This window comes from Hemicordylus capensis, chromosome 3 (genome assembly GCF_027244095.1).
Source record: "Hemicordylus capensis ecotype Gifberg chromosome 3, rHemCap1.1.pri, whole genome shotgun sequence".
Lineage (NCBI taxonomy): Eukaryota > Metazoa > Chordata > Lepidosauria > Squamata > Cordylidae > Hemicordylus > Hemicordylus capensis.
This window is the reverse complement of record NC_069659.1, coordinates 218,120,711-218,181,658: the sequence shown is the minus strand read 5'-3', so window position 1 is coordinate 218,181,658 and position 60,948 is coordinate 218,120,711. Positions and strand designations below refer to the sequence as shown.

At 46.2% G+C, this 60,948-nt stretch overlaps 1 long non-coding RNA gene across 3 annotated transcripts; it reads right to left on the bottom strand.

Moving 5' to 3' along the window:
- Nucleotides 1-6,286: 6,286 nt before the first annotated feature.
- LOC128349289 (uncharacterized) lies at nt 6,287-21,123 on the bottom strand. 3 transcript variants are annotated; one of them, XR_008318705.1, is made up of 3 exons: nt 21,032-21,123; nt 9,094-9,183; nt 6,287-7,976 (listed from the first exon to the last, which is right to left on the bottom strand). It is a non-coding gene; the product is annotated as an uncharacterized LOC128349289 (long non-coding RNA). The 3 variants fall into 3 exon arrangements; XR_008318707.1 differs by having other exon boundaries at nt 6,287-7,527; XR_008318706.1 differs by having other exon boundaries at nt 9,094-9,180; nt 21,032-21,103.
- Between the last annotated feature and the right edge of the window lie 39,825 nt (nt 21,124-60,948).

Genomic DNA, 60,948 nt, shown 5'->3' with positions numbered 1-60,948 from the left:
GCCCCTGCCTCCCTACCAATGAGGTACACACTGGCAGCCCAAAGTAAGCCTCGGATCCAGATGGCTTTTCAATCTCCACTTGCTGCCTTCTCCCACAGAGTGTGGTTGGGGAGAAATGTTGGAAGTGAAGGACTTTGCGCTGTCTCTTGTCTCAATGACAGTGGAGGACAGACTAGTGAGTCAGAGAGCTAGAGGGTCAAAACACTGGTCATCCCTTCTCTACTGCTCTGACACTATCCCTTTGGAATGCAGATTGCTACTCTCAGGGACACTTCCTTCCTTCCAGACACTTCCTTCCTTTCCCCCCCTTCCCTTCCTTCTACCTTGCAACATGCAAGCTCCTTTCCCCTGCACCATGTGTGCAGAGATGCAGAATCCATCTGCATCCAGCTAACTAGCTAGATTAGAGATCCTGACTCCTCACTTTCCTATCTTGAATGGAGTTCTTTAATAAATACTATTTATATTGATTTGAAACTATGAACTGGCTCCAAGTTACATTACTCCCAGCATACATGCATGCCTAACCAAATTCCAATGTATTGTGCCTCTGTGCACTCTGCTATAATGAAAAAGGGTTTCTTTTACCAGAGAGAATTCCCAACAAGAAGTGGGTTGAACGATGACCCTGCTGAGCAATGCTGTGGTCAGAATTATGAGCATTCCTGGGGAAACAGAAATATATAGGCTGTCTAATCTCCTAGAAATCATCTTTTCAACCAAGATTTAAGGTTTTTGTTCAAAATGACTTTGCAACTAGAATCATTAAAGAAATCACAACCACTATGAAATAAGAGCCAGAAATCAAGTTGTGCTAAAGGAATTGAGGAAAGGAGCCACATTGTCCCTTTCTGTGTATGTAAACTTGCATCTACATTAAAAGGTGATTATATATGCAATCAATATGTGTGGTTCTGGAGCACACAGATATTTGTGGGTTCTATTTTTAAATATGTTTCATTTCTGCATGGAATATTTGAATTGTTTCCTAATTATTGTTATAGTACCGTTTAACACTTTCATTGTGTCACTAGTTGCCACTATTGTGCAGTACCTAGACTACAAGCATTAAATTTCATAGAAGAAACATCTCCCCAAACAGCCACTCCTTCCATCAGGATAGAACAAGCCACTGTGATAAGAGAAGTAGCAACTGAGGGGAAGCCTGAAAGCAGACTTATGAGAGAACTAGTGGGCCTCGGCATACAGAATCTGTGCCTCTAGTTGGGCCCAGCCATCCCCCCTGCCATGCCCGCATGCCCAGCTTTCTGGCTGGCTGACCGGTCGCTCCCCCATCCCGTCCCCCCGGGCCAGGCTGTCCCGCTGCCGCTGGCCAGGCTAGGCTGGCTCGCCGCTGCTTCCTCCATGCGGCCGGACCAGGGCCTGCTGCTGCCGCCTCACCTCAGTGGGTGGGCCAGGGCCAGGCCATGCCACTGCCGCCTTTCACCTCCTCCTCCCGGCTGGCGGGGCTTTGCCCGCCGTCCGCCCACCTCCTTGCCGCCGCCATTATTTCTCCACACCACTGCCTCCTCTTCCTGGCCAGCGGGGCTTTGCCCACCATCCGCCCACCTCTTCTGGCTGGCAGGGCTTCGCCCACCGGCCCTCTGCCTCCTGGCCAGCACCATTATTTCTCTCCGCTTCAGTGCTGGAACTCTTGCACGCTTTAGAGCATCTGCACATTACTACTTGATTTCTCTCCTCACCTCAGAGATGGCCTCACCCTCACCTGAGCTGCACTCCTGCTCTTCCTCCATTCCATTGCTTTCATCTCTCTCACCCTTCTTGGTTGTGGCTGCAGCACTGCTGCCACCTATTAGCCAAGTTGCAGCCCCCTATCCCCAGAGACCTCCTCACCCGAGCCCCTCTCCTGCTCCTTCCCCCAGGAGCAGCAGCAGTGGTTGACCGGGCCGTTCCTCACTGCTGCCACCACCATGGCCGTTCGTTCCCCTCAGGCCGCTGACAGGCCTGGGCTCATCCCTCGCCTGCTGGCCTCCCTCTGACAATGACCTCGGTAGCCCCAAAAAGCAGCAGTGCTTGAGTGGGCCCTTCCTTGCTGCTAGTGCTGCCATGGCCGCTCATTCCCCTAAGGCTGTTGACAGGCCCATGCCCATCTCTTGCCCTTCCTTCCATCTCTCTTTCCCCTCCCTTCTTTTTCTCTCTTTCTCTCTCCTCCACTCGCTCTTCCCCACTCTTTCTTCCCCCTCCCTTCATGTTTTTTTCTATCTCTCTTGCCCTTCCTGAGTTAACAGATTTTGTTCATCTTGTTTCCTCATCTAATTCACACAATGCAGCCTCCTTCTCCAGAAGGGGCTCTTTCCTCCCTCACGAACCGTATTTTTGCAGACCCCTGCCTGCTATCATTCATATATATATATATATATATATATATATATATATATATATATATATATATATACACACATACACACACACACACACACACAGTACACACACACACAGTATACACACACACACACTCCTATCCTCTACAATCAAGAACATCTTCCAACCAGTAACAGTTGCATTCCAACTGACCCACAGGCTCCTCCTTATCTGCATATGGAATCCCCACTTCCCAATCACCACAGTGCCGCCACAGTGCCACCACAGTGCCTAGATCTTTCAGTAGCTGACACAGCCATTGTATCTCATGACAGCCCTCTGCAGCTGATACATATTCTGCTTCAGTGGTTGATGATGCTGTTATGTCTTGCTTGGTGCTTGACCAGCTTATGGCTCCATCTCCATAGAAAATTATGTGGCCACTGGTGGATTTCCTTTCTGTTAGGTCTCCACACCAGTCTGCATCTATGTATGCTTCTAGTTTTGGTTCACTGTTAGCTGGTAGCTTGAGCTTAAAGTGTGCAGTACCCTTTAGGTACTTAACAAGTCTCTTAATCGCATTCCAGTCCTTGACTGTTGGTGATGCAGTCTTTCTGCAAAGTAAGCCAACTACTGTACTAATATCTGGCCTAGTGAGTGTACTAATGTATAGGAGCTTATCCAATGCTTCACGATATCTATGGTTGTCAGATATCTCTATCTGGCTGTCAGATATCTCTATCTGGCTATCTAGAAAGGTTGTCTCCTCTCTATCTGCATATGGAATCCCCACTGCCCAATCACCATGGTGCTTCTGCCCTCACAGGCTCCTTCTCTCTATCTGCATATAGAATCACCACTGCCCAATCAGGTGCTTCTGCTTGCAAACACTGTCAGCCAGTTGCCTCCTCCCACTCTGTCAGCCAGTTGCCTCCTTTCTGCCACGTCCCCACGCATGGCTCGTCTTGAAGAGTTAATAATATAGATATTCTTCAACTAACTGGCCTGGACTCAGAACATCTGTGCCTCTAGTTCTCCCTTGTTTTTGGCCTCTCCCTTGTTCTTGACCCCTTGTTCTCAGCCCTCCTCCTCCTCTTCCCTCTTCCCCCCTTTCAATGTGTTTTTTCTCTGGCCAACCGCCTGGCCAGCTGCTTTTTCTGGCTGTCTGCCACGTTCTTCTGCCTGGCCCCTTCTGCTTTCTCTCCCCCACTGCCACTTGCTCTCCCTCCCCACTGCTGCGTTCACTTTTTCTCTCCCCCCCCCCAACACTTTTGCTTCCCCCTGGCACTGCTGCTGCTTTCACTTTCTCTCCCGCCACCACCGCCACTTTCTCTCTCTGCCTGCCTGCCCACTTGCCTGTTCGTTGGCCTGTCCATTGGCCTTATGTTGCCTGCTGCCATTGCTTTCCTTTCCCCCTCCCCTCGCTAGTGAACTCTCATGAGAGCTGCCACGCATGGGATTAGTGATGGGTACACCTATATATATATACTTAATATATAGAGATACATTTAATAGAATGGGTAGAATAATTCTCCAAAACATTCTCTCCTATGCAGGAGAATATACTTTTACAAGTCTACCTTAAAAAAGCAAGTGCATGGAGGATTGCTTCTCCTTTGCTGGATCAGGTTAATTATCATTAAAATTCCTGCAATATAAATATACTGAAAAATAGCAACTTCACATAAAAATGAATGCCACAAATTAAACTTAGACAACTAGCTGGATCAGTAGTTTGATCCTGTTTCTCTCAATTTTAGTAAAGCAGACATACATCCCTAAAGCAAAATGGGGGAGGGGGGAACCTTGATCCACACAATGCCTATTGGCATAAAAATTAAAACTATTCTGATACAGCCTGCGGGGGAGGAGGGGCTCAAAGTCCAAGGATTTTACTATTGATCACATTCATTCCAAAGGCCTTTTTAAAACTACTACTAAAAAATCCCTGCGAACAACGCAGAATAAATGAATGTTAAATCATTTTCTCAAGCCAAATAAAACACTACATTAAAGAAGTAAGCTTCTCTTCATGGAATTGAATACAGCATATTGTAATCAGAATGCTAGTTTTAAAAGAATAGAAAAGAAAAATGCCCAGTAGGACAATCTGATCATAAACTGAGCAGCAAAATGAAGGGGGGAAAATCACGTATTTTAATACCAGTTCAAGTGCAAAGGTCTAAGGTCAACTGCTACTGTTTTGTTTGTATGAAATGATAATGTATGTTCTCCTGGAAATTTTGTTTTCCATTTGCTATAAAATATTAAAACATTTTAAAATAACATTTACTTTCCCCAGAGCTGAAAAACATGCTTCCATATTTCAGAATTCACAGTGATTGGTTCCCTTGGGTTAGAAGTATTAAGATCGGCTGGCAGATTTGGAGGTTGTTACAATAGAGTCTTGCATCTAACAGTTCTGAGAATTTTCAGATGCCTGCTGGTTAATGTCAAAAAGGCATTTAAATGCAATCTAGGGTTCTGAGTGACTCTTATTCCCAAAGCTTTCATGGCATTTTGCTGCCAGTAGAATAATGTTTTATTTATAGACTGCCCAAGGTACTGGTGTGGCTTTCTATACTGACAAATGCTTGACCAACATTCTCATGTCGATCCTTCTCCACTAAAAACTCTATTCTAATATACTTTGAGAATAGAGCTTATTGTTATATCTATTCATTTACATATATATTGTGGGAGACCTGGAATCAAGCAGATTTTATTTTATTTTTTTTTTGGCCAACCTCCTTGCATTGTATCCTAACAAGGTTTCCTGTTAAAAAAATAAAACAAAATCACAGAAACAGTAGCTTTCACCTGCAACCTCCACTCCCACCAAACAGGCTACACTTCTTGCCTTTAGGCTTTGGGACATGTCTCAAAATATGTCTATTATTAGAATATCCGTTCACTTGGCATTCAGAACATAATCAAAAAGAAGACCTTGACAATAGGGATGTGCAAATTGATTCAGGTACAAATCGATTTGTATGCGAATCAAGCTGATTTGGGAGATTTGGAGATAAAACAAATCACCCCTGTGGTCCATTGGTTAGATTCAGATACAAATCAAATCACGCTTGATTTGATTCAAATCAATTCGAGATTTGGATCCCTCCTATTAATTCCCCCAGATTCCCAGCTTTCATTTCTTTTAAAAAGGGCTAAGCTCTAGCCCTTGTAGAAGTGGAGTTATGGAGCAAAATGTGTGGTCACTATTTTTCAAGTTGTTGGATTCTTTGGTGTATAATAACTTTCCCTCAATGAATCCCTATGAAGATTCATTAAACACCTTCATTTCTTCTATTCATTTTGACTGTCTTTTCAACAATGCCAACTGTCAGCTGCCATGTGCCAACTACATCCCACTCCCACCCACAAGGCAGTGGGGTACTACTCAGTTTATGTTCTAGGATTTTTTTCAAGTGTTTAGGCTCTTTGGTGTCTAATAACCTTTCCTCATAATGAATCCCTTTGAGGATTCATTACACACCAAAAGAGTCTAAACACCTCAAAAATTCCTGAAACATACACTGAGTACCCAGTGGCTTGTGGGTTGCGGGGTAGTTGGAACATGGGGTGCCACTAATTCCCCACCCCCACTTGAAAAGCAGTGGGGCCAAAATGAACAGAAGAAATGAAGGTGTGTAATGAAGACACCAAAGAATCTAAACACTTCAATATTCCTAAAAATTAAAACGAGTACCCCACTGCCTTGCAGGTAGGTGTGTGTGTGCGTGTGTGTGTGTGTGTGGGGGGGTAGCTGGCACATGGCAGCTGACAGTTGGCACTGTCCAGTGATAGTCAAAATGAACAGAAGAAATGAAGGTGTGCAATGAATCCTCACAGGGATTCATTATGAGGAAAAGTTATTATACACTTGAAAAATAATGACTGCACATTTTGCTCCATAACTCCACTTCTAGAAGGGCTAGAGCTTAGCTTCTTTTTTTAAAATGAAAGCTGGGGATCTGTTTTAGGGTTAGGATATGGTAATTTTGAATCCCCATTGTTTCCTATGGCGGAAATGTTCAAAATCAGTACAAACTATAAAAGATCATTAAAATCAACCAAATGGCTCACTGCCTTGAAATTTGGATGGCAGATGGCACCCATGGGTACCTACCCACCACCCAAATTTGGTGCACCTAGGACCTTGATAAGTGGTCCGAATCAGTCCGAATCCAAATTGAATCAAAAATACAAATTGAATCGGGGTGATTTGGTGGGGGTTGATTTGAATACAAAACAAATCAGGGGTGATTTGTTTTGGGAACAAATTGAATTTAAAAAATCGATTTGTGCACACCCCTACTTGAAAATACATATGTACTGTACATACAAATAAAATTCTCTACCAGATAGGAATTGTGTATATCATTCCATAGTTACAGAATTCTTTAAGAGTCAAGAGTTCATTTCCAAGTCCATATCCAGGACTTAGAAGTCTGACTATTACCCTGCATTATGCTCAAGCACATGATTTTCAAGATAACAAAGAAGCAGGAATAATGGCAGAAAGGTTCTGACTAAAACGGGATCTCTAACATGAATCTCCCAGCATCTAGAGTAGCATCCTTCAATAGTGCTGTGGTCCATACCAGCACTCATCTGATCACTTCTGCCAGGAGACAAGTAGGTGGCACTAGTCATACAAGAGAGCGCAGTGGAAGCCAGGCAGACAGTCCATGGTCTCACCTGTGGCAAGCAGGTACAGAGGGCTAGGCAAAATACAATCAGGCAGGCCAGGGTCAAGCCTGTGAGCAATGGGTATAGAAGGTTTAGCAAAGCAGAGTCTGGCAGGCTGAGGTCAAACCAGTCAGGGCTGGAAAACAGAGGACAGGCTAGAGAAGCAGACCCAAGGAGAGATCCACATGAGCTGTTGCTCCAGGAAGGACCTGGAGCAGACTGCCAGCTTTTATCAGTGTAGCCCTTGTTTAATGGAACATAACCTCACCCCCAAAGCAAGGTTTCAGACTCTTTCAAGGGACCTCATCTGCTGGTTCCAGCAAAGCTGTGTTGGCTCTGTTTCCTCTGTGGGAATGCAGTGTCTTCTGACCTTTCAAAGGAGGGCTGAGTGGAGGTCTCTGAGATCCTCTGGACAGGGCTGTAGTTCAGGGTCATGCACCCAATCTTCCTCCTCCTCCATGGTCTCATCCTGAGTGGATGGAGAGGCCTGACAGCAGGTCATGCCATTCAGTACTGAGGAAAAGGTAGTCATGACCTTAGTGATGTGGGCCAGTTGTTGACATGCCATTGTGAGAGACAGAGATTGTGAAAAGCCAATTCGAATTGGGCAAGATCTCAACAATACAACTTCATGGATCAGAGCTGAGTCATTTCCCTCTGCCTGGAACTGGGCTGATTTGTGTGTACATTCCAGAAAGAAACGGCAGTCTGACCAACTCCCCACAACACATTTACAAATATTTACAATTGATTAGATATCAGAGGAGAGCAGAGCAGTGCTTTTCTTGCACTGAGCAAGGTGTCAGACAAGAAGACTTCCAAGTCCTTTTTGCATCTAAGATTCCATGTTCTTAACTTTTGGAGCTTCAGACATTCACCACTCTTTAAGGGCAGACTTTTACAAGTTTCCTAAGTCCTTCACCCACATTTGGAGAAATTCACTGGTAACTAGAGATTACCATCTAATGTCAACAATGACAGAGATAACACAAGAAAGGGTAGGGATGAGAGGAAGGGAGGAGACAGGAATGGTAGGGTGAATGTGAGCAAATGTGGAGAAGCACATGGCAAGCCGCTAAAGTTAAGCGCCAACTCTCACTGGCCATCTTGCACAGCAGAATCTTGGTGTTAGGAAGCTGCTGGAGCTGTTGCACAACATGCAAGGCAGCCACAATGATGTTGCCCAACAAGGCAGCTCTGCAATGTCTTACAACAGCTTCTGGACAATTGTGTACACTACTGTAGTACTTCCAATTAAAGTCATGCTTTGTAGCTGCCCAGACATGGTTGCAAGTCATTCTGTAGCTGCCCTATCATGCAACACCATCAAGGTTGCCTTTCATGTTGCACAGCAGCTATGGCAGATCCCTAACACTGGTGTTTTGCTGCATGCAATGTCAGCCGCTGGTTTCCATAGGAGAATCATGCATGTAGGCTTAAATAAATGGACCCACTGAGGCCTAGAAAATGCTTCCCTGTAGCTGGATGGTTCCCAAAATGATCAATGAAGCCTAGTTCAAATTCTGGCACTTACATTCATTTCACTTCCATAATAACCCTGAACTCTTTCACGAGTGTTCCAAATTTAATCCAGAAATTTTGCATATATTTTTGTTTAGTTGGATTCAGTCTATTAAAAGTGATTGCACTTAGAACTTGAAAAGGCTAAACAAGAACATAGATGGCACCAATGGTGCATTTAGTCTCGTGAACTTGGGGGGGTTATATTTATTGTAAGACAAGCCAGTTAGTTTCAGCAGTAGAAATTTCACACATAACATTAAGTATGCAAATTATCTGAGAGGAATTCAAAGATTAGGGAAAACTCACATACTGAGGCTCTACAGGGATCAGGTTTCTCTCTCTCTCTCTTCAAGATCAATACAATTTCTCCCACAAGGGTACTCAATCTTGCTGGAAAGGTTTCTGAAGTTGGTGGTGGCAATGTCTGAAGGTTTGTTTTTTGTTTTTTATCCACAGCCTTGAAGTGATGTATATGGCATATATAGTGAGACAGTGGCAAACCCTAAAATGTTTGGGGTGGGTGGGAGTGGGGGATGACATGTCTATAGAGCTTACCTGGAAATTAATGAAATTCAGTTTGTTGTGATCTTGTTTTCTCAGATACAGCCATGCCTTGTGACTTGTGGGGGTGCTGTTCCTTGCCTGCTACAGCGAGTAATGAAATGGTGAGTAACAAGGCATTATGCCTATGGGAAATGCGGGGTGGGGGGAGGGTTAGGTTCCAGAATGGACAAAAAAGGTTATACAATCATGAAAAAACAACAAAAAAGAAAAATTGAAATTATTTACCATACTGTGCTCCACGGAGTCTACATGTGCCCAGGAATGTCCCCGCAAACCACAAAAAATCACAAGGGAAAAAAAAAACTTTTTTTAAATGAAGTGAGCCAGAAAATGACTCCTCCTTACAAAATGGTGGCCAGAAATGACCTCTGTAGTCACTTTCAGCCCTCTAAGAACCTCTGATACATGGGTATTAAGCCTTTTGTATCCACAGATAATCAGACACCTGAGAATACACAAAACTGTGGCTATAAAGTCTGTGTATAATGAGGTTTGCCTGTACAAATTGTAAAGGGGGCCATATCCTCACAAGAAACACTGAGAAAAGGTCTGCGTCAGGGTAAGAAAATCACAGTTGTGTCTTTTGATGATCATTATTTTTATTTTTAACATTTGTAATCCTTCTTTTAATCAAACAGTGCTTAAAGAGGCTCACAACAACCAACTACCCTCATACTGACTGAGTATAAATAAATCCGGCCAATGACAAAGGCAGAATGTCTAGATGCAATAAGTGTGGATTGGAATAATTATTCAACACAAGAATTCTGAATCAGTGTTGGCTAGGCCATTTGATACCCTTTGATACTTAAGTAGAAAAAAATGAAGTATGTGTGCAGGTAAAAATAATGGTTCCTCTAAATATTTTCATTGTTTCTCTGCAAATTGGCAGAGAAACAAGCGACTGCCTTGGTCAGTCTGTTAGATGATCTCTAATTAGGAATTAATAGAGGGAGTGTAACTCTGTTGGTCCTTTTGGATCTCTCGGTGGCTTCAGATACTACCCTCCCCTAAGCCCAGGTTAGTAGAGCAAGCACTCTGCTAACCCAGGCTTTTCGACTGTGTGTTGCCATTGTGCAGGTCTGCGCAGTGTGACAACTCACGAGTAGACCCCCAACTGGGAGGCTTAAAAGCAGCCTCCTGGCTCGGGGGTCTCTCCAGCATGCCCCGTGCACTTGCGCAGGGCGTGCTGGAGCTTCCAGGGGCCACATGGTCCCTGATCCCCCCCAGCCCCTGCCAGCTCCATAACAGAGCCGGCAGTCGTGTGGGCGGCCGATATGGCTGCCCAGGGCTGCCTCCCTGCTTACCCTCTCAGTTTTTCTCAATGTTACAGTTTTTAACATTGTGTTAAATTTTAAATTATTTAAATATGTTTATCTTTTAATTTTGTTTTAATTTGTATTGTTTTCTATTAAACCACCCAGAGACATAGGTTTTGGGCAGGATATAAATAGGTTAAACAAAACAAAACAAATAAATACATTGGTATGCTTTTTGTTTCAGGTCTCAATTGCAGTGTGGGCAAATGAGACCAAAGATTGTGAAAGAGCAATGAGGAAGAATGAAAATGGGAAGAACAACACTAAAACAATGCAGATGTGCTCATAACAAGCAAACAGAACATGCTTCAATAGTCAGGGAAAAGAAAAGGAAATGAGCTATGTCTTTTCAGTTCAGCCCTAATTTAATCCTAAAAGCAGGTTCAGACTTAATGCAGAACCAAAGGGTTGTGCAACCCCCCTCAGCTCTGGGCATACATACTTCCCCCTCCCATCTCTGCATGAGTGCTTACTTCCTTTTTAGATTAGGATATGCTGAGATTGGTCATATCCTAACCCACTCATCTCAGAATCCCCTAACCTACTTGCTCCAGGAAACCCTAGATCTGGTCCTAAGGTTTCAGATCTTGGGTTTCTTGGTGCAAGTAAGTTAGGATATGCCAAGATTGTTAGGTTCAGACACTGTGATCAATCTCAACCTACAAAGGAAGCAGGTATGAGGGAGGTTGCACAAACCTCAGGTTTTGCATTGTCTGAACCTGCCCTAAATCATTAAAATAATTGTCCTGACCAAACTGCTCCCACTGGCAAGGATGCCACTGCCTCTTCTCCTTCAAGATGTTTGGCTAAGGAGAGTCTGCCCCTCCACCCCAAACTGAAAAACCTGGCAGGTACCTCTCCAACTGAGAATGGAAGGCCATCACAGAAGCCACTGCAAATCTGCTGCAGCAGTCTTTTGAGCATCTCCCAGTACAGACATGGAGGCGGGTCTCACAATCAGTAAGACCCACTTTTGCCGGTTTTGTGGGGAGAGCGGGCTAAGCCCACTCTCCCCGCAGGGCGGCCGGATTGGCCACCCACATGACTGCCGGCTCAGTGACGGAGCCGGCAGGGGCTGGGGAGTTCAGGGGCTGCACGGCCCCCGGAAGCTCCAGTATGCCCTGCGTGAGCGTGCAGGGCATACTGGAGAGACCCCTGAGTCGGGAGGCTGCTTTTCAGCCTCCTGCCAGGAGTCTACTTGTGAGTAGCCATGGTGTGGAGCTGCGCCGTGGCTACTCATGATCCCAAAAACTGGGTTTGCAGAGCGCCTGCTCCACAAACCCAGTTTAAGGGGCGGGCTACTTGAGTGGGTTACCCGCTCAGGAACCACCGGGTTCACAGCCGAGCCCGGTGGTTCCCACATTGGGACGAAATCGGGCTAGCAGAGGCTAGCCCACTTTTGTCCCATCGTGTGAATAGCCTCATGGTGTCTCCAACATTGAATCTGAGTTGGAGACAGCAGAGAAGGAGTTACTAATCTCTGCTTTAAAACAGACATAATTGCAATTGGCCCTGAACATTTTTTCCTGCAATGACAATGAACTCATAAGATCATAATAATGGGTCTATGAATGTTGTGTTTCTTTCAGACCTGTATTGCCATTTCAAATAGGCACAACTATTACAGATACAGCATTATTCCTCATAAAAGGAGGGACAGCAGAGTTTTACATTGCTCTTGCAGAACATAATTGCAATCATTTAAGGAAACCTTTTAATATGCTTCCAGATTTGTTCTGACTTTTCCTGCTACTGTATGAGTAAATTACCAGTGTTTCAGAAACTTGTTCACCCAGCATATGCCTAATTGCCATTTTGAAGTATAAAGAATAGCGGTGTTTGTATTCTTAACTATTAGAGGCTTTACTGAAGTCAATGATATTTTATGAATTTATGAGTGGTTCAATACCTAGACTACAATAACATAAGAACAGCCTTGCTGGATGAGGCTCAAAGCCCATCTAGTCCAGCACCATTTCATACAGTGGCCCACCTGGTGTCACAGGCAAGAGGTGAGGACATGCCCCCTCTTTTCCTGTTGCTCCCCTGTAACTGATATTTATAGGCATCATGCCTCTGAGTCTGTAGGTGACCTATAGCCCTCAGACTAGTAGCCACTGATAGACGTGTCCTCCATGAATCTGTCTAAGCCCTAAAAGCCATCCAAACTAATGGCCATCACTACATCCCATGGCATTATGTGAATAAGTGGGTTGGTCTTAAACTTCCTAAGTTTCATGGGATGAACCCTGGTTCTAGTGTTGTGAGAGAGGGAGAAAAATTTCTCTCTGTCCACTCTCTCTCTCTCCCATGCACAGTTTTATAAACCGCTATCATGTAGTCGCCACTTTTCCAAACTAAAAAGCCCCAAATGCTGAAGCCTTGCCTCATAAGAAGGTGCTCCAGGCCCCTGATCATCTTGGTTGCCCTCTTCTGCACTTTTTCAAGTTCTAAAATATCTTTCTTAAGATATGATGACCAGAAATGTAAACAGTACTCCAGTTGTGGCTGTACCATAGGTTTTTATAAGGGCATTATAATATTAGCATTTTTACTTTCAATCCCTTTTCTAATGATCCCTAGCATGGAATTTGACATTTTCACAGCAGCTATACACAGTCGACACTTTCAGTGAGCTATCCACCATGTTCCCAAGATCTCTCTCTTGGTCAGTCACTGACAGCTCAGACCCCATCTGTATATATGTGAAGTTGGAGGGTTTTTTTTGCCGCAATATATATCACTTTACACTTGTTTACACATTTGCCATTTTGTTGCCCATTCCCCCAGTTGGTAGAGATCCTTTTCATAGGGGTGTGCAAACATGTTTGAATCCAATCCAGTTTGATATCGAACCAATTTGGTTTGAAGGTTCAGGGTTGAGCTGAACCACCGCCAGTTCAGCTCAACACCAGAACGAACCCAATCCCGTTCAGGGGTTTGTCAAGCCATTTTTAAAAATATATATATTTTACTTACCCACTCTGGAGGGATTTACTTTTACTTACCCCCTCTGGGGGGATTCTCTGAGGTGGCGGGGGAGGGGTCCTGCAGAGGTCCCCCCACCCACTGGCCTTTCTTTAAAACAAGAACTGTGCATGCACAGTAGCCTCCAAAATGGCTGTTGTGCTGGCGAATAGGCCTAGAAAGGGCCGAAGACTGCTTGAACTAGGTGGGTTTTGCATTAAAGAAGGCCAGTGGCCAGGTGGGGGAGGGGGAACAGCAGTGGTTCCACAAGCCCTACTATCTACATAGGGCTTATGTATCATGTTAGCCAATATATTCTAAGTTGCCTTGAGAGCTTCCATTACGAATGGGCTATACACATCTTGAGTAAATAAATAAAATATTGGATACAGAAACTAGACTTGTCTTTGATAACAGATCTTATTACTAGTCTTATTACTGGACCTCAGTAAGCATGAAGGTAGGCATGAGGCAACAGGGCCACTATCACGAATCAGCATCACTGGGCAGCGGCTAAGGGTCTAGAGCCCTCACAAGGTCCCACTGCCAATCCTGGGGACCACCTCTGTGTGCCCATAGCTTTTATGTATGGTGGGGAGTGACTGTCTAGGGCAGGCATCCCCAAACTGCGGCCCTCCAGATGCTGCTGAACTACAACTCCCAGCATCCCTAGACACAATTTTTTGTGGCTGGGTATGCTGGAAGTTGTAGTTCAGCAACATCTGGAGGGCCGCAGTTTGGGGATGCCTGGTCTAGGGGTTAACCTAAGTAAGAGGGGGCTCACAGAGGGCAGTTTGCTGAGAGCCTCCTGAAACCCGTTTATTTTATATATTGAGTCAGCTTTTATCCGTTGACTTCAAAGCTGCACACAGCAAAACACAGGAAAAGGTGAAGGACCATGGCTATCTCCAAGCAGGAATACATGAGAGCTGGGTATAACAACTAGGAGGGGTATTCCTCCAGCGGCTGCTTGGAGCAGACTCCCAGGGAGCCTCCTGCTTAAAGTGGTCTTGGCTGGTTTTCTAAGCTCTTGCTCCAGTAGCACTGGGGGGGCCTCTACTACAGCTGGCAGGTCCTCAGGGGGCTCCCCTAAGTCAGAGGGTGAAAGGCTGTGTCCTTGGGTTGTGATGGAGGTGTTGGCTCATGTTCTCTTGATTCTCATGGTGTGTGCGTGTGTGTGTGAGCACCATGTCACCCAGAGTCTAGGTGGCAAGGTCTTTTCACCTCATTCCTTGAACTGTCTGCCTCGTCACACAATTGGTGGGAGTGGTGTTCCTGGATCTGGAGTGTGGATCTGGAGTTTTGTTGCCAATGAAGCAGTGGCTCAAAATCACCAAAGTGGTCCCGAAGTACAACTTTCAGTCTTATGTGCTAGCTAACTCAGAAGAAGTTCCCAGGAAATGTTTTTGGTTGAATTTACAGAACTGATGCCAATAACTTAATTACAAAATGGGCAAATTATTCATCCCAAATATGTCACTGGGCTGATGGGAAGCCATGTGAGTTTATTAATTACACAGCATAAGAGGGGGCAAAATGGTAATTGAGAGGTCAGTGTTTATGCATGATCATTCTAAAATGACCTGAAATCTAGCTCAATATCTGGTAATCTTTTTTTGGCATGTCTTTTCAATGTGACAGATAGCTAAAATATAGCACAAATGCATCCTTTTATGATGGTCATTTGCTGTATATTTGCAGCATAGTTAATGAACAGAAGCAGCATAACATCTTCCAGTGCAAAGAGCAGGCCTAGTCATTAGTTTCAAAATGATGCTCATATTCAGGACATCATCTAAATTATGGGTCCCTGTGTCTAGCCTAGAAGAAACTTTATCATGAGGCCATAAGGGCCCTAAAGCTACAGCCTGATGACTCACTGGCCTCCTTTGCACATAATGCCAAATTGAAGGTAAATGAGCCACAGGTTCCACAATTTCGTGGTCCAAATGCATGAAACCATGGTTTAATCGCAGAAGCGACTTGAGGTTTTCGAGCCGTAACTGACACATGGAGCAGCCTGGACTTCTTGGGATTCTATAGGGCTTGAGTGTAGAGGGAAAGGCAAGGAGTGTGAGTTCTGTTTTTAAATAGATATATCAGGGGCCCCACATCAGTGGTGGCCCCTATAGTTGGATTGCCTAACTTATAGGGGCGCAGTCTAATGGAGACCCAAAGCTCATGGAGCCTCTGGTCCTCCCCAGTGGATTGGCCCTCTCATGAGTGGGCTAATCCCCGGCCAGCAAGCCAAAATGGGGCAGGAGTGTGTTGGGGGTTCCTGGACTGTTTGGCCCAAGGCTACAAGTCCAATAGCATCGTTGGTCATAGTGGACCAGACCCCAGGATCCTTTGCCTGCCCTCATATACACATTCCCTCCTAGGAAGTCATCATGACCCCTCCTAGGAGTAACAGGAAAATAGTGCCTCTCTCCATCCCCCCGCCACCAGTAACTGAGCTTGTGCAAGACTGTTCGGCTGTGAGTTTCTTGTGAGGGTGGCGATGCAAGTGTTGTGAGGGAAAGGGTTTAAATGCCACTTGTTGAACTGGTTTATGAATTATATTCAGTATATGTAAACTTGAATGTTTCCAAGATCCTTGCTGTGAATCTTCTCCCCCAACCCACCACCACCACCACACACACACCTGCTACTGACATCTAAATTGCAGTCTGATGCAAATGGGGATGCAAATCAATATCTTGGGCCAGAGTTGGATCAGATCCAAGGTGTGAGCTAGACCAAAGTTAGCAATTAAATGGAAGCAATGGGAGGTCTTAATGTTGGAAATGTTACCCAACGATCAAAGTCCTGGCTTGTAGCTCCTGTGTATTCAATTATTCCATCTTACTACTCCATTAACATAAATTATGAGAGTTAGTTAACAGTCATATAGAATTTAGTGGTTTTTGTAACTACATCTACTGATTCTTCAAACGATTTTTCATCCATTGGGTACGTTTAATGCTGAATCTACATGGGTCAGTTAGTAGTACTACTCACATATTTGCATGAAGTTTGCTTGATGAGATCCATTGGGATATTTGATGTCACACCACATACATAAGAGAAGATGGTTTGCTGACTGTGCCTTAGCTAAAAGGGCCTTCTCTGCAAATTTCACCCATTGCCACATGGTTAGGTCAGCGTCAATAAATAAAGTGTTGAGAGATTTGGATTTTCCCAGCTGCTTATAATAGCAGTGCTGACAAAATCCCTTTAACTAGGAATATGGGTAAGAGCAGAAAATTCTGGTCAGCTTCGTGCTGTGTGGAGACTGTAAGGGTCTGAGTCCACATTTTATGTAATGACCCTGAAAAGGTGAGGAAAACTAGCATTTTGTGGAAGATTCTAGTTTTTTGATTTTCAAGTACGAAGTAGCAGTTTTGGAAGGACAGAAATTCCTTTCCTAAAAATGGTGAAGATTTGCAAATATTCATTTTCCCCCTCAATATTGTTCAGCATCTTTGCCTTCTGACCTCTGAATCTTCATTACCATTGTTTACCCTGCTTGCTCATTGTCTTCCTTCCTGGGTTAGTCACATGGACTCTATTCTGTATTTTTGTTTTTAAATTACTTTCACTGAAATTCACCTTGGATGTTTTATACAGAAAGGTAATAAATAAATCCTAGCAATCAATAAATGGGTGATCCAACTCAATTAAGGCCATGCAGTGAATGTGATGATACCAAGATGCTACATAATCATTCGATTTGACTATCACATAATCCTGACTGGACAGGATCACTGATCACTCTAGCAAACTACCCCCTCATTTGCTCTCCTTTGCATATATCAGCAGGGCAAATGAGGGGACAATTGCTGAATTGATCCTGTCCAGTTAGGAATTATACAATGAATAGGAATGAGGTACAACACAGTTCTGATTGACTAGATGAAAACTTTGCTGAGGAAAAATGCAGGAAATTGAAAGTGAGAACAAGTGAGGGCAATGTAAATAAGACTGCAAATCAAAACAATATTTGCCAAAAATGTGACTGTAAAACTAAATAGATTTGGCTCATTTTGACGGGGGAAAATGTTTGCATGCAACTGCTCTGGATTTTTGAAGAGTATTCAGTGAAGAAGGCTGTACATTTGAAATTAAAAATTAAGACTTCTTCCAGATTATCAAATCCAAGAAATAGGATCACCACCAGCAGGTCTAAATGGAAACAGTGGCTGACATCATGGCTAATGAGGCAAGGACACAGTGGGAAGCTGCTCTTAATGCAGCCAGAGGCTTCTTCAGTAGCAGAGTGAGGGGTGTGTGCAGGGGGGGAGGTGGAGCACTTTTTGCTTATTGCCCCTCTTATGCATCCCTCAGAAACATTTTTCTGGAAGGCAAAGGGAACTTATGGAAGCAGAGAGGAAATTGCTACCCCTCTCCTGTGCATGTGCACTCTGTTAGTGGAGTAGCCTCCACTTGTGTTAGGGGCATTCTCCTGCAGTGTCTTAACTTTGTTAGTTGGGTTCTCAGTCTTCTTTTCTTGATTCAGTTTGTTTTCGTAGGAGTGTGTATGAACCATTCAATGTTGAACTGGTTTGCATCAAACTGGGCTCGTTCAGTGGTTAGAGATGTGCATGGAACCGAAGCAGGGGTGCTGCTTTAAGAGCAGGGGAGGGTGCACTTACTCCTCCCACCACTTTCTCCCCACCAGCGTCCTTTGTTTAGAAAGCTAATCAGGGCAGCAGCGTACCTCCCTGCCGCCCTGTTGCCCCCGCTGGCCAGATATGACCGGAAGTCCCCAACGCACCGACATGTGCTCGCCCGTCGCCTGCGTACATGTGCATGTGCCAGCGTGCACAGGCACGTCGGTGACTTCCGGCCATATCCGTACAACAGGGGCAACGGGGCAACAGGGAGGTATGCCACCCTGATAAGCTTTCAAAACCAAGGATGCCAGCGGAGGAAAAGTGGCGGCAGGGGTAAATGTACCCTCCCCCGCTCTTAAAGCGGCACTCCCGCTGCTCTGAACCGGCGGAACCACCAGTTCTTTGAACTGGTTCAGAGGCCAATAAAGGACCTCCAAACTGGTTCCATGCACATCCCTATCAGTAGTTTGATTGCAAACTGAACTGGAGCCAGTTTGGTCCACAATCAAACTGGACCAAGGCTGGTTCAATACAAACTTGTTCGACATGGAAGGGCAGGGGTGGGGGAGTGGCAAGAAAGTATGTCTAAGGTTCTTACCAGCTCCCTGTGGTGAGTGGCAGGAGCAGCAAGTGGCAGAGAGCTGGTAAGAACCTTAGATAACCTTTAGACAATCTTTCTCACCACTCCCCCACCATGTAATGACCTGCCTTGGCTGACTGCCCAGCAGCTGCAAAAACCACTCTTTCAGAGGGGAAAGGAGAGCCGACAGATAACAGAAAGTCAGACGTAGCCAGTAGTCAACACCAGAGGACAGACAATCGGAGAGTCACAAACGCTGCCAGAGATCTAAACCGGGAAGTCCACAGGATCTGGGGTGCACACGAAACAGAGTCAGACAACAACACACGGGTCAAGGTTGGTCACGGTAGGGCTGGTCACTACGGATGTGGCTGCTCTAAATAGGCAGAGTGCTGAGAACCTTGCCCATCACTGTAGCTGGGTTTGATCAAGGAGATACAGCCAGGCCATAGCTAGACACCTGTTCCTTCCGGCCAGCCTCTCTGACCTACTGCGTTCCTCCCTCTGAGCCTGTACTCTGGCCAACCGTCACTATTGGGGATCTGGGGCAGGCACCTTGCCTTCAGTGACCTTGGAGGCTTCATCAGGAGGAGGGAGGGAAGGAGGCAGAGAGGCCTGCCAGCCTGTCAGCTCTGGCTCTGTTGAGCCGATCGGAGTTTCAGCCTGCTGCTCCTGCTCTAGGTCTTCATCTGAGGAATCCTCCTCCATGCCCCCCATGGGTGTCATCACACACCACCCTTTGGTGGATCTCCCCCCTTTCCCCTTTACAAATATTGCCACCTGAACTGGCGAACTGGTTAGATTGAATGGACCAGACCAGCCAGTTGGTTTGACCAAACTGGTTTGGTAGAATGCAGTTCAGTTCGAATTCAAACCAAACCATGTTTTAGGTTCGTACACACCTATATTCAGAGGCATAACTAGGGAAAATAGTGCCTAGGGCAAGCACTGAAATTGCGCCCCTGTCCAAACAGGAATGATGGGACTTGTAGTCAACAATATCTGGAAATCCTTGTTAAAAGGAACACTGTACCATCTAGACATGGTTGTTGATCAAAACCTGAAAACATGAGCCATCTCTGTAAAAGACTTAGAACAACAGTCAGGAGTTATGCGAGGATTCCAAGTGTCATTTTCTCTGTCTCATCTCATTCTTTTTTAAAAACATGACTTTGTCCTAGAGGATCACCTGCCCAAATAGCCACTAACAAAATAGGGGAAGAAGGTGGTGGTGGTGGTGGTGTCTATAAACCAGTGAATGATTCCTGCCAGCCTTTGTCTTATGATGACTGTTGGCTCATGATGGGGTATATGTGCATTCACCACACCAGTGCTTACTTTGACACCAAGAGGGAGGAGGATACATTAGTTTGCCACACTAGACAGAGGCGTTTGCAACAGGAGCAGACAGCCAAGTTCTGCCAGGGCCAAAACCAGCCCCTGCCAGACTAAGAAATAATTGTAATTTGCCCCTTCCTGTCACAAGCAGTGTGCTGTTCTTTAATTATTGACTCTAACTCTCAGATATCCCAGTCATGGATGGAAAATTCAGGGTCAATTTACAAGAGACACATTTTCTACATGGAAGTTTCTTCTTCTGTGCAGGTGTTGTGCAGAAACCGATGTGTAGTGACCGCCAGGGGCATAGCAAGGTTGGAATGGGCCAAGATGAGATTTTAAAATGGGCCCCCAGCCCCTCAAAGTCCAGGGCCTCCACACATCCCAGGCCCCCAAGGATTTAAGTCTGATATTTCAAAATAAGTATGCTGCCTGGAAATACATTTCACTGAATACACACATGCACACTTCACAGTATATAGTGATATACATTGAGTACTATATATTTGTGCTACTTTTAATGCCTAGAACATACTAGCAACACTAATTATTAAAATGGCCCCCTCGCTGCAGATTAGCAAAGGAGACTTTCAACCATGCAGGGTGAGCCTATGTTTGCTTTCTCAGAATTCTGAACAAATTCAGTAAAGTTTGATTCCAGGAGGTTTTTCACACGAGGCTTTTAAAGCCCTTTAACACACATCTCCTCTGGAATGGAGGTGCTGCATTCACATGTTGGCCAGATTTACCCTGAAGTCCCTACATGTTATTGGAGAGCAGTTCACACACAAGAAAAAATAAATAAAATAAAAGCACAACACATGCTTCACAGTTCTCACTCAGACCTTCTGGGTTGCAAAACAACTTGAACATAAGTTCATTTATAAATGAATGAAAGAATGAATGAAAGAATGAATATTTGTTCCAGAAGTTTTTGTAATTTTCTGACATGAAACAAGCCACTTATAGGCCTTAGATAGTTTCTGTTTTTAAAGCCAGCACATTTTCCAGTCTGTTTTAAATTAAATATTCAGAGGCTTCTCAGTCTCGCCCCACCACCCATATCAAAGCCCTATGGCAAGCAGATCCCTATATAGGGGGGTAACCACAAAAAGGAATTCATAGCCTACCTTGCAAAAGCTGTGCTAGATGGTCTGGTCTGCTGCAGGGAGCTCTGCCAGCCTCCTTCCTGGCTTGCTGGATCCTGCCGAATTCAGGCTTCAGAGAGGCCTACTTGGAGGCCTCTCTGGAAGCCCCGCCCACCCACCAATCAGCTGAGAGGCGGGGAGAGAAGAGCTCTTCAGTTTGCAGGCTGCTCCGATCCTAGGCCTCGCGGATCCTAGGCCGGAGCTGGAGGCAAGTGGCAGAGGGGCCCTGGGGCTGGGCAGGTGGGCAATGGGGTGGGGGTGGCAGGAATTGGCATGGCACCTAGGACATATGCCCTGCCTGCCCCCCCCCCCCAGTTCCACCTATGCCTATATTTGTTTGTCCAGTTGAATTCAGGAGGCACATTTGGTTTTAGTAATACAATAACTAAACAAATTGTTTGTTTTAGTTTTCACATTAACTAAAACTAGTGACTAATAACTCTAAAACTGGCCTCGTGACAAGGGTTTTTAGAGAGCCAGGGGGTCAGCCTAGCATTACATCCTAGAGAGAACCCTTAGCCCAGTTTCACCAACTTCTCCCAGTTTGCTGATTGGCCAGGATGTGGGTGGCACAGGAGGTAAGGCAATGAAGAAAGACTGCTGGGAGATTCATTTAAGGACCCCACCAGCACCTTACCAATATCATGGTAGTGACTGCTATTCTTCTAGCCACCAGTTTGTCTCTCAGACTGGCAATTTGTGATCTCATGCTGATGCTGAAAAAGAGACACTGGCCATTGTGACTTTAGGCTCATGCTGTTGACCACCTGAAGGTGAAAGACTGTGAGCTCATGCTGATGAAGGAGAGATAAATTAGCAAATGTGCCCTCCTACAGCTGGTGTCCATCTCAAGGAGACACAGGCCCTTGTTTCCTAGAATGGTCACATAGGTAATCCTAGCCAATTAGGGCTAACATAGTAAGATGATGGCATCACTGAAGGAAGTGGAAGTGTATCCTGGCCAATAATTTCCAAATGTGTGAACAGCTTCCCTCTTTCTCAGCAATCACCCATCAACATCCCTTTTAATGCTTACAAACTGTTTATGAACCTGATTAATCCTGGTTGTCTCAGTCCTCCCCTTCATTTGTTACAGCAGTTGTGTGTGAACTGCTTCACTGTGGAACATAGGAACATAGTCCAGTGGCTTAATATTGTCTGTTCCACAAGGTTTCAGATAGGAGTCTTTCCCAGCCCTACCTGCAGTTGTCAGGGACTGAACCTAGGGCCTTCTACATGCAAAGCAAATGTTCACTGAACTACAGTCACCTCCACTGATCTTTGGTCACAAAAGAAATATGCACAAGTCTGGAAGCATATGGACAAAAGGCTGGTTACATGGCTATCTCTCCTCAAATTGTTATCTTGCTAGGAGGGTGGCAGTTGGGTGGGAGGAACTTTATCAGTTTTGGGCATCTTGCCGTTAATGCAGAAATCAAATAAATCAAATTTTTTATTATTATTATTATTATTATTATTATTAATGCAGCATGGGCAGAAGCCATGGAGAAGCAGTTCCCACAGCATGGTGATGATACTGAAATGGTTCCAGGATACTTTATGTTTCATTTTTCCATTGAAAGTGCTGCTCTCTTTTCCTTCCATACTTCACCCTAGAGTGGTTTACCACATTTTGGGAATCTGATTGCTTTCTGATTATATTCTGATCAGGACAATGGCACAGCAGAGTTTAGGAAGATCTGATCCCTCCTTCAAAGTTGGTTTTATAATTTCAGTCTGTCATTAGACATGCAACTTTCATCTACTCCCCCACCATAATTAGTGCTGACCACATCATTAATTTCTGAATTAGCAAAAACAGTTGGTTTAAATTAGATCATCAATGAAAGTTAACACTGGAGACAGGAGGTGTTAAAACTGTTCTGAAATGATGAATAGCTTGATGGTGCATTTAATCTCCAAAACTGAATAAGACAATAGGGCCCTGCATATGTTGTGATGCTGCTGGGCCACAGGCTGCCTAGTGATTTGAGAGAGTGGGGTCATGAGTCCCCAGGACCAGGTCTAGTGGGTTAATCATCTAGGTTAAGCATCTAGATAGACAAGATCAAGGCTGACTATTGCCTCAAAGATAAACCTGACTTGGAAGCAGTTTTGACCCACCAAATCAATGTACTTCATGGCTGGGTAGGGCTGACTTAGATTTAGACCCTACAATTACTGCAGTGTGTGATGAAGAGGTGTCCAGCAACTCGTCTTATGTGGTTAGGCTGTATCAGTTCCAAATTTGTGACTCCTTAGAATGTGGACAAGCTGCTTGGAGCAGTGCAGCCTACCACTTGTTCGCTTGACCCTTGCCTGTGTGACCTGGCCATGCAGAAGCCCATTGGGCATGTGTGGTGGCCTCCAAAATGACCGTTGCAATGGAGGGCAGGCCCAGAATGGGCTGAAGACTGCCTGAACTGGACGATTTCTGGCAATAATGGAGGGGAAACCTTTAGAGACCCCACTGTAGCCATGGCAGCCGCCCCCCCCGGGGGTAAGTTGATTACAATTTTTTTTTTACTTTGAACACCCCCAAACCAAACTGGGGGGAGGTTTGAAGGGGTGCAAAACCGAACTGAAATGGTCTGATTTGAGTCCAGTTCAGATATGAACTGAACCGGGCCAACCAGTTTTGTGCACACCCCTATATCTAGCAGCAAAACATGGGACAAAGGCTCTTTCATTTGAGCCACATGAATTTCTCATCAATATCAACATTTTGTGGAAAGTGCCAAAAAAAGAAAAGAAAAAGAACTTCTCAAAGAAGACATTTCATTTTGTACTGAAACAATCAGAAAGGGGTTTAAAAACAAACAAACAAACAAAAACCATGCTTCTGCTCAATTGCTGACCATGTTTTGCATAGTGGAGAGTGTGCTAAATATTTGGGATGGCCTCAAATGCAACTTCGTATCTCACTACTGTGATAACGACCTTGCTGCATCCAAACACCACAAAAGAAGAGGAAATTGAGAAAGTAGACTAGCAAATATATCCGGGCGTCCAGTTTGTAAACTGTACATTCTGTTTCTGCATGCCATTACACCTCATTTTGAGAACATAAATGCATTGCTTCAACCTGAGGAACCAATGATCCACAGGCAACATCTCACTATGATGAAACTATACGTAGACGATGAGGCTATTCCCATGATCAGGAGAAATCAAGCTAGGGGAGCCTTGCCTGATTTCTCCTGACCACTGGGTGAGCTCCCAGGTGAGCCCGGTGGCCTCCAGGCGGTGAACCCACCGAAGTAACCCTCCCCTTAAACCGGTTTTGCAGAGCGAGTGCTCCGCAAACCCGGTTTTTAAAATCCTGAGTAGTTGCAGCACGGCTCCGCGCTGCGGCTACTCACTAGTAGACCCGCGACCGGGAGGCTCTTCTCAGTAATCGTGAGAAAAGCCTCAATATTTCATTAAACCAGCTGTTATACTTGAGCACAAAGATGATATATTGTCTCTTGATACCACCACATAAGACTTATAGAGGTCAGATTGAGACTTGTCTATAGGTTTTGTTGCATTGCAGGTGATAAAAAAACAGGATCTTGATGGATCACCTGAAATTGCCAGGTTCTGTGCCGAAGCTAGGAGATTTTATCAGAACACACTGCTGTATATGAAGGAAAAAAATCCCATTTAATGACCCATAATTTAAGGCAGCAGTTGTGCTTGATCCTATAGGAAGAGAAAATCTGAGCTCCTTGCTGATACTCTTCTGAAGAGTCAGAAACCACATCAAATGTCAAATGTAGGGTCAAACGCGTAATGGTTTCTGAGACAAAGTAACAACCTTAGAACTGGCTAGACTGTGTACACCACCACTTATATTTTGAATTTGTAATATGTAAGACTGTGTCAGTACAACAAAGGCTTTACTTTCAAGTTACTGAGGTGACTAGAAATAACAAGCTTCTTTAGACTTTCAGCACCTTTATTGGGATACAATCTTCCTGGCTGTATATCTTATCTATTTATTCATTCATTACATTTTTATACCGCCCCATCCAAAGGCACTGGGTGGTGCACAGTAATAAAAAACAAAAAACTAACAAACACTCATTTAAAACATTGGTTTAAGACAATATAAAAACAATTAAAAACCATTTAAAAACAGTTGAAAAGATTTAAGAACAATCTAAAAACCTTGAAAGGCCAGACCAAACAGGTTTTAAGGGCTCCATTGAATCTTGTGTAATCAACCATACACTTCCAACATGTACATTTGATAGACAAGCTTGCTCTACAGAGGCCATGCCTGGTGTGTAAAACCTACCTACCCACCAACCTCCCAATTCCACCCTCAGACCTGCCCTAGAGGCCCTAAGCAGAGATCCTATCTCTAGCCCTAACTGTCCCTATCTGAACCTGTCCGTTAACTCCAACTGAATTTTATAGCCACCTGTTCACTCCATTCCAAAGCCCCTCCCTTAGGAATTATCTCCAGGGGAGGTTCCTAATTTTAAATTCCTCTTGATTGACTGTGTTTACTAACCAATCACCACAGTCTCTCATCCAAGTAATAATCAAGTCTGACCCTCCTTAGCTTCGAGATCAAATGGTTGCTTTGCCTTGTTGCCATCTACTAGCTAAGCACAGAATGCCTGCCTGGTAGTGTGTGTGTGTGTGTAAAAGATTTTTGCCTATCCAGCAGGAATTTTAAAAAATTGTCAATCCAAGGGCAACTCTTGTTTTTAACCTATCTAGCATTAATAAGGTGGGGTGGGTGAAGAGTACTTTTTTCTCCCCTTGCTGACACCACAGCCCATCATATTTCTCATTCTGAATGTTGGCAGATATGAGGGTGCAGGGAGGAATTAAGAGACTGAGAAATCCCCACCATCACCAATATCATGAGTGCTGAGATCTGAAGCTAGATCTGAAGCTAGATGGGGGGTTTCTGCTCACTGAGCCCTGTGCCAACAGCCTAGAATGAAACAGCAATTGTCCTAAAGCACAGGCTACTGGCATTTGAAACTAGGTTAGTACGAAGCTCCTAATCCAGCCCTGAACCGAAGCATTACAGCATTGCTGTTATGACTATGTGATGCTTATATTTAGGGCTTGTTCCATGTTGTTGAAAAGCACCTTAAGTTTGTGCCTTGTGTTGCAAACATTTTCATATTGTTTCAGTACTTTTCTGCACTCTGCACATGTACTTTTCTACACCATTTTCTCTCTTTGCATTTGTCCACACTACCATGAGTTCCTATTGGCTATGGTGACACACATGATTTTGTTGATGATGTGATGACACGCTATGTTTGACATATGATGCTACTGATGCTCATAAACAGAACCTCTGGATCACCACAGTGCATCAGATTAACCCACAATGTGAGTAAATGTGACTGAGGATAGTGGGAAGGAAGCAGAAAAGGGGGAAAGGCCCCAAGGAGACAAAATGGAGACAAACTACACTGAAACATTGATATTAGGCAAAGTGAGTATTTTTTCAGTGATCTGTTTGCATTGAATTTACTGCTTTCACTACTGAAACTAGAATTCATTGAATATTGAAACTAGAGAATATTCAGTGTAGCTTTGCTCATACAGTATTAAAATGTCAGAGAATTATTTTGTTTTCCAAAAGCACGAAAACAAACTCACATTCTCAGAAGAATTTTCTTTCCACACAAGCAATTCATCTTACTAATAAAAGCCCCCCACCTCCTTTTCAGCTCATGGAAGGCTTAGAAAAACTGTGTATGAACTCCTAAGAGAAAATGCTAAGAGTTAAAATAAATAAAGCACATGTCCCATTATCCATGAGTGCAGAGGTCTTTCTACTTTGTTATGCTCCAGTAATGGGCATAAGGGTTTTATTTGCATAAAACCTAGATCCCATTTCACAGTTGTTTCTTCTTGTTAAGGGTTACAATTATACTAGATCCCTGAGCTATCATGGATTGGGTAGGGACTACTTCTGCTGCATAAGCATTTGTTATGCTTTTTATCTGCATAACATATTTAAACAAAATTCCAGACTGTCCAGAGTAAAGCACATTTCTGATTATTAAAGAGGATTGGAAGATTTCCCCTGTGCTCTTAAAGGCACCATCTCATACTGCACAGGAGGAGGCAATGGTAAACCCCTTCTGTATTCTGCCAAAGACAACCACAGGGCTCTGTGGCCGCCCGGAGATGACACCGACTTGACTGCACACGACTTTTCCTTTACCTTATGGCTAAGAGTGTGAGTCATGAGCAGTGAAGCCTTCTGATATAAACTTGTAAAGCTGCCCTACACAGGGACAGAGCTATAACTGAGTGGGCATGAACACAAGCTGCCCAGAGTCCAAGAGCCACCTGGCTACCCTCCCCCTCCCCTCCTCTATGCCGGCTGGCCACTGGCTGGCTAGCCACTCTTGCTCCACTGCCACTCACTGCACGGTCCTGCCACTCGCCACCCTACTGGCTCACTCCTCTGGTTCCCCCTCCCCTTGCATGCATGTCCTGCATTCCCAGCAAGCTCCAGGTTGGTTGGAAGCCAGATATTTGGGGCTTTCCCCCTTCCCACTGGCCCGGGAGCCAAGTGAGAGAGTGCGTGCACAGGTGAGACAACCTGGTGAGCAGAAGCAGTATAAGAAGTGGCCAGCTGGCCAGTGGGTGAGCAGAGGGCCCACGCCACCGGGGGGGGCACACAGGGGGGGCATCCCTTTTCCTGTAAGGAAAATGGGCCTCTCTGCCCTCACTAGAATACCCTACACTGAGTTGAATCATTGGTCCAGCTAGCCCAATAGGTGTTTAAAACAACAACAACAACATTTGCTTCTTAAATATTTAACTGTTTTGTTACAAAACTAAAGTATGGAAGCATTTCTTCCAGCAAATATAAAGACACACCATGAATACTATTGCAAAACTATGCCATTTTATTCATATCCAATATTTATTTGTTTATTTTTACATTTATATCCTGCTCTTCCTCCAAGGTGTCCAGACTAATGTACATGGTTTGAGTTTATCCGTGCAACAACCCTATGGGTTGTTGTTGTTGTTGTTGTTGTTGTTGTTATTATTATTAATTCAGTTTCTATACCGCCCTTCCAAAAATGGCTCAGGGCAGTTTATAAAGAGAAATAAAACAAATAAGATGGGTTAGGTTAGACTGAGAGACAAGTGACTTGCCCAGAATCACCTAGGCTGTTTCATGGATGAACAGAGATTTGAAATTGAGTCTCTCTGATCCTAGTCTAACATTCTAACCACCACACCACACTGAATCTTAATATTATACTTTGGTTTCCAAAAATTAATAAATGTATACCAGATTTTTCAGGTCTCTGTTCTCTACCCTTAATTTAATGACTGCACTCAATTTAGACATTTCAGCAACAAACCAAACTTTAGTGATCTGTTCCTTCATTGTAAGAATTCTAGGGTTATATCAGGTCTTTGCAGCAGTGGTCATAGCAGTAGTTTATATTAGTGATGTGCGGTTCGGTCCGGATCCGGACCGGTTCGTCCCGAACCGGTCCGGATCCGGCGGTTCGGTCCCGGACCGAATCGGGCCCTTCTGGGACCGATCCGGACCGAATCCGAGTCGGTTCGGCTCCGAACCGGCTCGGGTTTCCCGAACCGGTTCGGGAGTTCAATTGAGTCTCTGGAGTCAGTGGAGTGTCCCTTTAAAGTTTGAAGTGTGTCCTCCATTTTGTGGCTCATTCCTGAAACTTTTGCTCCTAGCATCCATTTTGTGATGCTATTTTCAGGCATTGTATTGGCTGCGCTATTGATCCTTTGATTGGCCAGAATGAGTCCTTTGGTCTGGTAGGCTGCTTGGCTGTTGCACTGTTGAGAGCTGGCACCCTGTTGGCCGTGGGGGGAGTGCAAAGGTGGGGGCTCCCAAAGGAGGGAATTTCAAACCTATATAAACCCAAGCCTCTTCTCTGGAAACTTCTCTTGGCTGCAGTTGTGGGATCATCTCTGAGACCTTGCTTGCTCTTTTGCTGCTGGTGTCTGCTGTGAGTCCCTGCTGACTGTGTGTCACATTAGTGTGTGTCTGTCTCTCTGCTCTCTCTGTGTGTTGTTGTGTGCCACCTTGTCCATCTGCCCTCTGTCTGTCTCTGTCCAAACCTCTTTAATACTTTCCCCTCAACTTTTTCCAACTTTTCCTGTTGTGTTTTCTGTTCTCTTCACCCTTTCTCTCTCAACCCTTCTCCCAAAGTTTTGGCTTTCCCTCCTCCCCCCCCCCATCTTCTGCATTGCTTTCCTGTTTTTGTGCCTTGCCTGACTTTTGTTCCACTTTTTGAGTTTCATTCAATTATTGCTTCTGTGTAAATTTATATATTTGCTGATTTTGGTTTTTAATTAATAACTTCTGCTATTGTTATTGCTGGCTGCCTGTCTGAGTTGTGTTTCTGAGGATTTAGTTTATATTATTGCTGCAATTTGATTCCTTGTGTTCTGATTTTGATTGTTAATTTGTTCCCCTCTGGCCCTGCTCCTAGCTTCCCCCCTCCCTCCCTCCCTCCCACCCAGATAAGATTGTTTCCCTCCTGTGCTGCTGCCTGTTGAGCCTTGCATTCTTTGGATTTCTTTGTGGAATTAGGTTCTGGTTTTGGTTTTGCTCCCTGTGTGTGTCCCACCCACTCCCCCAGTCCCTCCCCCTGGTAGTTGTTACCCCCCCCCCGCCCTGAGACTTTCTGGCTGCCCTTTGGTTTCCTTTTTTTTACTTTGTGTATAGATTGTTTTGATTCAAATTTGATTGTTCCCCTGTGTGGTCCTGCTCCTAGCTTCCCCCCTCCCTCCCCTCCAGAAACCCACTCCCCCCACTGCCACCTCCTCCTCCTCCACTCCTGCCCTGCCTGCCCCCTCCCACCCAGACTGAGTGTTGTTCCCCATCCTCCCTGGTGCTGCTGCTGCTGCCTGTTGAGTCCTGTCTTAGTTACTTTGGTTTTTTGTGTGAAATCAATTAGCTTCTTTTGGTTCTGGTTTTGCTGTGTGTGTGTCCCATTCCTCCATGCTGGTTGTTGTTGGTTCCTCTCCCCCCCCCCCCCAGACTTTCTGCCCATTGTTCCCAGGTGTTTTTTTTTTTTTTGGACTTTTTTTCATATTGTTTGGTTTGCTTTGATTGATTCATTGATTGTTCCCCTCTCTGTGTGGCCCTCTGCTCCCAGCTTCCCCCCTCCCTCCCCTCCAGAAACCCACTCCCCCCACTGCCACCTCCTCCACTCCTGCCCTGCCTGCCCCCTCCCACCCAGACTGAGTGTTGTTCCCCATCCTCCCTGGTGCTGCTGCTGCTGCCTGTTGAGTCCTGTCTTAGTTACTTTGGTTTTTTGTGTGAAATCAATTAGCTTCTTTTGGTTCTGGTTTTGCTGTGTGTGTGTCCCATTCCTCCCTGCTGGTTGTTGTTGGTTCCTCTCCCACCCCCCCAGACTTTCTGCCCATTGTTCCGAGGTGTTTTTTTTTTTTTTGGACTTTTTTTCATATTGTTTGGTTTGCTTTGATTGATTCATTGATTGTTCCCCTCTCTGTGTGGCCCTCTGCTCCCAGCTTCCCCCCTCCCTCCCCTCCAGAAACCCACTCCCCCCACTGCCACCTCCTCCTCCTCCACTCCTGCCCTGCCTGCCCCCTCCCACCCAGATTCATCCCCCTTGACGCATACTAATCCCCCCAAAACACACCCTGCCCTCTGGTCTCTCCCCCTCTTGCCCCCCGACTCCCCGCTACATACCCCAGACCCCCTGAAACACACTCCACCCCCCAAACACCCTCTGTTGGTCTCTCCCCCTCTTGCCCCCCTGAATCCCCGCTACATACCCCAGACCCCCTGAAACACACTCCACCCCCCAAACACCCTCTGTTGGTCTCTCCCCCTCTTGCCCCCCGACTCCCCGCTACATACCCGAGACCCCCTGAAACACACTCCACCCCCCAAACACCCTCTGTTGGTCTCTCCCCCTCTTGCCCCCCTGACTCCCCGCTACATACCCCAGACCCCCTGAAACACACTCCACCCCCCAAACACCCTCTGTTGGTCTCTCCCCCTCTTGGGACCGTCACCGCTGCTGCTGCTGTCCTCCTCCCACACCCGAATCCCCCTCCCTGCTGCTACATTACAGCTCCTCCTCTCTTCTTCCTCTCTCTCTCTCTTTCTCTCTCCTCATCCCTTCACTTCTTCTTCCTCCCACAGCTGCAGCCACACAGTATCCTACCTCCGACCTCACCTGGAGGTCCCCGCCATCGGTTATTTTTCTTTTGAAAGTTGTTTTATTTCATTTGTCTCTGCTTGGGGGTGAGTTGAGCAACAACACATAAATAGTGTGGTCTCCTCACTTCTGCCCCTCCATCGTTGAACTACCCCGGTTGCCTGTGCCTCGTGCGGCCGCCCTGTTGTGTCCCAGCCCAGGGGGTTGGCTGTTGGCGGCGCATCCGTGACCAGCAGTGAGCAGCAGGAGAAGGACCGGAAGAAGAGGGGTTAGTGCGTGTGCAATTGTGCACCTTTTGTTGCCCCCTTTCTCTCCCTAGCTGGCGGTTTTAAATAGGGACACCCCTATCTTGAAATGCATTTGGGTGTGGGGAGGAGGGAGAGGAGATGTACCGTTGTAACTTGTGTCTTCATGCCCAATAAAGAAATTGCTTCTGCTTTGTGTTGCGTTGCATTGCATGCGTCTTGCAGGTGGTTTTTGAACAGGTGCCTTCTTCCAGAGTGTTTCCTTGCCTCTGGGGCAGTCTGAGTGGGGTCAGGGGATCGGATGCTGCCACTACATGCTGGGCCAATGCCATGCCAGAGTGCTTCCTTGCCTCTGGGGCAGTCTGAGTGGGGTCAGGGGATCGGATGCTGCCACTACATGCTGGGCCAATGCCATGCCAGAGTGCTTCCTTGCCTCTGGGGCAGTCTGAGTGGGGTCAGGGGATCGGATGCTGCCACTACATGCTGGGCCAATGCCATGCCAGAGTGCTTCCTTGCCTCTGGGGCAGTCTGAGTGGGGTCCTGGGTTCTGATGCTGCCACTACATGCTGGGCCAATACACACATGATGATGATGTTCAATCCATGATGCTGCCATCAAGTGTTTGCTGCTGCTTGCTTGCCATGGCATTGGGCGGGCAGAGTCACAGAGTGGGTGGGTTCAACCTCTGTTTAGGTGTGACTGGGTTCTGGTTTTGGTTGTGTGCAATTTAGAGTCACTAAATAGGCTGCATTGAGTTTGATGCTCCCCCCACAGGAGCATTACTTGAGAACCACCCCCCAGAACCCACACTTTGTGTTCCAGTTCACTAAATAAGGCTTTCCTCCTTTGATCTGCAGGTTCCCAAGCGTTGACTGCGTCCCTCTCCCACCCCCGGTAGGTGCTGTGCCCTCCCCCCATCCACTCTCCCCCCCCCAAAAAAGTTAAAAACTTGCCACCCACACCACAACTACTCCACCCAACTGCCCGTGCCACCCACACCAGGGGTCCACCCTTTAACCCCCTATTTTTTAAAAAAACCCACCCAGACCCATCTCCCCAGTTGGCTTGGTTGACTCCCGAGTCCCAAATTCTAAAAGGACACCCTCCCCCTCACTTCAATTGGCTTCCCCCCCCCATCAAAAAGTCTTCCTTTCCCCCCAATTGGCTTCCTTTTTTAAAAACAAACTCCCCCCCCGCCGTCTCCAAATCAGCTGCCTTTTTTTGGCCCCTAAGCCCCTCCAAATTATTTTTTTGACCCTGTCTCTGGCCTTCCTCCTAAAGTCTCCCTCCTTCTGACCTAGCAGCATGTCTGAGCGCCGTGTGGCGGGCAGGGCTCGCTCAAGGCTGGCAGGCAGAGGTGGGAGAGGCCAGGTGCGGGGTGCGCCTGCGGCACGGGGAGGGAGAGGACGCGGGGAGCCTGAGGACACCCCAGTTCTCCCCATTGGATAATTCTTTGCTCCGGCCCCATCTTTGGTGCGCAGGATTCAGTTCCCCACGCCTGCTGCCGCCAATCGCGGCAGAGGCAGAGGCACCGTTAGGGCTGTGGCGGGTCCCTCCTCGCCGGCGGCACCAGGTGCTGCTGAGCTACCGCCAGTTGTTGAGGTGGAGGAGACTGTGGAGTTGGAAGAGCAGGTAGAGGGCGGTGAGGACCGTGCGGCTGGCAGCGATGCAGCCAGGTTCTCCCTCCCTCTGGGGCCCCTTCCCCCTATCCTTTCGCCGCTCAGTGGGCCCCCCCTCGTGAAGCCCGACACTCTGGTGGGGAGCGGTCTGGCGAGGTGGTGGAGGAGAGGCCTGCCTCTCCGATGCCAGTTCAGCCGGGCCCTTCCTCCGCTGTGGAGGGCGGAAGGGGCGGGTTGGGTGGCAGCAGTGGGCAGGCAGCGGCGGCCGCCCCCCCCCCAGGACTGCAGCCACCCTGCGAGAAACGGCCTAGGACGGCGCCCAGGGCGCAGGAGGCCAAGGGCAGTGGTGCATGGGTGCATTTTGAGGTCCCTTAAGATGACCCATTCCACGCCAGCTGTGTCCACTGCAGGATGCTTGTCAGCCGTGGAAGGGACCCTGCGCACCTGGGTACGACGCGTATGTGGAGACACCTAGAGCGTCACCACCCAGGTCTCAGGGGACAGGCTGGCAGCGCTAGTGCGCCTTGTGCATCTGCCACTAGGGCGGGCAGCGGCAGTGTGCCAGCCAGCAGGCAGGCTACACTGCCCGTCCAGCGGTGGACACAGTCCTCGGGCAGCCAGCGTATTGTTCGCGTGGACCATCATCACCTCACCCGCCTCATAGGGGAGATGATTTCCACCGATGACCAGCCGTTTCAGGTGGTTGAGAACAACGGCTTCCTCCGGATTCTCCAATACCTGGCTCCCGAATACGTCATCCCCTCAAGGACCACGTTCAGCCGGAACGTGGTCCCCTCCCTGTACCGCCGGTGCAGGGAACTCGTGTCGGCCGAGCTGCGTGCAGCTCCGGCCGGGACAAGCGTGCATTTCACGACTGACCTTTGGACCAGTGTCAGTGGGATGCACGCTTCTTTCCTGGCCCTCACTGCCCACTGGTGGGGCCCGGAGAGTGAGGGGACCTCCGCGGGCGATGCTTCCGGGTCCGGCGCGGCTCCCGCTGCACTACGGCACAGGTGGGCCGTCCTGCACGTGGAGACGATGGACACGAGGCACACCGCGGAGGAGGTGGCGGCCGTACTCGACCACCAGATAGAGTGGATTGGCGGGTGTCCACACCTCTCCCGCGGCTTCATTGTCACCGACAATGGAGCCAACGTTACCGCCGCTGTCGAGACAGTCATGGACTGTGTGAACATACGGTGTATGGCACACACGCTCCATCTGACCGTCAGGGACGCCCTTGGCCTTAAGGAGCTGAAGGCGTCCCAGGAGAAGGGGGCCCGCCCCATCCCAGTTGCTGTTGCTGCCACGGCCACGCTTGTGGATAAGTCTCGCAAGCTGGCCGCCCACTTCCACCGCAGCGAGAAGTCCAGGAGACTGCTTCGCCAGAAGCAGGATGACCTTGGCCTTCCTCGCCATCTCATCCCTTTGGATGTGGAGACGCGGTGGAACTCCACCTTCCTCCTGTTCCAGCGCCTGTTGGAGCAGGAGAGAGCCCTTGTCGCCCTGGCGAGGGACGAGTCCTTGGATGTCTGCGACTTCTCGAACGCAGAGTGGAAGCAGATGTCCGAGGCGGTGTCGGCACTCGAGCCCTTCCAGCTTGCCACGAAAGGCTTGTGTGGCGACACCACTCCCTTGAGCCAGGCGCTTCCCACAGCTGTTGGTCTCGAGAAGCTGATGGGTGGACTCCATATCTCTCTGACCACGCCAGAGGGTCGTGCTCTGGCTGGGAGGCTGAGGTCTGGGGTTGACAAGCGGCTCGTTGATGTGCTGGGAGACAGGGAGGAGTATGTCCTCGCTTGTCTCTGTCACCCAGCCCTCAAGGGCAATGCCGTGAGTGCCGACGACTTGCCCAGGTGGAAGGGCATCCTGGTCGAGAAGGTTAGGGAGGAGGAGGCCGCTAGGGCCCGCAGAGACCAGGGTGTTGGTAGTGGTGTGGGGGCAGCCCTCGCGGCCCAACCCGCACCCAGCAGCAGCATGGGCGGCCAGCCGGCGTCAGCTTCCCCTTCCCCTCCCTCTTCCCAGTCCAGCAGCGCGGCATCCCAGGCGGCGCCATCGCAGCAGCCATTTGCTACCGACTCGAGATCCGCCCAGTGGTTTCAGCGGTTCTGCTATGGCGCCATGCCTGGTATGCGGGAGGCTCGACCTGCCAGGCCCCCCTCCAGTGCTGAGCAATGCGTTGCGCAGTACTTGGAGGAGCCTGTGGAGGGAGACGGCGTGGACTGCGCACAGTTCTGGGCGAGCCGCCGCCAAGTCTGGCCGGACCTGGCGGTGGTGGCTGTGCGCCTCCTCTCCTGCCCCCCAAACAGTGTCCAGAGCGAGCGGGTGTTTTCACGTGCCGGGGACGTGGTGACACCCTCTCGCTCCCGCTTGGACCCTGGTCTGGTGGAGCAGCTGGTCTTCCTTAAGGTGAACCTCCCCCTGTTGGGCTACCCCAAGCTGGAGTTTGAGCCGGGCGAGTGATTACCGTGGGTTGCCCCACGGTTGGTCACCTGCCTGGCTCGACCTCTGTGCTTATCCCTACCCTCCCCCCTTCCACCTCTAGCTGAGCTGACGTGACAGATGCTGAGCCGTGCCAGCCAGTCGCAGCGTGTAGTGTGCCCACACAGAGATGCAGTTGTAGTAGTAGTTGTAGTGCTGCGACTGGCCAGATGTTTACAATGCCCACGCCCACCTAAAAAGAAACCCAATGCTGACCAGCACAGGCCCTTTATCTATCCACCTGTCAGCATTTGGGGACCTGGCGTGGGCACGGCACACCCCCCCCAAAGTAGCACAGCCCACAGAGTACTAGACTTAGTGGCAGCGGCAGGTATACGTTCTAAAATGCAGTGTAGATATGTAAATACTGTATGTAAATAAACATGTAAATAAATTTTTCTTTTAAAACCCCATGTTAAAATCAAGCCTCAAAATTATGCAAAAGAAAGAAAAAAAGGTGACAAAGGGAGAACAAAATGATGAATGCCAAATGAATTGATTTTATAGAAAATGTTACCAGAAATCATGTGTGGGGGGCTTGGTTTACATGGAGAAAATGATTGGGTGATTTTTTCAAATGAAACGAATGAATTATTATCATCTTATGTTCATCTTGATTGTGGTCACTGTTGATGTTGGCTGATGGCAAAAAACCCCAAACCATCAGAATAGCAATGAACTGGCTGCCAACACAACATATTGATTGATAACTGTGCAGGGGGGGAATTGGGTCTGTGTGTGTGTGTGTGGTGCAGGCTCAGTCTGTCTCTTCCTGTTGTGTGTGTCTGTCTGTCTGTCTGTCTGTCTGTGTTAATGGATGCCTAGCACTGTCTCTGTGTGTGGATGCTTTCTGTGTGTAGTGTGGTGTGTGTCTGTCTACATGTTTTTTTTTCCTCCCCCCCCAACTCCCTCCCCCCCCATGCCTCCTTCCATCCTTCCCCTCTCATCCTCTCCCCTTCCTCTTCACCACCTTCCATCCTCCCTCCCTTCCAGCCCACCACCGCCTCACCTGCCCCTAACCCTGGTCTGGCAGATGATGAGAGTCTGGTCTCTCCCACTGAAGCACACACGTGAGCATGTGTGTGCACAAATATGTGGCTGACCAACTCTGAGCCGGACCCTCCCCCCTTCAATCCCCTCTACATCCCTCTCCCCCTCCCCTTTCCTCCCCCCTGCCTCCCTGCCTCCCTCCCTCCCTCCCCCCTCCTAGCTAGCAGCGCACACATACACACACAAAACACCTGTGGTGGCAAACACCACCAGCACACATGCACTCACACTGGTGCCACCACCTCTGCCTTGGGCCTCTGTGTCCTTGAGCAGATATGTGGTGGTGGACCAGAGAAGCATTTCTTTCCAGCAAGGCAAAAGGCATGCACTCACTGCACACACACACACACACACACACACACACACACACAAGAAGAGGTGAAAAGACGAGAAGAGGCAACTTCTAGAACCAGCAGCAGCAGGTGAGTGTCGTGTAATTGTGTTGCTTCCCAAGGCCACTGCCCATGCTCAATGCTCAGTCTGCTGAAACTAAAGAACTAGCTACAATCATCCTTCCTCACACGCAGCTCAGCTGCACAGCACACTGACTAACTAGACACTACAGCTGGTGGTAGAAAAAACAGAAGTCTAGATTCTAGAAGATGTCCTGGTGGATTTTAAACTTTCAAATCTGTGCTAGGATTGCCTTGCCTCCTCCTCCTCCTGCTGCCTGTAATTGTGCCCTCTCCCCTTGCAGTTGCGCCGTCGTGATGGGTTGGTGATGTGCGTGCGCCGTCTACTTAGCTCTCTCCTCCTCATGTTGGCTGGGCTTGCCAGGCACTGGCTGGCAGCAGCTGTTGGCTGTGTGCTAGGCTCAGGCTGTGGCGTGCGTGACTGGACTGGGAATGTTATTGTAGCGGCAACACTGGTTGTGGTGGTAGCAGTAGTAGCTGTTGTTGTTGCTGGGCTGGTGGCTGCTGGCCTGTGCTGACTCTGCGCACTTGGTCTGGTCTGGTCTGGTCATTTGGATGCAGATGTAGGGTGTGTGTGCATCATCCATGCGGAACATCAGAGCAGAGCAGAGCAGGTTGGCTGGCTTCTGTCTGTCGGGCCTAGTCAGTGGCAGGCACTGAGTGAGGCGGTGGTTTCTTTGGGCATCACGTCACCCATCATGCAGAGCGGCAGGTCTGCTGCTCTGCTGCTCCGCCTCCTGCTTTTTCTCTGTGTGTGCTGCTCTTGTGCTTAGTGTGCTGCTCCGCTGCTGCTGCTGCTGTGCTGGCAGGCAGCACAGCAGCGGCCTTTTTGTTAGATCAGAGAGTGGGTGTTGTCTCTCTGAGTGTCCTCCTCTTACTTGCTTGGATAGGAGTGGTGGTAGTAGGTAGGCATTAAGATGGACTGACTAGGTGTTACGTGTTAGGGCGCCCAGAGAGAGGGGCCAAAAAGATGGGGTGGCAATTGTTGGGTTGCTCCTAGTATTATTGGTGAATTTCTGAAGAAAATTTTTTTTTCCATTGGCTAGAATGGGGGTTCGGGGCTGCCCCAGACCCGCCTCTGTGGGGTGGCAGCACCGCCAAAGTGGGTCCGGGGCCATGGCAAAAATGCCCTCAGTCCCTCCCAGCAATCCCCGTAGAGATAGGAGTGATGGTTCTGTTGTTTTTCTGAGGTGTTCTGAGTGAGTGTGGATTCTGTGATAGCAAATGAGAGTGGATTCATGGTGTCTCATTGAAAATCTCATAAGCTATCATAGAATCTACACTCAGAATACCTCAGAAAAACAACAGAACCATCACTCCTATCTCTACGGGGATTGCTGGGAGGGACTGAGGGCATTTTTGCCATGACCCCGGACCCACTTTGGGGGTGCTGCCACCCCACAGAGGTGGGTCTGGGGCAGCCCCAAACCCCCATTCTAGCCAATGGAAAAAAAATTTTCTTCAGAAATTCACCAATAATACTAGGAGCCACCAATTGCCATGGGATTTTTGGGGTGGAGGACACCCATGGGTGGCTACCACCCACCCCAGCTTTTTTGCCCCTAAGGGCTCCACATTGTGAGTTATGGGCAAAAATTTATTTTTTGAAAAAAATTTGTAAAAAATCAGAGGAAGGTCCAATCGACTTGAAATTTGGGTGGCAGGTAGAACACAATGTCCCCTTCAAAACCAGCCACTTTTTGTGATCCGAACCAGTTCGGTTCGGATCCGAACCGGTTCGAAACCGAACCGGACCGGGGGGGTGGTCTGGCAAAACCAAAACCGAACCACCCCGGTCCGGTCCGGACCCGGTTCGGACCCGAACCGAACCGGGAGAACCGGTTTTATGCACATCCCTAGTTTATATTGTCACAATTAGAGCCTGATGGACGTTTTGCTCCAAGTTATCCAAAAAGCCAAGCAGAGTGATGTTACATAGGAACATAGGAAGCTGCCATATACCAAGTCAGACCTTTGGTCTATCTAGCTCAGTATTGTCTACACAGATTGGCAGCAGCTTCTCCAGGGTTGCAGGCAGGAATCTTCCTCAGCCCTATCTTGGAGATGCCAGGGAGGGAACTTGGAACCTAGATACTCTTCCCAGAGTGGCTCCATCCCCTAAGGGGAAAATCTAAAGGGAAAACCCTGCTTAGCTAAGGGGACAAGTCATGCTTGCTACCGTAAGACCAGTTTTGACTTGGTAAACTGCAATTCACCATGTGTTCGATCTCCTTCCTTATTTTAAGCTATTATGTCTGAATGGGCAGGTCTACTACTATGTATGCAGAAAATCAGCATCAGGCCACTAGCACGTCAAGCACTATAAATCTTATTTACCTTTTGTGGTTTCAAGCACCAATTATACAGAATTTTGTCAAGTTTTTCTTTCAGAATGATAAAGACAGGATTGTTTGCACCTGGGCAGCCAGAATTGGCTGTTCTGGCTAGTGACAGCTCTCCAAAGTCTGTTCTGGAGTTGGGGATGGGGATTTTCCTAGTCTAGCTATCAATGATCTTTCTCTGCTGGGGGCTGAACTTGGGACCTTCTGCATGCAAAGCATATCCATTGCCCCTGAGCTACAGATCTTCCCTAGTTGAAATCTCAGTTTAGGCACCAATGGTCACATCCTTTTCTGTGTGATCTAATCTCATGAGTTTTAAAGGGCTGCTCATGAAGGCTTGTTGGCTGGATGTTAGGCACTCAGTGCTTATGGGATTGGGCTTTAGCAGTGGGGGAAAAATTCAGGTGGCTTGAGCAGGGAAAGAAGAGAGGCATAGAGTTTGTATCATGGATGAAGAGCCAAAGCCTAGATCCAAGATGCTGAGGGCAAGGCAAGACATAACTGGAATGAATAGGTGGGAGGGAGATAGCAAAGGAGCAAGCAGAAGAGTGAGCGCAGAGATGGGTATGCCAGCGATTTCCCACAGCACTAAGTTGCCCACATTGCAAGACTGCCACCAGTCTTGGAGCTTTATTTATTTATTTTATCTATTGTTAAATTTCTATACCGCCTTTAAAGCAATCTCAAGGCCATTCACACAAAATTTAAAACAAGACTACAAAAATCACACAATTGAAATATCAGATAGAATATAAAAATACAGATCTGATTAAAAGATTTGAAAACCAGCACAATATGAGCATAAAAGGAGTAATCATATAAAAGCCTAGGGATAAGCCAAGATTTCACACTATATACTAGGGATTGGAATGTCATTGGCTTTCCTTGACCACCTGATTTTTTAAATCCTCTAGAAACTGGCAGTTTATCACTTGGGATCTCAGATAACTAGGGGCCAACTAAAAAATATATAATTCTTATACAATACCCCTTAAAATAGCTTGCCATTGGGGAAACAAACAAACCTCATTATCTGTCCCTAATTACTGTGAACAGGAAATTCCTCCCTGCATCCTTTCCCTACAAATGATTGCCATCAAAATTGAAATACTGGAGATCGCTGCAATGATGGATGGTAAGATGACATCCATCCACCAGGTAAAAATGAATCATATCAACAGAACATGTTTAGAAACGGAGGAGCAAGGCTTTACTCTATTAATTTCTAAATAGTACACATTGTTGAGATTTCACATTTCATTTCCCCTTTACATCAAAATGGACCCACATTGCTTATTTATAGAATAAAGTGAAAGATAATTGCATTTTTAAATGCATATCTATTCCTTATATTTGCTGTATAACAGGGCTGCTCAACTTTGACCCTCCTGCAGATGTTGGCCTACAACTCCCATATTCCCTGGCTACTGGCCACTGTGGCTGGTGATTGAGGCCTAAATTGAGCAGGCCTGCATAATAATATGTTGACTAGTTTATTAACCTCTGGTTCATTTTTCTACCTCATGAGAATATTACACAGCTCTAGCAACCCCAGCACAGCATCACTCCAGTGGCTGTTGCTGGTATCTGCCTTATGTTTATTTTTAGACTGTGAGCCCTTTGGGAACAGGGGTCCATCTTATTTATGTATTTTTTTATTTTTCTTTGTAAACTGCTTTGAGAACTTTGGGAAGAGTGGTGTATTATTATTTATTTACACAGTCAGACAGATGTTATTGACTACTTTGTTTTATCCAGACATCGAGTCCTTCCCAAGGACCTGGGATGGCTGAATTTTATTGTCAATTGTTATAGATATCGTCGCAAAATATAGGCTGTTCCCAGTAAAGCTGCTTTTTGTAATTGGCTGATGGTGATTTCTGTGGCCCCTATGGTGTTGAGGTGCTCTTCAAGGTCTTTTGGAACTGCACCCAGGGCGCCAATTACCACTGAGATTATTTTGGTCTTTTTCTGCCACAGCCTTTCAATTTTAATTTGTAGCTCTTTGTATTTGGTGATTTTTTCTATTTCTTTTTCTTCTATTCTGCTATCCCCTGGTATTGCTATGTCGATTATTTTGACTTGTTTTTCTTTCTTCTCGACTACAGTTATATCTGGTGTATTGTGTGGCAGATGTTTGTCTGTTTGTAGTCGGAAGTCCCATAATATTTTTACATCTTCAATTTCTACTACTTTTTCAGTGTTATGGTCCCACCAATGTTTGGCTACAGGTAGCTTGTATTTTTTGCAGATGTTCCAGTGTATCATCCCTGCTACCTTGTCATGCCTTTGTTTGTTGTTGTTATTAGTAGTAGTAGTAGTAGTAGTTGGAATTATCTTTTGCCCCCACACCACATCTGCAAGGAAGACACAGACACAAATCAATTTTGGGGTAAAAGGACCACAACTTTATTAATAATCCGAATTAGCAAACTAAATTGTTCAATAAACTCTACCCCCACCCCAACAGTGCGGGCCTACCAAAGGCCAGGTTCAGACATCAAAGTCCTACCCTGGGCCTTGAATGGGTGACACATCCAGACTCCAGGATAGAAGCAGTGCAAACCTGCTTCATCCCCATCACTGAAGCAGGTGTCATGGCGAATCAAAGTCCCTGAGCCACAAAGCCTCTAAGGACCGATTGATCAATCCACCCTTTCCAACTGCCCAAGGATGCTCACCATTCTGAAATCCTTCTAACCTCCATCCAGCCTGCACTGCAGAGGAAGGTCAGCGTAGCTTGGCCTTCTTTCCCCACCACCCTCCAAAACTTCAACAAGCCCATGCCACAAATTGGCCAAAAACAGGTCGCACCCCTTATATAAGTGAACTCCATCAGCCTGATACAGGCAGGGAGAGGAATACACAATTCCCATTTGTGGGATGAAAGCACCCTCATGCTTGACAACATGTTTGCAAGTGGTGCTGTTCACTTTATTTCTGGCGCTCTTTACCCCCTGCTACACCCCTCCAAACCCCCTGTTGCAGCCAATCAGCCCAGGTGATAACCACTCCTGGAATCCACCCATGAACAGTGGCAAAGTCATCCATGGATTGTTGATTCAAAGAGAGCCCATTTTACTTACCCAGATCATTTTCATCCAAATAAACATCCAAAATCTTGGGAGGGGCACTAACAACTAAATATTCCCACAAGGCTTGAAGCAACTGACTCCACAGCACTCCCTCTCTACCCAACCAGTGCAGGCTGGCACACTTCCCCAAACCAAGTTGGTTACCCATCTGCAAGGTGCTGGCTTGTTTGAAGGCCCAGAATACAATGGAATGGACACATATAAGTACACACACTGGAGCTGCTGCTCCGCCAGCACCTGCCAAAAGAACAAGAAAAGTTCTTTTGGCAGCAACAGGCAACACCCAGCAACAGGCCAGGGAGTAACAGAAACCGTTAACTCACATAATGCAGAAACCCCTTGGACTTCCATTGTCCTATGTGCTTAATCTCAGCAGCATCAAAGCCATAAAAGCTCCAATCTGAAAGGAGTCCAGGGTAAAATGGTAAACCGGTTCACCCAGTTTGATAAGTGCTTTCTACAGCACAGCCCAAAGCTGGCACTGCATCAGAGGCGTGCCATTGGCATGCATGAACAAGCACTCCCTGGTGTGAGGCCATAAATTCACATAACGCCTCAAAGCTCAGACCAAGCACAAGATGTCACTGCCACCCACAGCAAGCACAATCTCCTGACCCTTACGTTTCTGACCAGTTTTTGATATGTGCAGGAGCAAATGGACCCCAGGCTCCTTAAAAGAGAGGTCAGTGAATTGTAAATGCCCCACTGAGGGGCTCTATCACTGTGGGGGTGGACTTCAGCTGGTCTGAAGGCTCCAAAGAATGATACAACCTCTGTGGCTGGAAAAAGCGCCACCTCCCAAGAGGAGCTACAGATAAATGGCAGCTGCAGGAGAATAGTCTCAAGAAGCTCAATAGTATTGGGCTGCCTATGATCCTGAGCCCCAGGGGTCTGCCTAGCCCAACCCTCCAGCCTAAGCTGGATTCTCCCATCTCCAGTATGATCCTGCCTCACTTGGGATTCCAAGGACAAGGAGGCCAGATAGCCCTCCAGAGTGGAAGCCACTACCAGACACATGCAGGTGCACCATAAAGTGCATTAAATGATCAGGAGGAATGGGCCAGATATCTGTATGGCCAACCTGCTGCCTAAAGGCATGGAAAGAAACTACCTTACTGGAGTAACTAGCCCTTGTACTGGGGACCAAGGATTCATCAATGGTCCACTGGGCTTCTATACTCCAAGCCTCCATAGAGCCTCTGGCATCAATTCAGGTTCCAGCTTGGCTTCTGGAGCTAATTCCCTGAACCTTGCTTCCTGGAAATGAGACAGGGCATCGTTGATGTCATTCTGCAACCCAAGTACATGGGCTGTTAAACCGGAGGCATCAGAGGACAAAGGGGCACAGGAGACCCATTACTGTAGGCAAATGGGAGGTTTGAGAGTTCACAACCTGTACTACTGTCTGATTATCACATAAGAAGCGGACAGTAGAGTCACGAAACTCCTCTGCCCATTGGTGCACCACCACAACAATAGGGGAAAGCTCCAAAAATGTGAGGTCTCTTGTAATTCCTTCCTCAGCCCAGCTCAAGGGCCATTGGGCAGAGCATCAGCTCCCTCAAAAATACACTCCAAAGACTCATCAGATTACACTCCAGCATTTGCTCATCCTGCCAAAAGGAGACAGGAAATCCTATAAAAATGATGCCCACACTGCTAGGTCAGCATGCATGCCCTTGGTCATCCACGCTCTATGGTGGGGAAGCTTGACTCCAGCCACAGTGTTGCAAAGGCACCAGAGAAAGGCCCTGCTAGGAGCTACAGCACTGCATGCAAAGTTCAGGTGGCCAGTTACTACCTGGACCTCTTGCAGAGTGGTCTTCCTAACCAATGCTAGGTTCCCGAAGAACCCACAAAGAACCTTAAGCGTGCTCTCAGGAAGGTGGCTAAAGCCCGTGACAGTGTCTAACTCAATGCCCCAAAAGGACAGTCATGTAGACAGCCCGTCAGTCTTACCTTTGGCCAGGGGAATGCCCAATTCTTCAGATAGCTGGATAAAGTTGTTAAGTAGCCAGCAACACAAACACAAACCCCAGGGTGCAACAAAAAGTCAATCATCTAGTAAATGTGCAGTGTACACGCAATCCGCCCTCTGCCTCAATGCCGATTCAATGCCGACAGAGCACCCCATATGGAGGGCTCTGTCAAAGTAAAACTGACCCTCAGGCAAAGCCTAGCAGGTCATAATCATAAAAGAGGCGCCCAAGCAAGCTCCTTCCTCCAAGCCAACCAAAAGCAGAGGAGGAGGGCAAGGAGCTGCCCGAGCCGAACTTAAACCCTGCCCCCCTTGTACAACCCTGACCAACAGGGCAATCCCAGAAGCTGTTTGCTGAGCGGGGTGGGTGGGTCAAAGACCCATCCCCACACACAAGGCAGAGGGATGGGGCATTTCTGCTGGATTTTTAACCAAAATAATCATTTGAATAAAGTTCTGAAGTTCAGATGAATAGAAAAATAAAAAGCTTTTAAAAATAAATAAATCTGTGGGTGATTTAAATACCCTGCAACCTACAAAATGCCTTCTGTGGGGCAAAAGCCCACCCACAGTGGACCCTCTTGCCTCAGCAGCCCCATCTCACATGGAAAGAAACAGGGAATGAAAGTGAATGAAAATGACTAAAACAGTTCATTGTACTTTACACATGAATATAGAACTAATGCGATTTTAATGAATGAATAACTAAGTAAATGAGGATTTTAATAACAAAAATAGATGGTCATGAGGGGAAAAGTGCACATCACTATTGTACTTTGTATTGTCAGTGCTAAACAAACGTTTCAGGAGCAGCTGTAGTGGTTGAATTTCATTATACAGATTGAAATCCCAGCCTTTTAGATTCAAATATCAAATTTAGGAATGCACCTTTGAAGGTTCTAAAGTACATTTTGAATGCGAAATGCTGGGTTTGCAGTGCTGGGTGGGATGTCTGAAATGAGCAAGACAGGATGGAAGTGGCAAGACCTTTTCTTTGCCTCTATTGCTGTCATCACTGTGGTGAGCTGTCATGCCTAAGATCTTCCTGCCACCTCTTTCTCTGCCTAGCAATCCACAGGATTTCCCAATCTTTCAGTGTCCATTCATAATCAATAGAACCCCAACTCCTATTCATTAACTTTTATCAAACACTTTGTGGAATGAAAGGATATGCTTGCAGATTTCAGAACTCATTGACTGCAATGTGATTCACTGCAATGTGATTATAAGCATGAAGACTAGCTTCTGTATGAAATAAACAGCAAAGTGTTGTCTGTCACAAACCAAATAACTTTGGAGAAGCCCCTGGCCTTGTGGTGAACATTTGAAAGCAGAACCTAGTAAATGGAGGCTTTTTTTGCAGAGAGAGAGAAGAAAAGCACAACTCAGAAAGTGAAGAAACTCCTGCTTTCTGTAGATCTATAGCCCAATTCAGACATTACGTTGTATGTGCATACTGATGACTGTATGCATATGAATGTTTTTGTATGACTGTACATGTATCTGCTTAAAAAGTGAACCTGGGTGCAGATCCCTTTGATATACCGAAAATCCGGTCCTTTGTCTGGGTAGTATTGAGGCCAATAATAGATACCACACAGCGGAAAAGTTTGAAAGTTTACTACTGCAGTTTTAGTAAGACAAAAGGGGCGATGCAGCACCCAAATCAATTGTAAAGGATACAGAGCTTCAAGTAGCTATTTATACATTTCTAAGTTCTTTGTTCTACATATCTATGACATAGCAATATATTGAAAGAAGACACTTGAGCAACTACATATGCAGATCAATCTCCATCAGCATCAAACAACAAGCGATTGACACCAACATTGACATGCAACAGTTTCCAGATCTCTATAATTCTCAGTTTGTTCCACCTCATTTTGTTTGGTTTCCCTTTGGTCTTATCTCGCTTATTTGTCAACAGGTTTGTTACTGGAGAGTCTCGGAGCCTCTCAGGGACCCTTCTGTTAGTTATCTCACAAGGCTAAAGCAGATTCTCTTGTAGGAGTGAAGCTAGCAATTAGGGCAATTCATCTACATTCTAAAAGACCAGGGACATCTCTGGTGTGAAAGGAGACAAGGAAGAGAGGGCTCGTTAGCCCATCTTCATTCCTAAAGGCAGCTAGGAACTCAGTGTTTTTGCTACAAAAATGGCTAAGCTTTGGTTCAGGCTTTTAGGTCTGTAACCAGTGTGATTCTAGTGTTAGAAACAGTTTATGGGAATTGGGATCCTAGGTTATATCACCTTCAAACACAGAATATAGAAAGGAAGTGTACTGCTGTATGTGTGTTCAGCATAATGTGTGGATGACTACATGCGTATGTTGTACACTAGGACTGTGCATGATCGTGAATGTTGGGAATGGATCCAACCAAATCTGAGCCGATCCCACAAATGTTGTTTCAGGATCCTTTGGACCCGTTCGAAAGTTGGGATTGAGTTTGGGTGCAGGGTCTGGGTTGGGTTTGAATTTTTTTCAACCATCCAATTACATTTTAAAAGCAATTGGGCAATACTTACTGCGTGAAACCCAGAAGAAAAGTAATATAACACCAGAGAATCACAGGGGAAGTTATGTAACATTAGAGAATTTAAGGGGAGGGGAAGTGATGAAATAGAAAATTTCAGAGGGAAAGTTTTTAAAACTGTGAGTTAAAATGGGCTAGAACACTTCAATTGTTTTAAGGAGATAAAATGCAAAGGCAGACAAATAGAGGGCAAATGATGGGTTCCCCCCCCCCCCGCCCTCAGCCACAGCCACTTAAATAAAAGTGCAGAGTTTCGCTGCTACTTGAAGCTCTGGAAAGCACCAATTTCTCCTGAAGAAGATCAGGGAATTCCAAACCAAGATGAGCTTCCAAAGTTTGGATTGGGAACTTCTCTGACCTCTGAAATGGCCACAGTTTCAGACTATTGTACATAGATTGTATGTGCATTGAACATAAGGTGTGAATAAGGCTATCTATTTATCTATTTATGGGTCAGAGAGAACCAATCAATTTGGAGAAGAGAGGCCACACTCCTGGGGAAGATCAACATCCCAGTTGCCAAGGCAACACTTTCCAGAAGATGGAAACTACTTTTATCAGGCTACTGCATTCCTTGCGGAGTGCAGAGAAGCAGTGCAGAGTGGCAGAGTCATCTGGGAGGGCTAGGGGAGCCAACTGAACAGCATCACCCCTGCCATGGCTGCAGCCAGTGTCAGAAAGAATAATAATAAAGCATCCAGCCCATTGAAGCGAGGCCCTTGCCCTTGGGGAAAATTGCTTGTTTCAGCAATGAAAGATGATACAAAGCTGATTGATTGATTGATTGACTGACTGACTGACTGACAGATAAAGGGAAGCCATAAATAGTTGTGCAGCTGGCACACTACAAAAGACAAATTCTATGCCTACTCATCCAGTGGGTGCTGTGGCATGAATTTATTTGACAAGAAGATGGGGGAGAGCTGGTCTTGTGGTAGCAAGCATGAATTGTCCTTTTTGCTAAGCAGGGTCCACCTTGGTTTGCATCTGAATGGGAGACATGTGTGAGGACTGTAAAATATTCCCTTCAGGGGATGGAGTCACTCTTCTGCATATGTGTATGCAGAAGGTCCCAAGTTTTCTCCCTGGCATCTCCAAGATAGGACTGAGAGAAACTCCTGCCTGCAACCTTGAAGAAGCTGCTGCCAATGTGTGTAGACAATATTGAGCTAGATAGACCAATGGTCTGACTCAATATAAGGCAGCTTCCTATATTCCTATAGGGGGATGCATGGAGAGATGTTCAGGTGGTTTTCAAGTCATATCCTCCTAGAGGTTTGAATGGCTTTTAGTCTAAGAGGTAGTTCACAAATGGTTCATGAATTGTGACATCAGACAAAGCCTTGGGCTTGTGCACCTCTCACCATCTATATAGAATCTTGAGTGTGAAACCCATAAGTCGACTCTGCTTACATGATTTTTTGCCAAAAAGGAGGGGAAGGTAGATCATAGGAAAGGGGCATACTTGTATAGGTATTTATATTTATAGACTCAATTTCACACACACAAAAAGTTCCAAAGGACATCTGGGGAAAATCTCTGAGGAATAAAAGTACACACAGATAGCTTGAACATTACTCTCTCACATGTAAGAGGAAAGATCTTTGGCCATTTTAAATACAAGCAATCACATTAAAAAGCGTGCTAGAAGAACCTTGAGAAAAGAACAGGCACACAAAGGGAAATGTATTCAGTATGGTTAAGTGCTCCTATTACTCACTCTTCAAAGATGGTGTTGAAAAGGCCCATTTTTCCTTTATGGCCCACCATCTCCTTCTCCTTGATCTCCAAGGGAAGTTAGAATGGTGTGTTTACGACACCACTTGGTTGTCATGGAATCCATTATAGAGCGCAGACCTTTGACGCTGGGACTTCACCAACTGCTAAGGCCTTTTGAAATCCGATGGTGAATGTTTTGATGTAAATGATTATAAAACTGGAAAAAATATGGAAAGGAAAGGCATTTCACAAACATTATGAATACAAGTAACTGTTAATTGTCCAACACACACAGAAGAAAAGTTAGTCCTGATATGTTTTTAAGCAATTTCTGATCAAGCATTTTCGCCTCAGAGGATACAAAAAAACCCCAGATCTTGCACTATTCCTTTTTCTTTTTCTTAAAATTCCATACCCAAGAGTTTTGGGATTAAATTATTTTAAACCAGAGCAGGGGCCACTCTGAGAAGAGCACCTGCACACTTGCGTGCAGAAGGTTCCAAGTAGGGATGTGCACGGAACCGGTTCAGAGGCCCTTTATGGGCCTCCGAACTGGTTCGAAGAACCAGCGGTTCTGCCAGTTCAAAGGTGGCAGGGGTCTCCCTTTAAGAGCAGGGGGAGGGTGCACTTACCGCTCCCACCGCTTTCCCCCCACCGGTGTTGGTTTTTTTAACAGCCCATCGGGGCAGCAGTGTACCTCCCTGCCACCTCTTTGCCCTCTTCTTCCGGATTTGAGTGGAAGTTACTGACGCACTTTACTTGTGTTCACAATGTTTGCGAAATGCCTTTCCTTTCCATATTTTTCCAGTTTTATAATCATTTACATCAAAACACTTCTCCATCGGATTTCAAAAGGCCTTAGCAGTTGATGAAGTCCTAGCACCAAAGGTCTGCACTCTATAATGGATTCCATGACAACCAAGTGGTGTCGTAAACACACCATTCTAACTTCCCTTGGAGATCAAGGAGAAGGAGATGGTGGGCCATAAAGGAAAAATGGGCCTTTTCAACACCATCTTTGAAGAGTGACTAACAGGAGCACTTAACCATACTGAATACATTTCCCTTTGTGTGCCTGTTCTTTTCTCAAGGTTGTTCTAGCATTCTTTTTAATGTGAGTGCTTGTATTTAAAATAGAAGACGAGGGCAACGGGGCGGCAGGGAGGTACACTGCTGCCCCGATGGGCTGTTATAAAAACCAATGCTGGTGGGGGGAAAGTGGTGGGAGGGGTAAGGGCACCCTCCCCCTGCTCTTAAAGAGAGACCCCCACCACCTTCGAACCATCCCACCGAGGTTCCGTGCACATCCCTAGGTCCAAGTTTCCCTCCCTGGCATCTCCAAGATAGGGCTGAGAGATATTCCTGCCTGCAACCTTGGAGAAGCCGCTGCTAGTCTGTGTAGACAATGCTTTACGGACCAATGGTCTGACTCGGTTTAAGCCAGCTTCCAATGTTACTATGTTTACCGTTTCCCCTTCCTGGCTGCACAAAAAACTTGGCACCTAACTTGGGAGTGGAGTCCTCAAAGAAGCCAAGCAAAGCAGAAATGTGATAAGAGTGTGTAGCAGGGTGGGGGTGGGGAACCTGCTTCTCAGAAACTCTAGCACATATCAGCCTTCACTTCAGGGCACAAAGTCCTCTCAGAGGGCCTATCAATGCCTCCAAGCATCCAAGTGAAGCAAGGATCTAAGCAAAGCAGAAATGTGAAAGGGAGGTGAGCAATCTTTTCAGAAACTTCTGTATAGAATGGGGATGGCATCAAAGCCTAACAAGAGCCCTTCATCAATGCTAAAAAAAGATCTGCCATTAAGTTTCATCACATTCTGATTTACAATAATGGCTAACATATAACACAGCAAAATGCGGGCACTTGGAGCACTTCTCCTACCGCTACACGTGTGCAGCCACTGCCAACAGTGCTACAGAACAGAGCATTTCTGCTCTGCTTAAAGCTGTGCAAATGCAGTTGCACAATGTGATGGCCTTTGGAAATAATAACTACATTTTCATTGCACAACTACATGTGTAGAAGTTTAAGTCAGAGTGGAGCTAATCAGTTCCACAAACTTCAGTGGTTATTACACATGCGCAGCAGTGTGAGTGGCTTTCCAACTACCCATGTTTAGCTGCACATATGTCAGCCAATATATTTATAGACACACTGATGGTGAGGAGAGCTGGTCTTGTGGTAGCAAGCATAACTTCTCCCCTTAGCTAAGCAGGGTCCACCCTGGTTATATATGAATGGGAGACTAGAAGTGTGAGCACTGTAAGATCTTCCCCACTGGGGATGAGGCCACTCTGGGAAGAGCACCTAGGTTCCAAGTTCCTTCCCTGGCATCTCCAAGATAGAGCTGAGAAAGACTGCTGCCTACAACCTTGGAGAAGCCGCTGCCAGTCTGTGAAGGCAATACTGAGCCAGATAGACAATGGTTTGGCAGCTTCCTGTGTTCCTATGTTTGCCATTATTTCCTCTGGGCATTTACCTATGGGATGATACATCGCCCCAATAATGATGTGGAGGAACAATACAATCACCACTTGCATCAGACTGGAATTGGATCCCATCCAATAATTTGATCTATTTACAGCCCTATTGGTCCATTTCTGGTTCTATATGTGATTTCAGATCTCTTACTGCTGATTCTTTACCTTTTAATATGAGTGATGCAGTTAGAGATTGTGCAACTGCACTGCCTCTTGCTTATTCTTTCGTGTCTTTCTGCTTCCCCTCCACCTTTGCCTGCTGTGTAGCAATATTGAAATTTTGTTTGCTGTAGCTGATGGGGAGAGAAGCGAGTGGAAAGTTGGGTGAGGACACCAACAGTTGCTGCACAAATCTCCCACCTCATCACTAATGGCAAAGTCAAGGTTTCTGGGTTGCAACATGGCTTGATGATAGGAATACATTTGCCATTTTAATTGATTTCCCCTGCTATCAAGCTGCAACATCATAGAAGTCTTTGCTAAAGTGAACTCTTCTTTTAGGGTTGCCATCTTTCTTTGTCAGCAAGGTTCTCCTTTAACAGCAGCAAAACAGCCAGAAATTCTGCAGATACATGAATAAGCACCGAGGAGGGAAGCTAGAGAACTTCTGCTTGTCTCAGAGCTGTAAATGCAGGGGGGCCCAGTTGGGAAGGTATGGCTGGCAAACTGGTTTTCGCTGTGAATGGCATTGCACAGAACCATGGGCCTCCTCAAACATTAAATGTTTAGGTGCACATCAAAGATGTTTTAAATGGACACCTTACAATATAAATAGGATTGCCCATCTTCCAGGATTAACCTGGATTGATGGTCATGGGATAAGGGGACAAGTACATGTGTGGATTGCTAACTAGTTGAAAGACAGGAAACAGAGGGTAGGTATAAATGAAGAGTTTTCACAATGGAGAGAAGTAAGAAGTGGGGTTCCCCAGGGATCTGTACTGGGACCGGTGCTTTTTAATTTATTCATAAATGATCTAGAAGCAGGGGTAAGTAGCGAGGTGGCCAAATCTGCAGATGATACCAAACTCTTCCGGGTAGTGAAATCCAAAATGGATTGTGAGGAGCTCCAAAAGGATCTCTCCAGACTGGGGGAGTGGGTGACAAAATGGCAAATGCAGTTGAGTGTTAGCAAGTGTAAGGTGATGCACATTGGGACGAAAACCCCCAACTTCAAGTATATGCTGATGGGATCTGAGCTGTCGGTGACTGACCAGGAGAGGGATCTTGGGGTCGTGGTGGACAGCTTGTTGAAAGTGTCGACTCAATGTGTGGCAGCTGTGAAAAAGGCAAATTCCATGCTAGGGATCATTAGGAAGGGGATTGAAAATAATATGGCTAATATTATAATGCCCTTATACAAAACTATGGTGCAACCACACTTGGAGTACTGCGTACAGTTCTGGTCACCACATCTGAAAAAGGACATTGTAGAACTGGAAAAGGTACAGAAGAGGGCACTCAAGATCATCAGGGGCCTAGAGCACCTTTCTTATGAGGCAAGACTACAACACCTGGGGCTTTTTAGTTTAGAAAAAAGACAACTGTGGGGAGACATGATAGAGGTCTATAAAATCATGCATGGTGTGGAGAAAGTGGAGAGAGAGAAATTCTTTTCCCTCTCACACAACACTAGAACCAGGGGTCACTCCATGAAATTGATTGCCAGGAAATCTAGGACCAACACACGGAAGTACTTTTTCACACAACGCATTATCCACTTGTGGAACTCTCTGCCACAGGATGTGGTGACAGCCAACAACCTGGATGGCTTTAAGAGGGGTTTGGATAACTTCATGGAGGAAAGGTCTCTCAATGGCTACTAGTCGGAGGGCTAAAGGCCACCTCCAGCCTCAAAGCAGGATGCCTCTGAGTACCAGTTGTGGGGGAGTAACAGCAGAGAGAGGGCATGCCCTCAGCTCCTGTCTGTGGTTTCCAGCAGCATCGGGTGGGCCACTGTGCGAAATAGGATGCTGGACTAGATGGGCCTTGGGCCTAATCCAGCAGGGCTGTTCTTATGTTCTTATGACCTGGAGTCTCTAGGAGTCTGCATCAATCTCCAGGTGACTACAAAAAGCAATCCTGGAGATGTGAATGGCTTGATATTTGTGAAAAATATTGGATGGGGGATCTCCAGGAACAGCTTCAGTCCAAGTTGACAGTCCTCTATGTAATGTGTGAAAGCAACAAACACTTGTAGGATCAAGGCACACTTTTCAGGGAGCCGGGATAGACTTCTGGTCCCATTGACCTGCACATTCGGTGGCATGCCTAGGTTTGTTACTATGTAATGCATGAAACAGCCAACAGTACTGAAGCAATTTCAAGAACCATATGGGTAAGATGAATAGGAGATGCTTTAGTGCGGAATTGTCATCAAACATTTTAACCCTTACTAACTTGGCAGGCACCTTTTAACGTGGTGATTCTCTTTATTTAGCAGGGGGAGAGTAACTGGCTCTCTCCACCCCCAGCACAGGACCTCCAGTGACTGTTGCTGGTGTCTATCTGATGTTCCTTTTAAGATTGTGAGCCTTTTCGGTGACTGGAATCCATATTATTTATTTGTTATTTCTCTTTGTAAACCTCCCTGAGCCATTTTTGGAAGGGCAGTGTAGAAATTGTATGTATGTATGAATGAATGAATGAATGAATGAATGGACTGTCTGCTCCTTGTGTTCTGATGATTTTTCCCCCCATTGATTTCTATTTATGACAATTTCCTTCTGCATATTCAGAAGAATTACTTATCTCTTATGAGTCCCGCAACTCTGTCTGCTGCTTCCTGACCCTTGTGCTGTCAGCACTGAGAAAAATTTCCATGCCATGATAACACAGTGTCAAGTGTATGTAATAGACACTGAGAAGAAAGAAAATTTTATGAAGTGATGGTCCTCATTTCATGGTCTTATAATAAATTAGAAGTACTGAACAGATCACATAAATTGGTTGTTGTCCCAAACTCATTAACGGGGAGCTTATTAAGATTTTTCAGGAGCTGTCTACCTGTGGTTGCCTGCAGCTCGTCTGGTGGTGACTTAGAGTCAGGCCTTTTCTATTGTCACCCCAAGACTCTGGAACAAACTCCCTGTTGTTGTAAGAACTTCCCCATTTCTAGCAGGTTTTAAAAGAGCGCTCAAGACACATTTATTTCACCAAGCCTTTGATCAGCTATAAACTGGTTTCTACTGTTGTTTTTACATGATTTTAACTGTTTTAATGGTTTGATTTTAAATGTGGTTTTATTGTTTTTATTCTTCTGTAAACTGCCACAAGACACTTGTTTCTGCGGGTATAAAATGTAATAAACAAACAAAGAAATAAATTTCAAGGGCTGGAGCACCTTCCTTATGAGGCAAGGCTACAGCATATGGGGATTTTGAGTTTGGAAAAGAGACAACTACAGGGAGACAATGGATGTACCCCTGAAAGACTTTAAAGGCCAAGTTGAAGACAGATCACCCTGGAGAGAATCTATCTGTGTGGTCGCTAAGAGTTGACACCAACTTGATGGTACTCAATCAATCAATCAATATGGGGAGACATGATAGAGGTGTATAAAAATTATGCATGAAGTAGAGAGAGTGGACAGAAATTCTTCTCCATCTCTCATAACACTAGAACCAGGGGTCACCCCATGAAACTGAAGACCAGGAAATTTAGGACCAACAAAATACTGACTTCCAGGCTTCCTGGACACAGAAAGGCCTGGTTAAAGGCCAAGCTGGCTGTTATGATCAAACACATTATGCAATCCTGTGTGGAGCTGTAATCCAGGGGTCTTAACAAGGACTCAAGGGCTGAGCATCTGTCTGCACTGGCCTCACATGCTAAGTTGTAGAGCTTGCAGAATACGGCAGATGTTTTTAGGATGCAGAAGATGCAGAAAGGTTGGGCCCAGGAGGGCCCTCTGACAATCTGATAACAAACAGCCAATGCCATCTGATTTGTTCCAGTGGATAGTTGGCTTCTTCTGGGGATCTGTGTCACTCTCGTCATGAGCGTTTGGGGGGCAGTTGTCCTTATAGCCTTTTGGAGGGTACAACATTTTAGCAAGTTGATTATATGCTCCAGGATAGATAGGTCAGATAGGATATTGAAAGTAGGGGACCTTAAATTCACTGAACCTGGAGTGGAGTGCCTTCATTATGTCCAGATTGGGATTGTACCCCAAACTGGAGTAAGGGAGGAAGATCCTTCCACAGGCTGCCAGCCCATTGGGTCAGAGGGATCCCGCACAGCCAGTCCTGCTCCCTTTGCCAATTCCCAGACTTCAGATTCTGATCATCTGGGAGCACACATGGTGGTGGGAGGATGGAGGTGAACCATGGGTCCATTGGACTTGCGGTTTGATGGTCTATCCAAGGGACCGTATATGAAGCTTCCTAAGTCAGGCAGCGCTTGCCCCGGTTTCAAGGTCTTCTCAGTCCTGATATGTTGTATCTCGTTCCTCTGACTTGACTACACAGCTTTGCTGATCTTTGGTTTAATTCTTGACCTTTGGCTTACTTCTTGACCCTTTGGGAATATTCACTTCTCAATATTCACTATCAGCAAGCCATGTTGCAACTCACTTCTCATTAGAATCCACTAGGTGCCTTTGAAAGTCTCAGCTAGAGTGTCTGATGCAATTTGTCGCTCTAACATAACAATCCTCTATCTGACAGGCCTAGTGCTAGAGACTGGCATAATGGCTCACACCAGACTCCACTATTTAACTGCTTATGAAATTCAGGGCGAAGAGCCTCTGACCATGGGGCTATGAGTCAATCTCACTATCATATTGCACTCTGCTGGTTGTAAGTCAGAGACATTTCAGATCCATTGCTCTCCACTCCTCCAGATATGCTCTCCCTGGTGTGACACTGTCACACAGAAAACCAACAGTGCTGCTACCCAAAGGCTATGACATTAAGTTACCACATTCAACTGAGCGCATCGCCTAAGCGAAAAACCATTTAACCCCAGGTTTAGGTGCCTACAATCCGCACAGAAAAATGGAAAGGAGGATTGAGTTGAGGTTGATTCAGTTAACAGAGGGTGTGGGATTTTCTTATTTCTTTTTCTGTCTTTCTTTCTTTTTTGGCAAGTCAAATTAGAAAACAGCCCATGGGAAGTTATTAACTTTTCATTAGGCTCAAACAAAAGAACATAATTTCTATTATGGAATGTCAGAGGATTTATTTTTAGCAGCACAAATGCAAAACAGAGAAAAAAATCTATGTAAACTTGTAAAATATTAAATCTGCTTAAGGCGTAAATGGTGCACAACCTATTAAACCAAGGAACTGGCACCACGGAACGCAAGGGCAGTCTGAACTCCTTGAGACAAAGGCTTGATTATAGTGCGCACAGAACAAAATGCCAGCTCTATGAGTGAATGTAATGACTCGGGAGACTGCAGAATGGATGGCAAGAGTCCTCCTCCTATGTCAGCAGTGACCAAAAGTAATTATCTGATGACGGCGGTAATGGCCTCTGGGAAGCTGACCGATGATCTCAGTCATCCAAAGCATGGAGAAGATAAGTTATCTGGATTCGCTGAAAATTTGGGCAAAAGAAGATTGAAGAAAAACTCCCCCTGGTGGATTGAACTTTTTTATTCACCCAGTTGTAAGTACTATTTTGCTAGATTAAACTAAGATTCATCTAGGCCAGCATTGTTGCTCCAATAGCAGCCAGCCTGATGCCCCAGAAACCTCACAAGAAGGGCATGAAGAGGCTGGCAGCCCTGTTCCCAGCACCTGGCAATCATAGGGAAAGTATGCTGCTTCTGAAAATGGAGGTTCCACCCTGGCTAAACATTGTAAACAGATCAATTCTCCATGAATCTGTCTAGTTCCCTCTTAAAGCCATCTGGGCCAGCAGCCATTGCCATATCTTGTGGCGGTGAACGTCTTAAGTTAATTATGCAGTGTGGAAAGGAGTACTTTGTTTTTCTTGAATTTCCTGCATTTAACTTCACTGGATCAAATAAACATTATTATTATTGAATGTGTATAGGATCATCCACTCCAGAATGCCAGGAACATTATGCTGTAGTCTCTCAGAAAGGTAGGAGCAGGTAAAAGCACAAAGAATACTCAAGTGAATAGTAACAGGCAGACAAAACTGAGCAGCCAAATTGCTTCCCTTGGGAGCCTCTTGCTTTGCCTGAAGATAAAACCTGGAGTTTATATAGGAGGGAGTGGAAGACCATTGGGTCATCTTGAGCACTTGACTGTCTAATTAAAAGAGTTATGAACTGAAGGACCTACAGTTCCTTCTCTGACTAACTATCCTGTTGCGCCCAATGTAGCACAGTGGAAGAAGGCCTGTGCTTGATGTCCAGGACTCCTGGTTTTAGTCTGCCTCATGCCACCCTATGTAAGGAAGTTGTCCAAAACCATGCTTTAAAACATGACTGTCTAAGTGGTGTAGGCCACAGGAATTTGCAACGCTCTTGGACTTGGAGTTGGGACAGGAGATGGAGGGCTCATAGGAGTTGCTATGGCCTACAGTGCTTCTCCAGCAAGGGTGAATCTAGACCAGGGATTCTCAACATTGGGTCCCCAGATGCTATTGGACTTCAACTCCCATAATCCCCAATCAAAGGCCAGTGGGGCTGGGGATTATGGGAGTTGAAGTCCAATAACATCTGGGGACCCAACATTGAGAATCCCTGATCTAGACTGTGGGCAAAGTGGGTGGCTCTCACCTCAAACATTTTTCCTTCAGCCTTTTTGTCTCTGCTCCCCCTGTTGCTGCCATTTTGTGTCCTGTTCTGGCTGGTTGGCTCCCTCTGTTCTTCCCTGCCTGCAGCCTTTAGCTCAGTGTTGTGAGGTGGGTGCTGGCAGTAGTGTCCTAAATGAACAAATGGAAACACACTAAGTTTTTAAAATATTAATATTAATGTGGGAGGAGCCAATGGCAATGTTCTCCTTTGTGTGTCCATTCCAGGGGGTGTGGAGGCCCTGTAAGAGCCTCTGAGGTAAGATTGCCTCTGCAGTGAGGAGGCACTACCTGGGAAAGCAGCCTACGCCTCATTCAAGTGATCAGGTTGGCTGGACCAGTGGCAAAGGAAGAAGCAAGGTGAGCGGGGCTGCTTGCCTGTGGAGCTGCTGCCGCTCTGCTCACTGCAGAGCACATTCTTTTACCTTCCTTTCCAAAGGCTGCACTAAGGGATGAGATGGGATGCTCTTGCTCATTTGCTGCTGCTTCTTCAGCATCTCTGTCCCCCATCACCTCTCTCCCACATCTCTTGCCTTCACCCCTGGTGCCTTTCCCTCCTCTGTCTTGATTTTTTTAGCCTAATTTCCAGAAGAACAATTCCTACAACTCCGTGAACATGGCATTCTCTGTGTGTGTCCCCCACTATCAACTTCACAGTGCCTAGACCAATAGGAACCAAATTGGGTGTAGTCGAAGGGACACACGAGGACACCTCAATGGCATAGTTTGTGACAATGTCATCCACCCTGTTCAAGATGGCAGACACATGAATGTTTGAGGCACAATAAATAAATAAATAAATAAATAAATAAATAAATAAGTGGGCTAATTTGTGGGCCATCTAATTTGAACCAAATAGTGAGTGACACACAGGGACACCTCAATGACATAGTTTTTGATGATGTCACCCACCCTGATTCAAGATGGCTGATGCATAAACATTAGGGGCACAAATGGGCTAACTTGTGAACTGCCAAACTGATTTAAACCAAATTTGCTACAGCTGTAGGAACATACCTCAGTGGCATAGTTTTATGATGTCATCCACCCCAATTGAAGATGATGGACACATAAACGTTTGAGGCACAAGTGAGCTAACTTGTGGACCATCTAACCGATTTGAACCGAATTTGGTACAGTTGTAGTGAATGACACATAGGGACACATCAGTGATGTAATTTGTAATGATGTAATCCACTCCAATCCAAGATGGCGGATGCATGAATATTTGGTGTGAGAGGGCTTTTTGCTTTCTAGTTCTAGGGATAGTGAAAGGAAAGTAGGTAAATCCTTACTAGAACAACTTGTTTCCTTCTTTTATTTGCCGCCTGTTGTACCCTCATTTCTCTTCAGCTGCCTTTTCTTGATTCCCTTTTAGAATATCTATAATTTCTCTTCTTGATTTCATCTTCTGCTCTTCTTTTCTCTTGTGTTCACTTCTTTGCCATTTCTCATACTTTCTTCAGCTTTCTCCACTTTGGAACTCATTCCCTATTTCTCTGCACCATTTCTCTCTCACTCCCCTTTCATTTCACCCCCTCAAGTTCCCTTCCATTTTCTCATGGTTAGTCTCCCTTTTCCCTCCCTCCCTCCTTTATTTGCTTTCCTCTCACATTCTTTTCTTCTCATTTTCTTCTTCTTTCAGCTTTTCATTCACCACAACCTTCCCTTATCTTTCACCTCATTTCCTCTTTCCTCACACATTTATTCATTTCCTTCTACCAGTTATTTATTTTCATCCTCCTTTCTCCCCCCAGTAATTTCTCTTCACCCCCACTTCTGCCCCCCTTTTTTCTTCTCCCAGCCCTTTTCAACCCTTCTATCCTTCTCATCCCCTAGTCATTTTTCTTCATCTCCTCTTCTCCCCTTCTCCCCAGTAAGTCCTCTTATTCAGCTACTCAGGCTTGGCAAGAGAGGGGGGGCATGGATGGGCAAGGTCTATGGGGAGAGAGTGAGGGGTGGATGGACTAATTGTATTAGAAACTGAGATAAGAAGCCATATAGTTGCTCTAGGGCATATGCATGAGCTAAACTGCTTTTCATATAGTTGCTAAAGTGTCTTCCCATGTGGGTGGGGTGCAGAGAAGGAATGGATTCAGTAGGGAGAAAAGTGATTTTTAAAATCCATTTGCGATGCAGAGCACTAACCAGTTTGTTCTCTGGCCAGTATCCGTAACATTTGTTTGTCCACTGAGGGTTGTGGTTCATTGGGCGAGAATTAAGGAAGTGATTGTTATAAAAACATTTTCTGCTTGCAAGGACAGACACCCAGGCTGAGTAATGAACACCAAGGTGGTCAGAGAGTGGCACCCAGCTGTTCAGCAGGCATGGAGCAGGGGGAGGGTCTTTGTATCTTTGCTTCCTATGATGTTCTATAATTTACAGGAGATGGTTCATAGCTGCAGCAAGCATCACGGAAAAACGTTTGAATGTTCTATTGTTTGTGTATGTATTTTTAGAATAGGCAGACACAGCTGCCCCGGTAGCTTCAGAATGCATTTGCTCTCCACTTTTGTCGCTGGTCTCCCCTTTACTTGTGGTTTAAAGAGATTTATTTACCTTTATATTTATAGTCTGTCATTCCTCCAAGAAGCCTGGAGTGGTGCACATGGTTTCATTTATCTTCCCAACAGCCCTATGAGGAAGGTTCTGTTGAGAGATAAGTGACTGTCCCAGAGTAACCCAGCGAGTTTCATGACTGAATGGGGATTTGAACTTGGATTTTCTCAGTCTAGTCCAGCATATTTACCACTATACCATACTGGCTCACAGTTCTTTTTGATGATGATGATGATGATGATGATGATGATGATGATGATGATTGATTAGTAATAGTATTTATTTTTTAAATAAGCAAGCAGGCAGAGCCACCCTGGTGATTTTAGAATTCATTTGCCTTCCAAGTAGAGCAGACTTTTGTGGGTCTGAGCTTTGCTTTAGGACTGTACCATTCTTTTCCTCTTGGTGTGCTTGTGTTTTGATCCTGCCATGTTAGATACAAATCTACATTCTACTGTAGTCCTGTTAAGCATTATAAAGCAATTGGTATTTTCCATATTTCTTGGTATCT